This window comes from Pogonomyrmex barbatus, unplaced genomic scaffold (assembly GCF_055798465.1).
Source record: "Pogonomyrmex barbatus isolate J1 unplaced genomic scaffold, ASM5579846v1 scaffold11, whole genome shotgun sequence".
NCBI classification, from domain to species: Eukaryota; Metazoa; Arthropoda; class Insecta; order Hymenoptera; family Formicidae; genus Pogonomyrmex; species Pogonomyrmex barbatus.
The window spans coordinates 4,751,015-4,814,295 of NW_028297107.1; the positions used below are offsets into that span (position 1 = coordinate 4,751,015).

Sequence of the window (63,281 nt, forward strand, 5' to 3'; positions counted from 1 at the left end):
CGCGCATCATCTCGTGTCGAGACAGCGATAAGCATTTTTTACGCAAAGCTTTGTTTTCCGGCCGTAAAAACAGTTCTAATAAAGGATGTGTCTATCAGAGAGAGATACATGGTCTGTTCAAACCCTGCGATATCATTCTTTTTTTTTTTTTTTTTTTTTTTTTTTAAAGATTTCTCTCTTTCAGTTCTAGTTTATAGATCGACGAGTGCTTAAGTCTTTAAGATTTTTACAGATTAAGATTTTAAACTATTACAACTCTTTTAATCTCATCTTGACTTTGAGACTTTCTTAGATTATATTTTATATTTTTAGACCTTTGTATGTCTGGGGACTTAGAAGCGATAGACCTTTGGACTTAACTCTCGCAACTTCAAAGTTTCCGAGGTCCTTATATTTTTAGATTCACTAGTTCTTAAGTTCTCAACTACATAGATTTCCAATTCTGACATCTTTAAGCACTCCATTCCAGCGAGCACTTAAATCTCTCAGTTCTCGCACTCGCAAATCTTTCATCCCACCGACAACAAGCTCGATATGGCAGGCTGCCCGAAATTGCTTCTTCCAAACCCCAATCGTGACTACCATCTGGCGTTTTATGAAACGCCTTGTACACATAATTCACCGGCGACTCGCGGTGCTCTCTTTTCCGAAACTGGTGTCGTCGGGGGCTAGGAATCGGGTAACGTTCGGATAAAATGGCACGATGAGTTCGGCCGAGGGCACTTACCAAACTCGCTTGTTCGCTCGCTCGCTCACTCCTGGTGGGGTAACCACGAAGCGGGATGGTCTCGGGAGCGACTCGAGGGTATTTTCATCGCGGCAGTGCAACACGTGCAACCGGTACAGCTGGCGTGCGTATTCGTCTCGATCTTTCCTGACCAGCTTGCCCCACCAAATTTGTGGCGGTCAGCGGATCCATTCAGCCTCCGGAAGATGTGAGTCGCGTTAGTGATCGCTTTCGTGTATTATGTCGGTTAGTTTTTAATCGACGAGCGTCGATCTCGTTGCCATCGACGTGTCGTCGTTGGAGAACATCGGCGAAATGTAGACGACCGGATGACGCCACCGTTGTTAACCGCGAGGTGGTAATATGGCGAACATCAAAGTGGCCGTGCGCGTGAGACCGGTGTCTGTTAGGTGAGTATGATATTATCTCTTGCCTCGATGAGATTTTATCTACTGCAAATATCTAAATGCTTTTCTAAATAATAAGCGTAAGAATTTATTTTTTTATTTAAAAAAAATATTTATCTCTAATGAATGTTATATCTTCTATGCTATATAAATTTTAGTTATTTTCTTAAAAGATTGTAATTTTGCAATTTCTTAAAGATATTTTATAAATATATCTTTCTCTAAAAAAAAAAGGGTAAGATAATTAATAATGTAACTTTTAGCTCAAATATGTTTGAGTCATTTCTAATGAGACTGAAAAAATAATTTTTATTTTAATATATTGGAATTACATATCTCTTTAATTAATGGTATCATTTTAACTAATATAATAACTTAATAATAATAGTATTAATTACAATAATTAAATTTCTTATGAATATATTTGAATGTAACAACATAAAAAAATCTAATGTATTTTTAGCGTTAAAATCATTGCAGCAAAGCGAATTATGCATTCTCTTTCATACTTTTGCCGGGAATTTCGAGATATACCAATGTGGGTCAAGGTTTACAGCTTTCTTCAATATACTTTCCTACATTTGCACGTAACGTTGTTATGTAATGTTTTAGGAAAATGATGATTAACCTACCATTATTTTCAAGCATCAGCATTGGCGCGAATTATAACAATGATGCATAGTTTAAATTATTGCGAAGAAGTCGTTCAAACAGCAATACCAAGGTAATGCTAAGACTTTTTCCTAGAAAATGCCTAATACTTACGCCAGTGAGGGTCAAGGTTTCAGACTCGGTCGCACTTTGCAAAATACTTGCCTCAATTTATTTTGCTTCGACGTATTCTACAAAAATCGCACATCCTTTCAAATTATACTCAAGTTGGAACCTCCAGATATTTTCTTATCCGATTTTAGACGTCTTCTATTATTAAATATTGTAAATAATAATATTTAGGCTTTCAGTCATTTTGGGAAAGTCTTTTATTCTCGCGTCATTAGTTGATTCTCAGACTCTTGGGTTTCAAGACTTCTTTTCATTAGGAAATTTTTACACCTTCGAATTCTCAATTTACGCACTCGTACGCGGCCCCGCAAACGGTGCAAACACTTATGAACTCGTTTCTATACTTAGACTACTAGGGTGGCGGCAAAAAGACGACCGCGTCCGCTCGTCCGCGAGCGGTAGAGGCGACCGAGCTGAAGCGAAGCCACCGGAAGTGCAGACGAAAGCAATTGAGCGTCGAGAACTTGAGGACCTTCTGCGAAGATTCCCGTCGCGAGTTATTGCACATTTATTTTGCTCTACAAATCGTAATTAAAGCGTGATTCATTGCGCCGGTACATTAGCCAAATAGTTTAGAAATGCTTAACTGTGGATCCCCTTTCTCGGTCACTCGGGACAATTGAAGGTTTCGTTTGACTTGAATAATTTCGTAACGCCATCCCGTTCTAAGTTGTCTTTTACAAAAGATCAATAAGTACAATACGTACAAAATGTATATAAATAATAATAATTTTAATAAAACTTAGTTTTTTGGAAAGTTGCTCTTGAATTTTCTAGATCCATTCCACCATGCACGAGTACTTAAATTCCAACCGCGGGTATTTAAAGGTACAGAATGGGGTCTCACGAAATTCGTTTGCAGCAGGAAATGAATGATTCCACGCGCTGGAGTCTATTACTCGTGGTCATGTGAGGAATATTCTTTCACTCTAGTTTTATTTCTTTAGATATGTATAGTTTATTTTTCACACATCATTACCCATATGAATATATATATAAGGAAATTTTTTTTTGCACAGCGGGGAGAAAAAAAAGAGGAGAGAGAAAGAAAGAGAGAAGTGAGTGCTCCCTAAACTCTTTGAATATAAAATTTTCATTTTGGTTTTTCAGTTTTTATATGACGTGCAACTATGCATTATTTGAGAGACTTATTTTAATTAAAATTAAAAATGTTTATGTAAGACAAAATGAAAAATCAATTAATAATCGGTAAGAATCACTTTGGAGCCGTGTTTCACGTTCATCAAACTCTGTAAATTATGCTTATCTTAATTATCTTACTTTCGCACTAATTTTCTTCGGTGATAAAGAGACCGATATTCCTCTCGACTGCGCGTCGAGGTCGCCTAATGATTCCGAAAGCGGGTTTCATGCCGAAAATACTTCCATTGACTTAGCGTGGGGTGCAACCTCATGGGAGATCGAGAGCGGGGCCATGGCTTTCGTGACGGGGCGCAGGGCGACCTTACGTTGACAGCTGGCGCATCCGTTCCGTTTATAGTTGCCTCTGCTTGACAGGTACGCGTGTATCGTCTTAACGCGTTGGCATTGTTATTTTCGTACTACGGCGCCATGAAACGCGTGAGTCGAGGGGGATACGCACGTCTCGTTTTTTATATCATTATATGCGTCGACCAATGCAAGCGCCCTGGGATGGGCAAACCCCAAAAGTATCACATGAATCACAAATCCATTGAATATATAACATCAGTATCTACTATTTAAAAGAGAGAATTGATATCGACATAAGAAATATTTTCTCTTTCTATCTGCAAAATTTTAAAAGCTTGGTAATTTAAGAATCAAAAAGTAAGAAACAGCAAATTCTAAATGCAAGAAAAATCTAAATGTTGTAGATCAAGGATTAAAAGATTAACAAATTAAAAAACTTAAATAGCTAAAGATTTATGAATTCAACATGTTTCTGTTTTTACTTATGAGTTTATGTAGATTGATTATAAGGGAGAAAGGAGGAGAGATCATCCGCTTAGAAAGAGAGAGATCATCATAATTGAGACTTAGTAAAAATAATACTTCTTACGTCCATTTAGCTTGTCGACGACCCTGTTGGAAGCAATCTGTTTCTAGCAAGCTCCTCTCAAGCGATTAAAGCGCGAAGACAAATACACAGAGTTGAGATGAATTAACAACCGTGCCTTCCATTATAGTATCATAAATCCTATAAAACATCTGTTGCGCGTATCTTAAAAAGCGTCGACTTAAATTGAGAAAAATAAAAATTCGTTTGAATTAAGTCTATAGCGTACTTTTATTAATTTTATAAAATCATCCAATATTTATTTTATATTTATATAACACAGTCATTTTAATGTGAAGAACTAACAATATAATACAGTTCAACATATAACACAGTTACAATCAGTACAATATAGATCTAACATTAATTTATGTTACATAGATCTCTTCTAATCTTTAGGCTTCTTTGAAGGTGAACGAACGAATTGTCATTTCCTGTCTTCGTAACATTATTAGCAAAAGTTCGGATTTTATTCGTGACTGCAACACGAAACGCGGCAGGAAATCGTCCCGGAGCGTCCGATTAGGACGGGGATGAATCTAACAGGGCCAACGGGATCACGCGAAATCCGGGGTTAAAGCACCGCGGTGCTTTTCTCCGCGTATCCACTATACGTGCCATTGAGGATATCGCGCGCATAATCGCGTTTCTATTCTGTCGCGACACGCAAAATGCAGCGTCACACGACACCAACTGACCCGAAAATGCGATCGTTCACGATATAAACGATACCTTTCGGACTTGTTGCATGTCTTTGCATCACAGGAAGACAGTCGAGCTTTTAACTCTATAAACCTTCCAATACATCTTCCAATATATCTTCCTTTTAATACATCTAATACATCTTTAGATCTCTGTAGTTCTCAAATTTTTATCTATCAGATTTCTTGGTTATTTTATGTGTGTTCCCGAATTAATATTTCAAGGGATGAAAGAAGATAGAATTTTGAATTAAAAGTTTCTTTCCCAATTTTGGTTCAGACCAAATTTCATTATTTACCGAGTTAGTAACGATTAAAGTTAGTCAGATCGCACCCAGCCGGAATACGTAGAAGCGTAGCATGCTAGGCCCCTCGTGCTTTTTGTACATTCTCCCAATTAAAATTTTATTTTAATTTTTTGTATTAATTAATAAATAAATGAAATGAAATTAATTAATCAATAAATTAGTAAATGAGTACATAAATAAATAAGTAAATAAGTAAATAAATAAATAAATAAGTAAATAAATAAATAAATAAAATGAGAATAAGTTACAGTTTATTCAATTTCTGATTGTTTTTTTATTATTTATTATTTATTTATTTGTTTATTTATTTAATTCAATTATTTAATCCATTTGTTCAATTTAGTTATTTAATTTTTATAGCTAACCTAGCAGTGATGGAGAAAAAATAATTACGGAATATGTTATGCAAAAAAAGCTATTGATAAAAACTATTGGTAAAAAACGATATTAAAATAAATTGTTTAAACAACCTCTTCAAAAATTGCTTTGACACGTGTCATGTATGATTCTTATAAATATTATAAATAAATTAATATTGTTATAAATAAATTAATTAATAAATTAATTACGTAGATTAAATTATTTTCATATTCGTTAATTTCGGATTTTAAAACGATAATGCCATCGAATTTTAAAAATCGAATTGTAAGAAAAAATACGTAAGAATCATATATGTCAACGTTATGAAATAATTAAAATAAATTTTTCACAAGCAATTGTTTAAACAATTTCTTTAAAAAACTAATTTTAATTGGAAACTGAGATTTCTACAAAAAAAAATACGTAAGAATCATATATGATACATGTTAAAACAATTTTTGAAGAGGTCGTTTAAACAATTTATTTACAAACAATTTATTTTGATAATGTTTTTTGCCAGTAGTCTTTTTTTGTACCCATAACAAATTAGAATAAAATTTTAATCAAAAAAATGTACAGAAAGCGCGAGGGGCCTCATAGCACGCTACGCTTCTGCTTCGGCTGGACACAATCTGCTTCATCAACTTTACTCGTTAATAACTCGGTAAACAATGGTCTGAGTCAAAATTGGAAAAGGAATTTTTAATTCAAAATTCTATCCCCTTTCATTCCTTGAAATATTAATTAAGAGTTATGGGACACCCTATATAATGACTAATCGTATTGGCATATCGAATATAAGAACATGAAACAGAAAGCTGTTATTTTGCATTTTTCTTTCAAAATTCAAGATTCGGAGAGTTTTCTAGCACATTTGAATGCCAATTCAAATTAATCGGGCACAGAATTTGAAATATAAACTTTTTCTACATAATGGAATATGTGATGGAGAGTAGGCACGCAACTACATGAAACTTTCCATATCTTACAATCGTGCATAAATAGATTGTCATGAACCAATATTATATATATATATATATATATATATATATATATATAACATATATATAAATTTGAATAGAATAAAGCAAACATAATCACATTAAATGACAAATTTTGTCTGCTAACATTTATTAATCCATACATGATTCCTATGAAATCGTATATACATTCGCATAATCATTTTCAATTTCGCTTAGAATTTTAATATAAAAATTAGGTCAGAGAAGTATTTGTTTGTATACAGAAATGTTAGTATTTTGTTTGTGGTTGTTTGTAGTAGCAACGATATTGTTTATGGTGCAATCATTAATAAATTTTAAGAAAATTTTAAGAAACAGCCGTCATCCGACTTTGTCGTTAAAAAAAATTACTGATATATCTCAATTTAGAATTATTTTTAATTGTTTGCAATTGATTTTTTCGTTGTTTTGTAGTTTAAAAGTTAATTGTAAGTTAAAAGTTAAGATTTAAAAGTTTTACAATAAATGGACTATTTGTCAAATATATACATGTGTGTGTGTGTGTGTGTGTGTGTGTGTGTGTGCGCGCGCGCGCGCGCGCACATATATATGTATATATTTGACAAATAGTCCAACTACACCAGTTTTCACAGTAGTATGCATAATTCATACACTATTATAAGCATCATAAAGTATGCATAATTAATACACTATTCGTAGTTCGAAATTTGCAACTCATATGACTTTTGTGAACTTATATATATATATATATATATATATATATATATATATATATATATATATACAATGGTTTGACAACCATTTTCTTAAAACCTTTTATTTAATAATGCTTGCAAATGTGAATGATGAATTGTTGTTGCTGTAAGCAACTATAAATGAAATATTAACGTCTTTTTTTTGAAAACTTAATTTATAAGTGTGGTGCTAAGTTCACAAAAGTCATATGAGTTGTAAATTTTGAACTACGAATAGTGTATGAATTATGCATACTGTATGAATTATGCATACTTTGGCTAGCTTTAGAAAAAATAATTATCTTTTATTTACTTATTGATTGAATTAAGTTATCTGTTTGTTTGACGCATTTGTTCTATACGCGATTTAAATCTTTTGATGAAAACTGGCGTATGTGACATAAATTACTTAATGAAATGTCACGATCGTGACTCATTCAAGTATCCCCATTCTTCTTTAACCATATCTGCTAGTTTTTCAGCAATCATGTAAATAGGTATATTAGTATGCGCCGATATAATCTCTGGCATGATAGAACCATCTGCTACTCGCAATCCTTGAACGCCGATTACCTTGTACAAAAAAGTTAATAAATTATTAATCGATACAAACACATTTATTTTTATACATCGAAATATTTGTTGCAGCAGTAAAAGCTTTACAAAAAATTATTGTAATATATATTTTTTACAGACAAATACCTTTAGTCTGGGATCAACAACAGCGGTTGGATCTCCTCTTGGTCCCATCTTGCAAGTGCCAGAATAATGATAGATAGTGAGAGACAACGTTCTTACTGCGCAATCCCAATAATCATAAGAATCATATTCATAATTTTCGCATCCGGGAATAGTATCGTTTATCAATCGCGAACCGAACATCCGCATCGCTTTTGTTTGACCGACGGTCATCGCGGCTTTAATACCGGCGATCATTGTTTCGACATCTTCCGGATTATCGAAATAATTCGGCACGATCTCGGGTTTAACGTTAACATCATTGGCTAATAATTTTATCTGTCCGCGACTCTTTGGTTTCAACAACATTGGTAATATAGTCCAACCATGTTTATCGATATATTTGCTCGATGCTTGACGCATTCGAGTGTCGAGACCGTGTATAATCGGAAAAACAATATCTCCTTTGTACAAACCACCGGAAAACAACAGTTCGATATCCGGTAAACCGATACGTTTCTTTGGATACTTGGTGTTGATAAAAGCAAGAGCTTCGCATCCACCTGCTATTGTGAGCGGTCCCGATTGTCTTAACAGAAAATCTGATATATACGGAAGAGTGGGGTTTATCATGTCACTCAGTCGCAAACTTATCGGCTCGTCTATCAGCCATGTTAACCCGCCGTAAGATACGTGATCCATTAAATTCTCACCGACCGGCGCGTCCCGTATAACATTTATGCCGAGTTCGGTAAGATGTTTGGCCGGCCCGATACCCGACAACATCAGTAATTGAGGTGATCCAATGGCACCTGCGCACAAAATCACCTCTTTTCTCGCGAATACGCGGATACTTCGACTATGTTTGATGAATTCGACGCCAATTGCTCGATTCGTATGACGATCGATCAACACTTTTCTTACCATACTGTAATGTGTTACGTGAAGATTTCGGCGATTTCTCGCCGGATGTAGGTAAGCTCTATTGCTACTCATACGAGTGCCATTTATAATCGTGGTTTGCAGATATGAGAATCCTATCATGTTCTTTCCGTTATAATCCAACAGTGGATATCCCAGTTCCTTGCCAGCTTGTAGGAATGCCTTTGCCAACCATGTTTGGAATAACGGGTACGAGATATGCAACGGTCCCTTAGTTCCATGATAGATAGTGTCGGATCGCAGCTCTGGGATATCAATCGTTTCCAATTTCTTAAAGTATTTGAGAATGTCTTTGTAAGCCCAACCCTCGTTTCCTATTTCGGCCCAGTGATCGTAATCCTCGGCACTGCCTCTGGTCGCAATCATGTAATTTAGTACGCTGCTGCCGCCCATCACTTTACCTCTAGGCCAGTTACATTTATTGTCGATCATACCGAGACAATATTTGTTGGACGATTTAGTTTCATACTTCCAATTGAGATCGTCGCTTAGCTGTAGCGCGTAAACAAGAAGCGGAATGTCCATGAGAAAATTTTCGTTGGATCCAGCCTCAATTAGCAATATTTCAACTTGAGGAATCTCGCTTAGTCTCGCGGCTATCGTGGCGCCGGCAGTACCGGCGCCTACCACTATGAAGTCGTAGACGGCACCGAATTGTGGAATCGTATCCGGTAGCTCCTCATCTAAATTAAGTTGGCCCTGCTGCAGAAAATTTAGAACTCCGATGCTTAGCTCAAATAAATTCATGAATTCGTGTCTTCCCAGGTCATCACCGTAAACACTATGGTATTTTGACGTCGATTGTCCGCTCGACTGGATCGGAACAATTATGGTAACCGCACTAAGAAGGTAAAAGAGGCTCAGCACCTTGACTGACATGTTCAAGTGGCAATCAGCTCTCGAATGTTTTGAGTTGGGCGCCATAATAAGAAACTACCTCTGGATCTTCGTTTATATATATATATATATATATATATCTTCATTACGATTCATTTTATACAGGTGTCACTATGTGTACGAATGTCCATAATACCCGTGTAACAAAGTGTACATCAGAATTATCATACGACAGGTGGATATAAGATAAAAAAGATATCTTATCGTTAATGAATTCTTAGAATTCGATTACAAATAAGAAAACCAATTAGCATTTGAACTACGCATACTCTTGATGCTCGATTAATTTCGTTCTTTAATTAACGATCTTAATATGCGATGACATTAATTCGTGACATGATGTTTGTTGTACTCCGGATGGGCTACAACGTTAATTTTTAGAGATAGTCGGGTTCGTTAAGCCTAAGGAGTTGGGACTCCGAGCAGGATCAAACGAATGGAAAGAAATCTTCTTGAAATCACTAACACACTTTCTTTAAGTTACTTGATTTATTTAACAATTGCACAATTTCTTGGATTTAATATTTCTTATTTTATTTCTTTCACACACGGTTAAACGTCGGCGGGCGCGCATCTCGTTACTCTGACGGCCGTCGACCGAATGTGTCACCTGAGACGCTGATAGTACGGCTCGCGGGAACTTCGCTGTGCTCGTGTAATATCTTGCGCGATAATTATAATAACGATTCCGAACGACATGTTATGTTTGATTGATTCCCGACTCTATCTATTCCGTCTTGTATAATCGGTTCTATAGTCTGATCGATGCCCGGTCAGCATTCTGATCGATTGCGTCGATCGATTGCGTGATATTGATTAATCAATATTACGCTCGGTTTGATCATTAAGTTTAAGAATTTGCTGATAGGCTTTTTCGCAATGTTCTCGCGATGACGCATTTCTGCGGTCTTTCGAAAGACTGGAAAGACTGGTCGCGATTTCGGCGGTCACACATTTGTGTCGTCTTTCGAAAGACTTTTCAAGGTTCATGCGACCTAATTTTGTTGCCATGGGCTACTTTTATTATTGGTTGTAGACCTGGCTACAACATGTTTTTTACAACAATAATGCTGTACCAATTAATGTTACGTGTTATCACGTGTGTAAATTTATTGTTTCTAAGTGTCCGTTTTATAAATGGATTTGATACGAAGATTATATTAAATTTTCGCAAATAAATAGTGCCATGAATTCAATATTGCTTGATTTTATTAGATAAATTTTTTTTTCTAAGTCATCAAAATGTTCATTTTCTTTTTTGCGATCCAAAATTATAAAACTGAAGAGGTATAAACACTCTGTGATCTTCACTGCTCAAACAAAAATCACTTTGGTATTTTTTGATATTTTTTAGTTTGCATTTCTTGCAAAAGTCATCTTGATAATTGTAATATATTTATATTTTTAATAAGATAGAATTATTGACATTACATTATCACAAGGAAAAGCTCAGATTCTCGAAATTATCTATTATTAAATCTATTGTTCATGTTTTTATGCTTTTTAGATATGAATTTGTTAGATATACTTTTAATATATAGCCGAAAATATTGGTTGTAAAATATTGCATGTATTGTAATTCTAAAATCGACAACATATTGTAACGACAATAATTTTTTCTATAAAACAATCGTAAACGCGGCCGATTGTGCGGAATGCTTTGAGAAAATCGGGCAAAGCTCTCTATAGAATAATATGGGGGGCGCATACCCCCGTGTGAACGCGACGCATGGTGCATCACCGCTGTTGTCGCTACCGCCACTGCTTTTCAGCATGAATCGATTCCGATCCACGATCCATGAAAAAATGTGTTCGGCAAAGAAGGATGAAATAAAAAAAAGGAGAGTAGCAATGGGAGAACGTAACACACGCGGACGAGGAAGATGGAAAAATGCCGGCTTCGAAAATGTTGAAGCTACTTGAAATGCTTGCGTTTATTGACCCTTCTCGCAAATATTTGCGACGATACCATCCATTATTCTTCGTTTGATCGGTCAACTTTACGAAATCTTCAAAATCAAATGGTATGCTTTGTTTAAATATTCTATAGACAAATCTATGGAAATCTATAGAAATTTTCTTGAATGTTTTAATTTTTAAGATTTTTAAATTTCGAAATATATATTGTCAGGTTCTAGATCTTCAAGTTTCTACATTTTTTTTGTTAATTTTCAGACTGTCGTATACATGAATTTTTAAATTCACGCATGTTTTATATATATATATATATATATATATATATATATATTCTTTAATTATGCGCAGAGAATTAAATTCGACGGGATCCGCAGTAGTTGTCCATGCAGAACCGAATGAGATTGTCCTGACGAATTTGAAAGTATCACCGAGCAAGGTCGGGGACAGTCGCGAGAGAACGCGAAGATATGGTTTCGATTACTGCTTCGATTCGTCGGATCCTGAAGCGAAAAATTACGCCACTCAAACAACGATCTACGAGACGCTCGGCCAGTCCATCCTGGATGCTATGTTCTCTGGATATAATTCTTGCCTGGTGGCTTACGGTCAGAGCGCGTCAGGCAAAACCTACACCATGATGGGCACAAAGGTGTGTAATCAGGCGGCTGTTTTATTATAATTTTCAACTGGATAATTCGGACACGAATTACTATTGGAATTTCATAAACGACCCACCGCATATTTAATTTCGGCATTTTAGTTTGTACAGACACAATATAAAATGCTCACGCAAGATGTTAATATGATTTTAAACACATTTTTATTAATTTTAAACTTCAAACATGCACTCTATATATGTATTATAAATTTACTTGATGTAGATTCTCCGTAATCGGACATATGAATAATTGAGCATTTTGAGCATATAGCTTATTTTGACTTTGTGATGCGATACGTCACGAAACACATAATTATGTGCATTAAATGATAATTTATAAATGTATATTATGAGATATTATAATACAATGTTGCATATCTAACGAAATATTAATAATATCAATTTTTAATTTAATGTTGTATTCTATTAAGCTATATTATAAATTTGTTGCTATGTATATGTAATCTTTAAAGAAAAGAACTTCTCGATTGTTCTAACCGTAATCAAAAAGTATCTGCATTGTCAAAAAATCGTTTTAAAAATATCTGCAAACTTTTTATTGAAGCTTTATTCGACAGTAGAGGGATGACAGGAGACAGCAGTGAGGTGCCCTATATATGGAAAAAATTGCGTTTGCGATTCCGTGCATGTCCTCATCGCTTGCTAAAATACATTTCGCATTTTGTGTCTATTTTATCAACGTTATTTTCACGCGGCAGTATTGCAGAACTCTTTTGCCGTCTGAATAAACCGGTGATGATGTGTTTACGGGTCAACGTGCAATGCGCAAATTGTTTCGATTTATCTCGTAATAAATCTGATTGGCACTTTATTTTCATTTTTGCGGCACATAATAGGATCTCCTCCGCACGTACCACACAACACACACACACACACACACACACACACGCGCGCGCGCGCGCGCGCGCGCGCGCATCACACACACACCGTCGACCCGTGCCCCATTTCGCCAATACGCCGGCGGTATTATTTTCAAAAGCAAAGCGCGCACCCGTGCACGTGTGAGCTGAGAATTACTTTGATTTATCTCGCGTTTTATTAATATATTTGTGAAATGTTATTTTTTTTTATTTTCTACACAATGCGACAGAACGGGCGCAATCTATTTGCTTTTATTCCGGTCGGACAGCGTTCTGTTGTCATCAGCGTTGTACCCGCTGACGTTTTCGCAATACCCGCGAAAATATCTGTGCAAAACATGTACATACATATCGCGATTTAAAAATTCGGCTTGCAAATCTGACTGACATATTAATTAATTTCACTGAAAAATCTTATCAATTCTTTAACGCGCTTTTCCACACAGATCAAACAAATATCTGTTTTTCTGTTTTTCCTAAAGGATATCTTTCTTCTTATTTCTTTTAATAATTCGAGATGTTTTTATTTGAATTTAAACAATAAGTTTATATCTGATATAACGTCATAGAATTTTTAACGAGGCCTAGTACGTCGAAAAAATTGATAATAGATTGTTATTGGCAAATATTTATTTAATTTAACTGTTGCTATTTACTGTTAAAATATTTTTGACGATTTTGATTCTATTTAACAACGTGCAAATTGTATATTGCAAAAAAGTACCATACAAAAATGTCGATATCGAGTTTTTAAAATTAAATTGTTTATAACTATTGTTTAAAACTAAACTTGAGTTTTTAAAACTAATAAAGAGTTTTTAAAACATGAATCTTGACAAATGTTTGAAGAATGTTTGAATATTTGACGGGATTGTTTTAAATAAATTGAGTCTCCTGTATGTTCAAACTTTCATATAATAATTTATAGTAAATTCTGTGTTTTTATAAACATTTCTGTTAATAGTTATGAAAGGTACATCTTCTTTTAAATTTATAACAATCAAACTTTTATTATATGTATTTTATTGCAACGTATGATTTTGGCATTTAAATAAAAATATTGTTAATAAAAATAATTCTTATAAATAATTTTTAGTTAGATATTACACGTATTTATTATTTTAAGTAATTTTTAACTTTTTCTTACTAATTATTATGTTTTTCATTATTATTATTAGTTTTTCATTAATATTAAAACTTTAAATGACAAAATGTTGTTATTTATTTATATATTTACATTGTATTTATTGATATAATGTCATATCCTAGATTTCAATTTTGTAATGTCAGTTTTTATCTTTTAATATTATTATTCTTTTTCTTTGAAGATGCACATCAAATGACATAAAATAATTTGGACATTAATGAGTTTTTACAATAAAACTCGTTTCATCCTCGCTGATACAACATAACTATTATATTAATTTACTCATTTATAAAATCTCTCTTACTTTACCATCGTATTGGCAAACAGAGGAAAATCGGTGGGATGAATTTCCCGGGAAATATTTAGCTTCCATCAACTCAAGCGTTCTCTATAATAGCTTCGCAAAATTAGATGTTTTGCATTCTGCATAAACCATCCGATATATATTTAGAGTTCAAACGGCACCTGATCTGATTATCTGTCGCTTTCCTTTTCCCACCCTATCTTCTCTCCCCCCTCCCTCTCGCAGTCGATCCCATTCGCGAAATTATTATATCGCACGGCTCTAATTGGTCGGCAAGAGAGAAAGAGAGCTCGTTGCCGAATCAAATCGATGTTCCGTTTCTCGTCTCAAAAATTTCAAACAGTAAATTGAAACTGTTTTTGTGGAATGGCGCTTAATTAAATTGTATGGTGGCCTCCGCCGGCGTATTTCGCGCGGTCGGGAGATGCATTCGGGTGCGAGGGGATGCATGGCGCAGGGGATGAAAAGGTGGGTGGCGGAGAACGAGGGTGAGTGAACAGACTTTTAAAAGCGTAGCACGTGTTGCGGCTGTGCAGCGCACTCGTTTGTCGGGTTTCAATTATAAAAGGACGCTTCGAGTGCTGGTTAATAATGCATCAAATTTCGAAATTGACAAGGCCTCCCTCGTTAAGGTGTTGCGCGCGCTGTTTCCGGTCCGAATAAGCTTTATTGACTGAATTCTCACTCTTTCCACAAAACAAATTATCTCTTGTTGTCTATCTTTTTCTAACTTTAACAATATTTTGATCATTTCATATTTATAGAAGCACATACATCGCATAAATAAATTAATTGAAAAATCAATGTTTTGAATAATTTTTCTCATAAATAAAATAATTTATTCCATTATTTTTTTATTATATATCTCCCATTATTTTCAAATAATGTTTCTATAATGATTAAAATTATAATTAATTAGTAGAAATTTAAATCAAATATTTAATATAATATTTTTAAATTTGCACTAATTTTATCATTATACGTAATTCTTCTTCTTTTTTCAGGAGGATCCGGGACTCATTCCACGTCTTTGTGAAGGAATCTTTTCAAAGATCGAGCAGGAGAGCAAACACGAAAGGATCTATCGCGTGACAGTTAGGTAAATGTATTAGCCAACAGAAACACCTTTTAAATTGCTCTGAAAATAAATACTTGTGAAATTTATATAACATAAATCCACGACTTTGAAAATAGATTCTCCTGTTTTTACCTTTTCGCGCAAAAAATCACTTGGCAATTTAATTTGATGTCTGTAGACCGGTTTTGTATTATAAACTGTTATTCTAACAAATGTCTTAGAAAATAAGATGATGTATCTTCGATTATTTTAACAATTATTAAAAAATAGATTAGTATAATATTAGATAACATTATATTTCTTCATTATTATCAGAAAAGTTGTAATAATCCTCGATATTCTGATACCGTGGCTAACGCGATAAGAACGCCGACGAAAATTGCGAGCTTTTCTCGAGACTATCGACAGAAAAGTTTCCGATCGCCACTTAAGATGCTCGAAGTACACCAATACTTTGTACTAAGTATTCCGGAAGATACTTGCGAATCGTGTTGCACGTGCCTTTCCTTTCACCACCGGAATTTCGCCGCACCTTGCCGCAGTCTCGATGAAATCTGCTTGTATATTTTTTTATTTTCTCTGTCACTAGCCACCACTAGGCGTTATCAGATTTTCCTTGCAAATATATTAATTTTTTTCAATATTCAACTTTTTTTACATCTCTTTATTCGACGAGTGTCAATGCAAAATTATAATTTACATGAGATTTCCATTTTTTTTACAAAGAATTCTGTAAACAAACAATATATTTAATATCATCGATCTTTAATAAGATAAAGATAAAATTTAAAAGAGCTAATTTTTTATGTTTTAAATCGTAATTTCTATTAATTATATTGATTCGTATTAAAAAGGATGTGACGTGTAATATATCGTATATAAAATCGACTCATGACCCGTCTCTTTGGAATGCTTAGTTTGTATAAACGTTCATAAATTAATGAGTTTAAATTCATAAACGTTCATAAATTAATGAGTAAAAGGTAACATGATATTCCATTTTCCATATTTGTTAAAAATAACATATAACTGATGATAAAAATGCAAATGATATTGTTGTGATAGATGAACATTTATGTCAGACACGATGCTGTCGTTATTAGTACGCTTTGCAGTGGTGATGTTTCAATTTAATCACGCTGCAAGTCGAACAGATAGCCTTCGGAACGCCGATAACCTGTCCGTCTTGATAACTGTGGGAAAATCAACACCCTCTCGTAGTGCCCTTTGCTCGCTGCGCGAATATACGTGCGGAATATGGATACAGGATGATCGAAAAGTCACGAAACTGAAATATATATTGTGATGTAGTGGCGGCAATTACTCGCAAAAACGTGTAAATAACGCAAAAGGATTATTATTAAATGTTATTACAGATATGTTTGCCCGATGTGGCTAAACCAAATGTAATTTAGCTTCCCAACTTTTTAGCTCCCCAACGCCGCATTGTCAAAATAAAAAAATTACAGATACAGTTGAATTGCACGGGAAGCTACATATAAATAATTCTATTTTTGCGTACATTATAGTATTTTTTTTATAGAATGTGTAAAGATCTATTCGTGCTATCTCTCATAAAACATACCGGCGGGATTAAAATACGTTGTTTTTTTTACACATTCCACAACCGTGACAACTATGGCAATGGAATATTTGATATTGTGTGATATGACATGTGCAATATTAAAGTCATACTAAAATCACCTTAATAACCGTAGATTGCACACAACTTTTCGATCATCCGTCGACCATCACGTGGCAAAAACATTGATGGCTTTCGGTCAAGGCCCGCCAATCGGCGCGATTTAATCTATTATCATCGATAGCTTCAAGTTCGTTCCTTTCGTGATGGTGATTACGGTGTCGTGCCGCGCTTAATCGCCATTTCGGAATTGCCAGTTCCAACTTTGTATTACAATACGTATTACGACAGCGTGAGCCCTCTCGTAAGTGTAACAATGACAAATTGATACTGCATCGAAACGCTGCGCGAACCGCAAAAGTCGTTCCGCCGTCGGCATGCGGATTCGCTGTTTATTCCGCTTTAATCGCTTTCGCATCGTTGTCCCTTGTAACGAAATAGTCCGCATTCGCGGGAACAAATCGCTCGCAATAATTCGCCAATCGACAAAAAAAAAAAAAAAAATCCGCCGAGACGCACCGCGCGGAATTCGTGACGCGAATAAATGGATAGTTCGACTTCGCGTATTTTTGGCGGTCGTTAAACGCGGCGCCGGATGAAACCGGGGATTACTTTGGGGAAAGCTGTAACTGCTAGCATTGCTTTTCCATTCTGCGATCATCGATGAGGAATGCATCGAAGAGACTAGCTAATCACAATGAAATCGTGATAAGTGGCTTGAAGCTTTCGAGTTCTCCAAATAAATTCAACGGTTATAGAATTTGAAAAGTTAAAATCCTATAAGTCTCAATATTTTAAATCCAAAATATCAAAAAATTTAAATTTAACAATTAAAAAATGTAAATTTTTATGTCATATAATTTTAAAATGCGAAGAGATAAATATCCGGAAGTAGAAATATGCATTCGGCCAATTATTGATAATTTCTAAATAGTAATCGCAATCTTCTAGCGAATCTTCTTCCATGATGATTCAAAAGAATTTGGGAGGGAAAATACTGTGAGTTAGGTGAAGGGTTGTGGTAGGCGGTGATGGAAGGGAGAGACGATAGACGTAGAGTCGACTTTGCGAGTCGCGAGGCTTGCAAGCGCGGTCTGTTGGCCTGGATGTGTCTTGCAAGCTCAGTGCCCCGTGACTCGCAATCCCAGACGGACGCAATCTCGCTGCAGCTTGGTAAGAATGCACCTCAAATGTCGAATGCACCGCTGAATCTCCTATATTTCATCTGTTTCGCGCATTTCGATCGAAAAAATACGACAAGCTTCGCTTCTTGAATCCTCGACTTTCCAACAGTCTTGGATTCTGCGATTCTCGGATTCAAAATCCTCAGAATTCGGAATTCAAATTTTGAGCTAAAAATCCACGAACCTGTAGAACCTCCAAATCCTTAAATCATTAAATTTCTAAAATCTTTAAGTTCTCGTACTTTTCAAATAATTAAATGAATTTTTTTGGAATTCTCAAGATTCACAAAAAGTTTTCAGATTTTAAAATTTTTAAAAAGTACTGATTTCTTAGATTTTAAAGTATTTAAATCATTAAATCTGAATTTTTTTCAATTGTATATTTTGATTATGTCGCTTTCTTTTTTTTTCGTGCGACTCGCGGAATGAAGCAATAATAGCCCGCGAGGCATGATTGCATGTCATCGATATCTTTTTTTTTTATGTCTATAAAAACGTATGAATTTATTTATTCATTCTCGTACATTTTGCGATAAATTTCTCACTTACATCATATCAAATGAAACATAAGTATCTTTTGTATAGTAATGATATTCAGTAATAATTTCACAATTCGATATATGAGTTATGAAATATTCAGGAAAATAAATAATAAAACATTATCGTGGCGTCACAGTACTTTTCGAAATCACATAAAAAAAAAATAAATCGTTTCATTATCGCCGTTATTACGCGCGTATAATTTTACAAATAAATTTGAACGGGTTCTCGTTCGCGTTCAATTAATATCTCGCTTTCCTCCGACAATTAAGCGAAGCATTTTATTGTGCGTATCAACGATCGGTTAGCGGGATAAACTGTAAATGATAAATGCTCGGTAACGAATACGATTGAGAAAAAAATATTTAAAAAACGAAATATTCCCTTTTCTACGTTAATCTTCTCTCTCGATAAAATAGTAATAAATCAGAGTACATGTTACTATGCATAATAATAGACAATTGAATAAAAATATAGGGTAGTAAATCCTAAATGTTCTAAAGGGAAAAGATTCATAGCGATTGCATATTAAAAGAAAAGGCAATTATTTCGACGCCGGTTGCATAGAGATTGTTACTAGTTTAATGTGAAAAAATTAAATTAGTCACTCTGTATATGGTTTTGAGGCCGATTCCATCGGGCCGTCAGCGGCCGGACGTAAAATCGTTAAGTGGGTCGAGTAAGAAAGTTCGTCCGAGGCATTTCTACTTGCCACCGTCGACTGTTTAGGGGTAAATTAAATTCACGGGGGGCGGACGACGGGAGATAGACACGTTGCAAAAACTTTAGCGTTCGCGTTTCCTATTGAACGAAACGTCTCTCCCTAGGCAACGGTCGTGGAATGTTGTTCTTAAAGAAGAGCGAGAACATTTTTCAATCTTTCCGATATGTATATCATTGTTATAAAAATGTGTCGCATGCGCTCCAGTAAAGAATAACGCGTGCGTTTAATAAACGCAAAATTTATCGAAATTTTTACACACATAAATTTTGTAGAATGTATATTTATTTGACAGAAATGTCGGTGACGTAAAAATATTCCTCACGGATGTAACCGTATTGTTTCTTGTTACAACAAGTGTGTCGTATCGCAATGATTAAAATTGCCGGCTACGATATTTCATCGGAATTAATCGTCGCGATAATGGACCGTTCGACACGCGTCGTGTGTAAAATGCGCGGGCGCCACGTAATTGCGATCGATATATCGGCGATGCTTGTGAAAAATCGAGGACGCGGCGAGCTACCGACTTGAAAAAAGAGCCGGAAGTCATCGTAAAAATATCGTATCGGTGTCGCGGATTAAATGTGTGTTAACAGGCGGCACGGTGCCGCTCGGCAATCGATTCCGACGCGGATTCATCATTGAAACGCGCATCTATAATCGATGGACGCATTAACCCACTCGAGTCAGTTGCCCAATGTACCCGTCAAGCGTGATTGATCGGATATAAAGCTTCATCCGTAATCATCAAACAATATAGCCCAAGTGAAACGCATCGCGAATGTAACTGACGGATGAGAAATAATGTTGTAGCAATCTGCGCCCGGATGTTAATGCTCTTACATTGGAATTAAAGATAGAATAACAGTCGTGTCTTCGATGGGACGCAATTAGTAAAAAGACGTGTCCGATATAGAGATAACAATGGCTCACATAATTTGGCCTTAGCTCATAAACTCGCGCTCTCTTTCTTTCCTTATACATCAAGAGCATCGATCTTCTCAATTCAATTTCTCGTAGTTTACATATTAATATAAAAATAGATGATATATATTCTATTCTGATAAAATTATAATTCATATTAAAAATTAACATATACTAATGCCATTATATGTAATATTCTTTGTGTTGATTCACGCGCAACAATCGTATCTTTCAAGAGCGAGTAAACACACGCTGAATTTTTCATTTTTTTCGTCAAACTTCAGACGAACTTTTCTGTCAGGTCGTTTCGAAACGAGTAAAAATGCACCTACGAGAAAGAATTTCGCGATGTTATTTCGGCCGTATTGGCGAAAGGATGACGATTCGGCTTTGCAGCAGCCTGTATCGTCGGATATTAGCGGCGATGGCGCGGTATCACGGCGGTGTGATCTCGTGAATCCGGACGATAAAACACGTTTTGCACATAGATACATTCGCGGCATCGGGCATACATACACACGCGAAACAGACACCAAGTCCGTGGTCTGACGGGGCGCAGAAGATGTTGCACGCAACGTGTATAAATAAACAGCTATCGTCCCGATAGCTACGTTTGTATGCGCAAATTTTTCGAGAGAGAAACGTTCGAATACTCCGCGATCTTCTTACGCGGTTCACAAAATCATCAAACACGCGGAATCTAAATCTGGAGACTTTTGAAATCGATCTCTAAGTTGCCTATATTACAACATTTTATGTCGTTGATGTCAGAATTTATGTATTTTCGAAATTTGGAAGAAAGAATTTTAAAGTTGAAAATCTTTCTAAAAATAAACAGCATTAGAGTTTATTAATACTGTCAAATTCTTTTTTCTGAACTCTAAGATTCTAAACGTTGATCTTTACGTTTAAAAAGATTTTTATTTTCAATATTTTTTACATATGTAAAATTTTCAAATTTGGAAAGAATAATAAATTCTTTTGAGTTTTGAATTTTTATGAGAAATCTCAATCGACGTGTGTTCCTTGAATTGTCTTTTGATCTACAAAAGAAGCGAAAATATGTTACTAGAATATAATTCGCGATTTTCTTCCTTTCAAGTTATGAAACAGAATTTATTATTTTTTAATCAAATTCACATTTTCTATAAAGTCAATTAAAGGAGCAACGCGCTGAATAAAATCGCACGAGATCGACTTTGTGCAAAACGCTAGATACGGAACGATACGTATACATTTATTAGTAGCCGCAACTCTTTTACGCTCGCTAAAAACTAATTAACTACTTTCCGCGAGGGGAAGATTTTTCCAAGCGGTGATTAGGCCGTTTTATCTACGAGCGATGCGTTCCCGCGCGTTCGTACTTTCATTATCACATATGCGAATGCTTACACGGGCAAATACGATAACGGATATGCGGGCAACGAAGCGAATGTACCGAAGTGTATCCCGCAAAAGGGGTACGGAGTTCAATACACACGTTTTGTTGCGCAATTAATTATATCTATTAGCGAATCGTGCTCGCATCAATAAACGCCGGCCGAGCACAGGTATAATTAAATTCACGAGCTAACAACAATACTACCGCTGACACGTGCCTAAACGTCAATACGTTATAACGTACTAATGTCAATGACAATTTCGCCGGAAATTGTCACATGACCTGTCATCGATTTCGGGATCCCGTACACGATTTGTCTCGTGACAGATACGAGAGAGGCTCTCATCCTATGCCACTTTTGTTAAATAAACTTTCACTCAATAAAAATTTCTATTTTGACGTTTTTATTTCATTTATCTCTTCTCGTCTATTTTTAACATTTAACATATGTATACATTTTTCTCGCGCATTTTTCTCTTTCACATCTAGAATAAATATATCGTGAAATACGGGAGCCGATCGACAATGAATAATATTCAGAAAATGTAGACAATTGTAGGCAATTTTGTGCAAGACAAAACGTTTGACTGAAGATATGGAGAATTAAATCGGCTTTTCAAACTTATTTTCAAAGAAATTGTTCAAAACGATAGTAATTTTGGATTGATCCGGCAATTTCATGTCAAATTGAATCTAAGTGAAAATTAATACAGTAATGAAAATTAACAGTAATGCAAATTTCTATTCATCATCCATTTCGTAATGTCTGGCAATATAATACATTGCGAAATTTGAGGTTTTTAATTTTATTTGACTAACGAGTTTCTGTTTTTTTCTTTTTTTTTCTTTTAATAATATATACCAATTTTTCTCAATAACAAAATGAAATGTCCAGAAAAATTAAATTAACAAGGCATCTTTCTCATATCACAGCATGCGTAAACAGATATAAATATTATTTTCTATATTCCTATAATAACGACGACAAGCTCGCGTTGGAAACAGACACACTATTTAAAAAATAATAATGTTCGTTGCACATGACTGATGTAAAATGCGAGTTGAATAGAACGTTACGTCCCTTTAGATTACAAGTGGCGTTTTACATCGCGAAACTTGAGTGCGTTTAACTTTTAATTATGAATATGAGGAGAGACTATTTAAAAATTTTCTACCGGTAACTTTTAATTAATGCGCATATTGCACATGTAATATTTTATATCGTATCAGTTTTCTGACCACTAAGAAAAATGCTTCAGTGACATTCTATGTATAAAAATTTTTAGTAACATTTTTTTATTCTGTAAAATCAATTTTTATACAAAATTTAACTTGTTTATAATTTATAAAAAGATAAATTTTAGAAGAAATTTTACAAGGAAAAATTTCTAAAAGTACTGATATCAAGTGAAGTTCTGTTACACATATGCGTATATTCTTCTAATGTAATCACAAAGGAATAATTTATGTAACAAAGGAAAAATTTTGCGTAATGACGTATCTTCTAAAAAAAAAAAAGAAAATTAACACGTTTCTACTTGAACATAGAAGCCACAAAACTTTTTCTTGTGCGTGTGCGTGCGTGCGTGCGTGCGTGCGTGCGTGCGTGCGTGCGTGCGTGCGTGCGTGCGTGCGTGCGTGCGTGCGTGCGTGCGTGCGTGCGTGCGTGCGTGCGTGCGTGCGTGCGTGCGTGCGTGCGTGCGTGCGTGCGTGCGTGCGTGTGTGTGTGTGTGTGTGTGTGTGTGTGTGTGTGTGTGTGTGTGTGTGTGTCTCTTGGGCGGAGCGGTGCATGCGCTAAATGATGGCCCTCGGCAAATAGAGACGGCCGAATGCCGATCGAATTGAATTTGCAATTCAGTCGCGATCGCGTAATGACCAGGGCGGTAATCGAAAACGCGCTCGGGGTCGAATTAAAGCTCCGTCGAGTGAGAGAGGGCTTGGAGAAAGACGCAGGCACACAGAGGGTGAATTCTATCGATCAATCAGCCATAAGTAATGCGGAGCTTTTGATGGCTTTACCGTTTGCGGACGGAAAGCCGACCGGCATGCTATATCACGTGGAATGCGACTTTAGTTGCATTAAACGTCAATGCCTAATTGTTGATCGATGGCACACTCGGATGGATTGTGTTTCGGTTTGTCCCGTGGGAATAACTTCGATATTAGATACATTGGTTTGTCGAATGAATTAGAACCGGTCGCGTCATCGTTGATTATACCTATAATTCTGTGCAAAAAATCGGCGAATTTTAAATCGACATTAATAGCCAATAAATTCAATCTGTTACTGAAATATGTAATATGAGAAAAAGGAGCGATGTAGTATCGGTTTACGGGAGACACATAGCAGGTTTTGACTGCTTCCAGCGACAGTTAAATATAACACGGTCAAACATTACGGATGAATATAATTACGTCCCGCGAATATTGTACGCTAAAAGTATTTCATTACAAACTGACCGTAACGCAAAGCCGCGTGTGACATTTGCGTTTATTTCTCGATCACTGCTATGTTATTGATAACATACAAAATTTCTCGCATTTGCATTGTAAATGCATGAACAGAGTCATTTTCTGTGTCCGCGAGCTATTATATGTATAAAAGAAATAATTGAACGGATTCACATTGTACGAGGCACATTATGCGGCCCGCCAGATACTATTCTGATTTATCTCGAATAACTGGCTCGTTACAAAGTCCAAAGAAGAGTATATCATATATTATTTCTGTCATATTTTATTCTGATTTAAACGATAAAAATAAAATCTTAAAAATTTTTGAATGTATCTCTCATTATTAGCAACGTAAATTCTAACCGAAGTTCATTAACTGCGGTCAGATAAATAATTAAAGCTTTAACGCCGTTTATCTGTTAATTTTTCACAAATGAAATTAAACTAGAGAAAGAAGAAAAATTTGACTATCCTGTTAATAAGAATATCTCGTCGGAATTAAGTTGTACGAAATTCGATGTGCTTCATACACAAGCGCAAATGGAGCATACGAGAAACGTTGACCCGGGTCAGTTAACCCTGAGAGATCCCTTTGCAGCCTTTTACATGTAGGGCTATCGAGAGTAATCGGAAGTGTCTTTATCGTGAGCACGCTGCTCGTTGAAGCTTATAACTTTCACTTTTATCATTCTCACCGCTCGAAGCCGGAAGCCCTTTGTCTTCTCTTTGTCTTCTCTTGCCTTTCTCTTCGTTTGCTCACCGACGAAACGATGCGTAAATCGTTATTTTTAAAACCAGATTGTTACTCCCAAAAATATTTTTTCTTCGCTCGTCAAACTGATTACCTTGTTTCTTCTTTACGTGGGCTTTTTTACATATTTTATCTACGCATTGTTGGAAAATATGTTGCTAAATAGATTCTTAATCTAGAGTACATGTATTATATAAGTAAAACATATAACAAGATATCAAATTTCCTATAAATTTTTTAAATAGCCAGTTATAAGAAAAAGCAAAAAATTGTTAAGAAATATAATTTATATATTTTTCATAAAAGAAATTCTAATATCCAAGTAATAAGCGAATTTGTCGAATATTTTCTCTTAAGAATGCCGGAAGGAAGGGATAAAAGGTAAGAATTACATCGCGTAGATCGTTCAACACTCGGTGATTTCTTTTCTCGCGATCGACATTATCCGTTTTCCAGGCATCAGGGCAGTAGAATCGATTCCTATTCCGATGGCGTAATATTCGTCAGGCACGAGAGAACCGACAGCCGCGCGGCGCCGACTTTCGTTTACGCGAAAACTAGCCGCCCTCGTCTCACTTTCAAAGCTTTCGGCGGCAAGGGGGGGGGAAGAGGAGAGAGAACGGAGGATACTCGAAAAGTTTAAGGCTCGTAATAAATGGCTCTCGGCGTCCCTCGTCCGCTGGGGCCCGGCGCGCCCGGATATCATTAATTAACAGTAATTAACGTGCGCGCCGATCCCCCCTCCGCGAAGTTTCCGCGCGCCGGCAGTCGCGCGTCTTGTCGATGAGGGATGAAATTCACACGCGAACTGTTCCGACGAGTTCGGCGAGCCATGTATCGAGAAATATCGCCAATAAACCAAAGTCATCCGTAACGGCTGAACGTATTTCTTACAACATTCGATATAAGCTCCGTGTTCGAGAAAAAAGAAAGAGAGATGAACTAGAGAAGATTGAAAAAAAAAAAATAGGCCTAATGTCATTCACGCGTTCATTCAGTTAAAATGATGCGTTTCAATACGACGCGAGACAAACTGTTACTCGTCAAAATTATTACGCACACGCTACATTATATGCAAAAGTTTATTTAAACTATAAAAATATATTTTCACGATTGATCAATGTCAATGAAGAGGTAATGGACCCACGGAAGGTGGGTAGTTCGTTAAAGTAAACTAAGCAACGAGATAGTTGTTCTAGTTGTCAACGAGATTGGACGTCATCGATTAGCGATAATTCAATATGGGGCATTAATTTTCATTAACTATCGAGTATCGAACTTTCCTACTATGTTGCGCGGCCGTCAGATATTCCCGAAGGAGTCTGCACCGCATCGATTTTCCCCCGGGAGATCCAGTGTCCTCAATGAGGAGATAACAGCAAGTTTGGAGAGACCCGCGAGTTGTATGTAACACGAAAATAAACTACGGGATACAGTCGCCATCAAAGGTGCACTCTATATTAATTATGTATGATAATGTAAATTGTAAATAGTCCTTACATTATCGCGATATCGACATGTTACTATTAATTTATTTTTTTAACGTGTACTTTTATAATATAGAACGCAATTACAGGAAATCTTCTCAAAATGCGCTCGCTATACTTCTTTACTTCTACTAATTGTAAGATTGCGGAAGGAGTCAGATATCTCTCTCTTTCGCAGAAAATTCCTCCGTATATTTTAAGTGAATTATGCTAACGAAGTTCATTAAAACGCGGCAAGCTGGTTTCTGGGCGAGGATTAAATTAGTTTTAAGTAATTTGCCGCTGTGTAATAAATTCTAAATTCGTCTTTTCCTCTTTCGCGCTTTTCAGACTCATCCGCGAAACAATCGCGAGATACGCCTCGTCAAATCATCGTTGCGTGAAGCGAATGGTTTATCGTTGGAACAAGAAAATATATGGCGTTCTACATTTCTCGTAATATCCCTCGCGATTTTTACATCCTTCTCGCAGCATTGCGGAGAATCGAAATTCGCGAACGGAAATCTCGGCAATCGGTGAACGCCCAATCCGGTGCGACGACGTAACGATTCTTACGAATTTCGCCTCGTAACTGCTCTTTGAACTCGCGCGAACGTTCAGCTCGTTTCTCACGAACGAGGCCAGAAATCGTAACGTAGTATTTCACTCGTCTGCAAATTTCTTTGCCGCTGTAATTTACGCCACCGTAATGGCCGCCGTCCCGATAAGCGGTCGCATCTTCGGGTCAAGGAAAATGGACGGTAAAACTTCTTTTTTCGAGAAAAACGTATTGCACCTATGCAGTTGGTCGTAAACAGCTTAAAGAGTCGAGCAACCGTAAAATTCTTTTAGAAAACTATCGCTCCTAGGAAAACAGAAATCTACAAACAACGATTAAGATACGAGAAAAAGAATGGGATTGTAAGTAAAAAAATTGAATTAAGTTATCGGAAAATCGCGAGATAAATACGCGCCGTAATGCGCAGGAAAAAAGGGAAAACGGACGATTTCTGTTTTAAATTAGCGGACAGTAGAAATAAAGTAATGAAAATGTTATAATTTATTTTATAATTTCGTTTAACATCTACTTCTCTCCCTCTACAAAGTGATCCAACATTATTTATTATTTCTTTATCTGCTGAAGTACAAAAAAAAAATTGGAACATCGCTATTCCATATACAACACAGAGATCACGCGATCGAAATCTGCGAAGACCTGCAATGCACGTAGATCTCGTCGCGTTCTTCGATATATGACGAGAGGAAGAGGGCGAAGGGAAACGAAGAGAGAGGGAAAGAGGGAAACGGGCGGTCTCGGGAAACAACGAGAAAGTGTTTCACCTGGCGAACGTGACCGTGTGAGGTCGCGATCGCCGTTAAGCCGATTTACGGGCGCACGTGCGAGCATTCCGCGAGCGCAATGAGACGGATAATGACGTTAAGAGGATCCACCAGGAGCTTCCGCGCGGCACTCACGTGTCGTGTATGCGAGATCGCCTCACGTTTTGTCTTCGTTTTCGTCACCGCGAGACACCTCACGTTCGCGTGCACCGTGTTGCGTCGCTTTGCGCCGACGATACGCTTCGCGGCCCATCGCGAGATGCACCCACGTCAAAAACCATCGTGTCGCGACTCCTATGGATAACTTCCTTGTCACAAGAAATTTTTTTTTTTCCTTGACGTCAATAGTTATGTAATGAATTGACAAATTTTCTGTGGCAATCTGTAATCGATATTTCAGCTGAAAGTTTGAAAAGATAAAAGGCCAGTGTTGATTTGGTGATCATAATAAGAAGGGATAATTTTGATAGTGTCGTGTTCCTTTTGTTTTAACGATAGCCTGCTGTGTGCAAGTTGTTGCATTTTATATAAATTCTTATTTATAAAGTCCACTTTGAAGAATTTATTGTACACAAGATAACAGTTCGGTGCGTTTTTTATTTATAATTTATGTCGTACATTTTAAGATATGTGGTATACTTATATTTTATATGTATATGTTTATTTTCTTAATTAAATATATTTCATATTAGACAATCATAGACATCATAGAAGTTGTTATAAAACTATTTGTAAGGAGCGGAATTATTTCATTTTTTCTAAAAAACATAATAGAAATCTAGGAAATAACTGAACAATGCTGATTAGAATTTGTTCCGAATGATTTCATAATTAATCTCCAGATTATAAATAAAATATCATTCTGAATTCTAATAAATTACAAATTTCCAAAATAAGCTTTAAGTAATAATATTTTTCGTATATATTAACTACGTAATTTTTAAAAGTAACTAATACTTATTCCAGCTTTTATTAAAATATTATATTATTGTATTATCAATATTATCAATGAACATTGATAAATAATTAAAATAGATTGAAGGTCGATAAAATTATTCTACATAATCGTCAGTGAATATTCTCAATTTTTTTAAGTATTAATAATAATGGAAAAATATTATACGAGAGAACTGCCTTTTCCTCTTTGTTATAAAGAAAGCTGCGAGATACAACTAATAATACAATCTATCGTTACGGCAATTGTATAGATGTCCTGTTGAAATTGTGTGTAACGTATCTGTTGCAGTTATCTAGAGATATATAACGAGAGAGTGAGAGATCTCCTGAAGCCGTCGACGAGCACGAGCGGGCTCCGAGTTCGAGAACATCCTCGACTAGGACCTTACATTCAAGGTACTCTGCTCGTTTACCGTGAAACGTCGCGTACCGAGGACGTCGGCTAAAATTCCTCGAGAGTTTTCTTACGCAGTGTGTACTTAAGTCTGCGCTGTTTAAAGCCCCCAACGTCCCTTTATTTTGCTCTTTCACCATGCTATAACATTTCTCCCACTCGTCGCGTTATTATGGTCTAATATAAAGATATAAATATGCTTAAACGTTATATTAAATATTATATTAAATATACTATTATTAATACCGCGAGTAAAATTTTTGATGACATAATATTTAAATATTATCCCTTTTGCACCCCATATTGACAAATCAGAAAATATTAATAAAATTTTTATTAAAATAAAAAGAAGTTTATGAAATTGAAAAAACCTTAGTTTAATATAATTACTATTGTTATCCATATAAAAATAGATATATTTAGATTTGTTGTTTAATTTCAAATTATTGCATATTCATGTTCTTAAACTGTCGACTAACTGAACTGTTCCTAGATTGTTGAACATTTCGGAATAGATTGATTCTCAAATCCCGTCATTTTAGAATCAAATTTTAAAGCTCTCTGAAATATAATCTTAGAACTTCTGGAAGATCGACTTTTAGAATAATAAAATTTCCCGATAATAGATCTCCTTTCAAGAATTGCGATTATAAGGCTTGAAGATTACGGTGCGGTTGCGATGCGGTTGCGGTGCGGGTGCGGTTGTGAAAGCTTGACCTGCGTCATAGTTTCACTCATCGACGTAATCTACTCCGATAACTGAAACTCAACCGACACATCTCATGCTCGCGATATGAATTAATGCGCTTTGTCATCATCGACGAATCTCCGCTCGATCGATCCGCCTTTTCTTTAAGGGTTAACGCACCACGTGGTCCGCACCCTGGGGTCGTTGATATCATACGTGGAGGAGGGCACGAAGGCTAGGAAGACAGCTTCGACCCTTCAGAACCCCAGCAGCAGTCGTAGCCACGCTCTGCTGACCGTCGATCTCTCGCAGGAGACGGCCGGCTTCGAGGGTCCCAACGGCAGCGGCACCTCCTCGTCCTCCAGGAGGCAGGACGCCACTTCGCGCGGCGGTAGCAGGTTGCACCTAGTCGATCTGGCGGGCAGCGAGAGCGCGGCCACATGCAGCGGCGTTCATCGACTGAAGGTGAGTCATTTCCTAAAAATAATATCGTCCGCTGGAATATTCGCCGGCTGAATTTCGCGCGATGGAAATCGATATTCGCGCGGGCCCGCTCCGCGAATGGATAGAGCCGCCGTTATCAATCTCGCCCTGGCCGCCGCGTCGCGAGCTAATAGACTCGCCGAACTGATCGACCGTCAGACTTACCTGTGAAAGCGTGAAAACGAGCGCGACGAAACAAATTCAAAACTACTTTACTATCGGTTTTCTTTTTTTTATTATTGTATCAATAAAGATCAATAAAGATATCGATCTCTTGTCCGTCATTGCTGGAGCATAAGTGTTTAAGAGGGACTAACGTTCGTTTAGCGACTTCTATAGTATCCATCTTCATTTTCATCGCGAGCATAATTTTGTGTGTAATTGTATGAATATAGATTTATTTTCATAGATTTTTGATACGTTCAGTGAAGAATATAGTGCAGATAAACATGTTAATGTTCCACGAATTAATCCATGTGCAATGTTGATGTGATTATGCCTTCTTCGATACGGAAGGAATCATCAAGAAATCGAAAAAATTCAGGAATTATCGCTTCACGTATGAAAGGCAAAGTACGTTTTTGTTAATAAAATTCGCACGTTAAACTAACAAATTCTATAACTATTATCGATAGATTTGTATTTGATTCAAAAACATAGATGTTATCACGGTCACAATATTTTTATAATTCCTATAATATTTTTTATAACATTTATCTTGATGATTTGAAAAATAGATAATTATTTATGTTTTAAAATGTCGAAACATTTCGAGTTAGGAATAAAAAATAAAAAAATGAATAAAAATATTCAGATTAGCACTATTTCAATGTTACTTTTTTTTTTTCATCTTTTTTTGTAATAATTTTTGCAGGAAGGTGCGAATATCAACAAGAGCCTGGTGGCTTTAGGGAACGTGATATCCGCACTCGCCGAGAGAGGCTCAACCGGAAGTAGGCCAGGAAGAAGATACATCCCTTACAGAGATTCTTCGCTCACTTGGCTGTTGAAAGATGCACTCGGCGGAAATGCCACCACCATTATGCTCGCCAGTAAGTGTCTGCTGGTATTTTCCTTTTGATCTTTCCCCTATCGTCCTCCCAAAGTCGTATTCTCCCCCTTTTTCAGCCCTCGTAATCTTAGAACGTTCCATCGACGTTAAGAGATTTCCTTCCGGGAATATTCTGTTCGCGCAAATCGCGTTTCGCCGTGTGTATTTTCGTGAGGAAATTATAAGCTCGCTTTTCCCCTCTTTTGATCTCGAACCCTCCATTTTAATATCCTTTCTGTTGCCAGAACGGTGCGCCCTTCTCGCGCGCAGATTGAAATCCAACGACCAATTCGACATTGCTTAATTGACCCTTTTAGTGCGAGCTTTTCATGCTAATAGAGTTAATTACGATCAAGCAGTTAATCGATTAATTTCTCCCTTTCTTCTTTGCTTTTCACGTGTTTCTAATTAAAGATTATTAAAATCATTCAAATGTTTTCCTCCGAAAACGATTCGTGATCACCAAATTGGAATGAAAAGCCGGCTATTTCTTTTCTCTCTTACTGCGGCATTTTCTCGCCCTCCCGTAAATTCTGTTAGTTATCGGAGAAGAAATATTATCGTGAGATTCGTGAAATTATTCCCATTCGCGATAACCCGGGTTGGATGTAATTGGTTTAAATGCTTTTCCAGGCGAGCTAAGACGCGGAGATTAAATTTCAATAGAGCCGAGATAGAGAGGCGCGAGAAGCGGTAAATAAGAAATCTGTAGTGGGCTTGCGACAGTTGCTACGTGATCGATTTATCGCCAATATTCCTCCCGTAGAATATTAGTAGTTATTATCGAATATGATTTAATATCTTATAATAACGCAATATATACGAAAATGAACGCTTTACGATTATAATAAAAAATTATCTTTACATTTAATAAAAGGTTATTAATACGAATTCTTTTTAATAAAAAATTATGATTATGTTTGTAAATAACATTTTATAAACATTTAATCAAACTAAATTGTAAAAATGATGGACTTTTGGACAAGTTCGAATTTTTATGAAAATTTCAGTTAATGCATTTTTAATAATATTGGCAAGACTTTAGCTTTGTAGAAAGCATGTTAGAGATATTTAGGAATCTAATTCGATTTCTCTGATAAATTGTTCGTCGCAGATTTATCTTTCATTTTAATGTTACTTTACTATTTTAAAATGGTTCTAGTTAAATTTGATTCTTTTTGATTATATTAATCTTCATAATCGTGCTTCTTGAAGAAATAAATATCTTTGAATGAGACGAAAACCGTATTAAAAAACCGTCGTCGATCGTAAATGACGATTAATATGAAAATTGCTATTTTAGAACAGGGAAATGCTATCTTCCCGTAGAAACCTATTGTAGTTAGATCAAGCACGTAGAGAGAATTGCGTTACATAGTATTAATAGACAATCTTCATTTTTATGAACAAAAAAATTTTTTCTATTCTGAATTAAATTCAGAAATATCGGATTAGAATTTAAAGCAATCATAAAAAAAAAAAAATACTGATCTCTATTTTAGCTACGATTATAAATTATTAATCTTTTCCATTTCTATTTAATTTTCTCTGATCGAATTTGTAGCATGATTGCGTGCGGCAGAAGAATAATTTGCGGAATACATTACGTAATTGTCGAAATTGAAGAGGAGGGCGAAATCTATTTGCACTTTTACTTTTTACCTCTCGTATCGTTGATGATCCTGATATTTTTATCTCTTCTCTATCGCGCGACGATAAACCAGCGAAACGACTGACGTAATTGAGCCGGCGGCGTGGAGAGACGTTAATCAAGGGAAGGCGCGCCGGTCTTCCTCCTCTTTCGACTCGTCACAATTAATTGCCGAAATGGAAGAGCCGATCGCACGATCTGTATAATTGGCCGGGGAACAACGGCGGCACGGCGAGTGTTTTGAATTTTGTGAATACTTCTAGCCGGCCCGGCGACGTGTATAATTAATCGTAGCGGAATATTCCGAACCGCTGATCATCGGCAATTAATTGAATTGCTAATAGCATTTCGGTTTATTATCGGGGGAGACGTTTAATATTCAGCGGGCCCGCATTTGTGATTGAGCGTATAGCGCGTAGATGAATAGACATTACATTATCCGCATACACTACCGGCGCGGTGGCGCGGATTTTATACGTCGGTTCTGTCGGCGATACGACGTCTGGGAAAAGGATACCGTCCGCTCGAAAATTCATTTCGGATTATTGGAGCTCTCGGCGAGCCGTGAGTTATTTCCGGTTGACTTGTCCACCCGCGGAGTTCCATTCCACACGTACATTTTCTCTCGATTAATTCGACAGACTCCAGCTGTTAGAGCTATCTGATTATCCGTGTGTCTACGGAACGCGACGAATCTTAGATATAGATATTCCACGGGGGACGGGGGGGGCAAGAGGGATGGAGTATTTCTGTACTGAAAATGCACGTGACGTTCTCCTTGGAGAACCGAAGACATGTCGCACGGTCTCACAGTTATCTCCGAATAGGCAAGCAGTATCTTGTGATTATTTCACGATAGGCACTTCTAGTAGATATTATTTATCAAGCAATCTCATCATTATCAGTGCCTAATGTACGATTAATCTAATGCGTGCGCTGATGTACGATTGTACTTAGAATGCCGCAGTCGCTAGTGTTAACCAGGAAATCGCACCATAACGATTAAATAGTTGTAGTTGGAACGTACGTTAATTTTAATGTGTGTTGTCTTCAATGAATCGAATAATATGGATTTTATTGTTCCTTTCAGCAATATCTCCGGCTAGTGGAAGTTATAACGAGACCGCGCATACTCTGCGATTCGCGCAAAGAGCGCAAAGCGTGGTCAATCGACCAGTGGTCAACGAGGATCCCGTGGAGAGAATCATCCGTGAATTAAGGGCTGAAGTCGCCAGATTGAAATCTTTATTATCGGAAAAGGCAAGAAATTTATGGATCTTTTACTCAAATTATGCGTGAAAATATTAGCGACGACCAAATACCGAGATATCGTTATTAATTGAGAGACAGATAGGCGTTATTCAGAAAATATGAAAACGTATTTTCAACGTCCTATAAATAAAAAAATGATTTAACATTTTTCGAGTAATCGAGATAATTAAATAAAATTTGACACGAATAATACGATACGAATAGATTTAAATATTAACTCAGACCTCGATGGAATATCAGTAATTTGTAGATTTCAGAATTATTTTACACGCAGTCGGATATCTCTCGATTTTTCACAAATTTGACCTGCCAAAGTGTTATTTTAATCGAATAAAAATTAACACCACCTACTCGTTTGTCTTCTGACTGGCTGCTGGAATGAAAAATCGAGTTTGGCGGAGGCGAGGCTGAAAACGCGAAAAGATTTAATCCCTGGCCTGATGTTGATCGAGCGACTTTATAACGCGGCCGGAGATTCGCATGCTGCCGGCAGAAAATATTAATGAGCTTCGAGCGGCGCGATCGGTAATAGCGCCGCATTATAAAACAAATTTCGCAATTTCGCCCGACGCGACGTGAAGCGCGCGGATCCGCGATAAATAGCGGCCGATTTTTCAGTCGCGCTTTAAATCGCGCGCGAGAGAGTGTGCGAGTTTATTATCGCGGGTTTATCAATACGAGCGGCTGGCTCCGCGATATTGTCCGATGTCATTACGCAAATGAGATTCATTGATCGTTTATTTGACACTTATTGAGCGCCCGTTGCGAGCGATTGGCCGAACGATTGCTGATAAAATATAGCACGCCGATGCGTTACACTTAACGAGCGAACAGCGTTTCCATTTCCATCAGGTAGTCGCCATCCTTCATTTCCGCACGTTGCATAATCGCCGATTAATTAAATTCCTCATGCCTCGTCCGCAATTGCGACTTCGCCGAGCTATCCGCGAGCGTCCACGTCGTGTATTTTAAATCCGAGATAAAATATTATTCATGCACAATAATAATTTTTTTTGAAAGATAGAATATCATAATTGTAATGTATATTGGAAGTGGAAATATTGAAATATAAAATCAAACGCTCCTCTTCTTCGTCAAAGGCAGAAAATAGAAAGCTAGAAATTATTACCAATTCATATCGACATGGATTAAATATTAATATGAAGTGTTGATTTAAGTATCAATTTATGATTTTAATTAAAGTCGAAATTATTGCATATTTTAATATGTAATATAAAATACTCTTAAAAAATATTATATATAAACGTGAAAAATTGAAGATTATCTAGAATCTAGAAAAATTTATAAAAAAAAACGCATAATTTAAGTAATAATAAAGCACTCACTGCATAATAAAGCGAAAAATTAAGATTATACAGTTTTAAGAAACTTCCAAATACGTTATATTCATTCTCGGATTTAAATTCAAATTAGTTACACGAATCTTATTGCAGGATATCGACCAGAACAAGGCGCCGTGTTGCTGCGGCAAAGTTCAAAGTTCAAAGGATTCGGCGACGGATCCTCAGTATCACGAAGAACAGAAATCGCGCAACACTTCGCGATCTGAGGAATCCGAGGATCATAAAGACAAGAGAACGAATGAGAACAGATTTTTTGATGTGCTTCCGATAAGAAGAATCAATTCTAGTGATAACGTGACAGTTTACGAAGCGAGTTCTTCAGGGTCCATTAGAAAGTTCAACTCCTACGAATATCTTCAACCTCAGGATCGCTTCGTCGGTAATTACAATCGGGCCAAAGTCACCGAATTGAACGACGAGGACGACGAAGTGGTGAACGAGATAAACGAACCGGTCTTTGTGGATATACCGACTCTCGTGGCAGTGTTGATCAAACCGGACGACAGCTTGCAAGAATCGTCAGCGCAGATAGAAGAGATTTGCTCTGACGAGGTGCAAGAAGACTCTATCGATGCCGATTTTATAGAAGGCAGCAATGAAGATTTCGAGGAACCGGAGAGAATTGACGATGTCGATCCTGACGATCGCAACATTTCAGCAAATTCCTGCAATCGAGTCTTGAAAGACTCGGAGATCGCCGATCTTCATCAGATTACATCGGAATGCCCTCCAGCAAGCCCGGCGTCTGTCGGAAGAAGCAGACCGAGAGGAAAGTTCAGCAAGCAGAATTCCGTCGACTTACCTTTGTCGAATCTGAACGTCTCAAAGAAGTATGGCTCTATCGACGGAATTAACAAGAGGAAGGAACCTATTTTTAGCGTTCAGCGATCACACACGAACTTGGAAAAACGTCCGGCGGTGTCTGATCGTGGGAAGAAGCTGAATAACATCCGAGAGATCGACGATCGTAAGGCGAACGTTAAGTCAGGAAGCATCTGGAAGGCGATCGGTAACGTCGGTAGCAAAGATCATCTGCAGAGGAAAAGCAGCAACGAATCTGACAAGAGTTTGAGGGATTCTAACAGCGGTAGAACAGGTAGCTACAGCAATATCGGCAGGAAGCCGAGTTTAGAGAGCTTGAAGAGAAAGACCAGTAAGGATAGTAGCTCGAGCAGCTCTAAGGACGAACAGATCCTGATTTCCAGCTTGACGCGCGACAAGTTAACGCGCAGAAAGAGCTCCCTGGACCAGGAAGCGGTAACAGCGGCAGCAACGACGATAGCTGGTGGTGTAAAGCACACGGCTATTCAGAAAGTGAAACGTGCCGAGATCGTGGCAGCCGTCACGGAGAGACTCTACTCCAGCAGGAAGCACACGGAGGAGACCAACATGGCGAGCAGCAACGCGTCGGACACGCGTTCACCGCCGGAAGGTACCGACGTGAAGATGTCGAGCAGCCTCATCGCGCGATCGAGGCTTCAAGAGATCTCGCGAAAGATGCTGATGAAGCGACGGAGGGTCAGCGTGGACACGCAGACGGAAACGGCGTCGACGCTGCGTTTCAAGGATACGGCGAGCCTGACGGACGAGCCCAAGGTGGTCCTTCAGGACGCGTCGGTCCTTACGGACGATCATACGGACAGTGACGTCACGACAGTCGCGACGACGGATCGCCGATTACCCGTTCTCAGAGTGAAGGACATGGCGACGCTGACGGACCGACGGCCGCAGATCAGCATCTTCCGCTGCAAGGACGCCGAGAGCTTGGCCAATGATCTCGATTTCGACGATTACGAATTCCACTCGCCACGAAATGATTCTGGTATACTCTCCGACGACGCGCAGAATTACGCCGAGAGCAATCTGTCCAGCGCCGACGTGTCCGAGCTTTATCCGGAGAGTGGTGACAGAAGAGTGCCGTGTGTGGACAGCTCGACCAATACGTTTCTCACGTCGCCAGGAAGGAATTCGGCGGTGCAAACGGCACGTCTGGAAACAACGAGTCGGCGGAAGGATAACTCGGAGAACAGAAGTTGCAGCGGGTGCTGCAGTCTAATACACGAATTCAGCCAGAATGCACGAGCGAGCAGTCCCGAGAAGAACGTCATCTCCATATCTCTACCGGAAATGATCAGCATAACTATAGAGAGCACGAACGGTCTGGAATCAAGAATTGCGGTGGTGGACGGCAGCGACGCCGCGGAGGAGAAGCCAAAATTCATTTCCAGCGATAAGGCGGCTCAGACGGATGAAGAGATTAAAAATGAAACTGAAAAGTCTGTTCTAAAGGATTTTACAGTCAAATCAACGGCTATTCAAGCGGACGGCAGAGTTTTCAGGATCGAGAATATTTTCCAGGATCCGAGGAGCAACAACTGTCAAGACGCGACTTCCGATCTGAAGAAAGAGACTGTATTAAAGAAGTCGGTAACTTTTAGAAATTCCTTGGGCACTTCCTCCGTCATCGAGACGGAAGAGAATGGCACAAAGCCGGAATGGGACGGATTGTACATTAATGATGTTTGTGAGAAAACGTGGCCGATTCTGAATGGCGGCTTAACGCAGGCTTTCATTATTAAGAAACGCAGTTACAGTTTAAATTCTAGAAGACCAATACACAGATTTGCTTGCTATGATTTGTGGAAGAACTGGACCTACCCGTGTCCAGAAAGATACGCTGATTTTGCTAATTACGATGAAAAAACATTGACTATGCCATCTTGTGGACAGCAAGATAGTAATTTAAAATTAGTTGATAACTTCCTTTTTTCTACGATAAGTAGCGATTGTACTTCTGATGACAAAGTTTCAGAAGAAGTGATTCAGGAATCATATAATAAAGATTCCGAGAATAGCCACGAGAACTTGAAATCAAAATCTATTTCGTCAAAGAGCTTATTAAATGATCATAATTTTTCGGATGACAGTCTTGATTACGACGAAGATAACGTCGCGAGAAAGTCATTCGCGGAAACAATGGATGATGAGAATTACGAGAGCCTTTGTCCTCCAGATGTTGTTGCGCACACGAAAAAGGAAGCTTCAAAGTTGACGAATCATGTGAACTCAACCAACATCGAGTCCTCAATAAACGACGATTTTGATGACACCGAGATAGAACTTCCGAGGAAAAAACCTGTTGAAATATCAGAGAGGAATCCAACAAAGGATTATAAAGAGTTAATATTAGGGACGTCATCGTACATCGTACAAAGTGATTCTGAAGAAGAAGCGACAACATCCAGTCAATCTGGTAATATCAATAAGAAGAAGGTATCTTTTTCAAATCCCAATAACTTCGAGGAGATGACTAGTCGTAAAATTCTGATATCAAAGCAAAACTCGGAAGCTTTGAAATCTATTATTAAGATGAAGAGAAACTCGATAGAAACTGAAACTTTGGACATTATTCAATCCAATGGTGAAATTGATCAACCTTTGCAGGCGAAAGAGATAGAATCGACGAAGAGTGAGGAAGTCTTGACTGTCTTGAAAGAGAATCATGATTCTGAGAACTCCGAAGAATCGTTTAATGATGAAGTAGAATTTTCCAACAAAGATCATTGCGGAGATCCTTGCGAGAACGCCGTCGAAACCAGTGTCGTCACCGATAAAGACACTCGTTCTCGTGCGGTGTCAAAAAGAAATATTCTTGAAGAATATCTGAATGAGGCAATGATCTTCATGCGCAACATGAACTCTATCAACGAGTACATGAGTGCCACAAATATGTTGGAAAACTGCGGGAAGCGTCGCAAAAGACGAGGAAGTCGTCATGGCAACAATCCAGACAAGGATAGGAATTATATAGAATTCCGAGGACGCAAAGTGAGCTTGAAGGATGACACGGACAAGTATTTGCAACCGAACAATAATGACGATGTTGCGGTCGAATCCTATGTGAAATGTTTGAAGGGCATCGAGAGATTGGAGGCGTGTATTGAGAAGGTCAGCGAACACAATCAGATCCTTCGAGACAGATATGGCATCGACGTTGAGTCTACTGGCGCTAAATCGAGTTTAGCGAGTCCCAGCATAGACTCCAATATGTCCAGCATCAATGATAGCGTGAGTTACCGATACAAAAGTGATGCTGACAGTTGCGATAAGTCTGGCCTTTCCAGGATTTCCTTACCCCCTTTGTCTTCCACTCAAACTGACATCGCGAACCGGTTAAGTGAGATAGAAAAATATCAAGTTGTTACGAAGACGGTCGAACATGATCTTGACGACAAGAACAACAATATTACAACCGAGGATAATCTCGAGCACAAAATCTTCGATGAATTGATGCGCGCTACCGATTTCAAGTGCTGGAGCCCGAAGCAATCCCGACAGGAACGTCTCCGGAAAATGTCCGATCTTAGGTCGCAAAGCTCGACAACTTACTCCAAGTTACGAGGGACTTTCCAACAGAACGCTCGTGGCATCCTTAATTTCGACAAAGTTTCCGTCACCGAGGATTATCTTGGTCACATTCGCGGAATTGAGAGTAGACCTTGGACGTTTAGGAAAACGAAACTTTCGGATCAAACGGACGATATTAGCTCGAGAACATCGATCGGTTTCGAGACTGATTCTGAGAAATCTTGCGACGAATCACCGGAAGATAATGGTAATTTAAAGTCGGAAATCGAGGCATCGAAGCCGACAATTTTTCAAACAAAGCTGGATTCCGATCGTCTGATAAATTCTAGAAAATCGATCGAGACAGGACAAACGCTTTTTACGGAAGATGAGGTTGCGCGGAGAAGTACACGGAGATTAAAAGATAGTTTAAGAACCGAATCAGTGAATCCCAGATTTGGAAGTTCTTTGTCCATGGAATTAAAGTATCCTGGTAGTCCGAGAGCAAAGTTCTTGGAGCTTTTAAAGGAGAGAAGACGCATTGTAGAAAATAGTAGAGGTACGAATGCATTTTGAAAAGAAAGAGCGAAAATTATTCTTAAATTATAGAACTATTTTTCACACGTGTTTTGTATTTTGACAATTATCAGAAAAAGAACAGTTATAATAATCGATTTAAATATAAAAATATTTTTAAAATAAAGAGAAACTTGTAAATAATGATATCGTAATAATATTTGCGCTTCATATGTTTTTAATCATTTTATCAGTTTTTTGATTTAACGATCTACTTTTAATACATAGTTACATTAATGACTGTATTGATAATTATTGTGCAAAATATTAACGAATATTAATTTTTAAAAATATGTTAATATTTAATTTAATGTTATTTGTTATTTAACATCCACTTGATCTATTGATTTTATCAATGTTTAATATCAGAGATGTCAAACTTTTTAAACTTTTCAAATTTTACAAATTTTAATTTAAAAACCATTAACATTTGTCATATACCATAATTATACAAATTAATTAAGGATGTCTCTTGTACATAGTAAGTAATGTAATTCTTCGAGTAATGTCTTATATCGTCACTTTTTTAAATTGGTGATGCACGATTGTCCACTCTACAAATTTTTATACTACTTCTATCATAAAAATCGTAAAATGTTTCAATATTAATAATAAGTTAAAGCAGTTTATTTGTAAATTATTTGTAAGAAAATTGTATTTAAGAATATAAATCATCTTTATGAGAACGTTAATATTACAATTGTATATCATTAAGACAAAATAATAATTATTGTATCATTCACATAAATACCTTTTAATAAAGCCTATTTTACGAAAAAATGGAATTAATAATAAATTAATAAAGGAGAAAATACTAAATTATTTTATATGATTATTTATTATTCTTTCTTTTCATCAATAATTTCCTTATATTTCACTTATAATTCATTCACTTATAATTGTCATTATTTCACATTTTTTTATCAGTTTATATATTTAATTTTGCTTCCTAGTTATTTTGACTTTAACAAAAAATCCAAATCAAAATTCAAACTAAATAAATCCATAAATTTGCTCTCATACTTTATTCGACACAATTCAGTATTTTTATGAGATAGAATCGAGTATTACGACGCAAACTCGCCGATTAGTATTGTTACTCAACGACATGTGTAACGCGGGCTGTGAATCTGATCGATAATAATTTTACGAGGCAAGGAAGCTCGTATTTCGTGTCATGAAACGACGGTTAACGGCCGACGCAGGCCGCGTTGTTTCAGGAAAGAACTGACGCATGTGCCGCGTATCGCGCAATGCTGAATGTGCAGTGATGCCGACGTCGGCAATTGCAATCCTAATAATGTCGCGAGTCCACTCTCCCGGCGTGGAAAACGCTGCCAGCAGAGCGACAGCGTTACAACGGCTGTTTTATTTTATTGCGTGATAAATCTCCGATACGCGAAAAACTTCCGATCCATTTTGATCCTCCTACCATGTGTGTGTTCATTTCGCTGGAAACCTTCCATTTAAAACTGAAATTTAGTTTATAAAAATAATTTTTTAAATAATTTCATAAGTCTTCAAGCATTTTTTTTACAAATAATTATTATATGTTTCTCAGATAACTGAAGTTAAAGCAAAAAAAAAAAAATATTAATCTTGATAAATATTAAAAGAAAAAAGATATGATATAAATGGATAGTAATGTGACTGAGAATCAGCACTGTAAACGATGTGCAATTATATGTTTAATCTTAACTATAATAAATTATAATAATAAAAATAATAATAATACAATAATAATAAAAAAACCAAATGATTTCTTTTCATTAATAAAAATAGTTAAAATTAAACGCATAATTGTACTCTATTTACAGCGCTGATTCTCATTAGCCATATTGTCCATCCATTTATAATCTTGATAAATTTTACTGACTATATATGCTTTTTAAAGTTCCGCTTCCTTTTACGTATGGACCACTTGATAAAACGTCATAGGAAGGAACGTCACACCAAAGGAACTTTTTCGCCCCGTGAAGATAACACGTCTCGTGGCAGACGAGGGGCGAATAATGCGCAATGTCATTGAAATACAGAGAACTGGAATTGTGAGTGGATCGCGAAGAGAGGCTGATAATTGCATTTCTAGGCCGTCGTATTCTCGCGCACATCGATAAAGATGCACCGATCTGGCGCATACGCGCGCGGCACGTTCTGAAAAGTGCCGCCACGCGTCCGTTTTCCGCTCTCGTCGTATTTGCCTTTGATGCTGATGCAAGCGTAACGATGCTCGTTTAGCCTCGCGTATCGTATCGTATGCGCGGATATGCACGGCAAAGCCAGCAAAAAGACATGCGATGATCCCAGTGAATTTACAGTGAATTTAAGTCGAAACTCGCACGTTTTTCTATCCGCATTTTGCATCCGCGAGTTTACATTGCCCCTTCGTTTATATTAATAGATGTGACACGTATCTTCGTGAATGTTCGATTTATTTGCTTGATATTTTACGAGTGTTCTATCGCGATGTTGCCTCGCGACATCTGCCAAAGAATATCGCGAAACGATCATCCGGCGTTTCGCAAATATTGCACTCGTCTTCGTTATGCGTATGTGCGTAACTCAAATGTCACACATCTCCGCGATGAGAAATAAATTGGAAAATCTCGTAAAGTCTCGTAAAGCCTTTATGGCGTTTCTTGCATATTACGTTCGCGTACGTGATGTTATCCGCGTTTTTCACGTCTTATCCGTTAGTCTACTGTATCAGTTTATTGATTATAACAAAATTAATTTAATTAATCGCGAGCGTTGATCAAAAGTTTTCTTTTGCCTCGAAATATCGAATGTTTTTTTAATGAAAATCTAGATAATTAAAAATTGTATATCAAACAAGGCAAAAATTTAAAAACAATGTTATATAAACAATACAACAGTTTAATGGTTTTTCAATTATTATCTAATATCAATACACTAATATTATAAATTAATGTAAACACACAACACTTAGTCTTCTTTTTATAGAATGCTTTATTTTTTTTTTCTGAAATAAATGATATTCCAGAAAGAATTTTCGGGAATAATCTATTATTTAGCAATGCTGAATTGTAATCAAGATAGACACGCAGCTCTAAATAAATCGTGTAAATGTCGTAAATTCAGTGAAATCGTCGGGAACGATGATTTTATAATCGCGCAGCGATGCGTGCAGATGAATCACGTACTTGTCGCGTCTTCGGAATTCTTAATTAAAATACGGCAATAAAAGGCGAATGAGCGAACGAGCGATGTCTGCTTCGTCGCTCGTATATTCCGCGTATATCCGCGACTCGGTCATTCGATCAAACAAAATCGATCTCCGTCACCGATTTCGGAATTTTACGCGACGGTGCCCGAGCGCTCGCACGTGGCGTGACGTGGCGTGGCGTGGCGTCGCCACGTTATTTTTCTCCCGTCGCGTTATATGCGGATATGATTGGGTTTTTGCGTAAGCTCGACCGATCGTAAATCTCACTTTTACGAGCCTGATTACGGAAGGCCTGATATTGCGCTGGATCGCGTCGATGTGCTGCATCTCGAATAAAATTTCGCCGTGATCAACGACGCGACGCGGCAATCAGATCGACCGATGCAAATCGCGAATAGATTCGAATAAATCTTAACACGTGATCGATAAGTGGTCCTATTAATAGTTATTGTCTATTAATATTATAATATAATTGCACGTTGATGTAATTGCACCGATCTAATATATAATATAAAGATACAACATTATATTTAATATTACATGTATGTAATATTAAATATCAAATTTTGTAATGTAATATTATTTTGAACGTGACGTAAATACGAAATAATGTAATTATTATTTTGGCACAATGTAGTCCGTAATGTAATATAGTCGTAAAGTAGCGGTGGGTCTATTTTTGATATAATGATAAATGTGATTTATAATCCATTGTCAAAATTGTGTTTCCAAAATGTTTAATGAATAGAGAAATTGTTTTTTATTTATATCGCATTTATGATTACTCTAATCTAAAATCTTTCTGATTACTTGATATTCGTTTATACAAGGAAATCAATTTTTTGAAAATTTAAGCATTATTATTAGTTTTTGTAATTAAGTATCTTCAACGTTATTCACGTTAAATTTGTTTCGACGAGTGGTTATCAAACACATTTAAAAAAAATGCAATGTTCTGTCGAAAATATAAAAGCAGTCGATATCTCATATATAATTTTATCAATAAATGAATTAATTTAAATTGCATTATTAAATGGGATGTTCGGGCTTTTCATTTACATATTAATAACTATCGTCAAGACAAGCTTGATGACGCACGACATAAAGTGCATACGCTCGCATGCACACGCACGCAAAACACAAGAGTCCATCGATTCTGGAGCACCCTACCGCGGTGGAGATATCTAAAATGTAGGAAGAGAGAGAGAAAGAGAGAGAGAGAGAGAGAGAGAGAGAGAGAGAGAGAGAGGGAGGGAGGGAGGGGTTAGAAGCTGGCGGTCTGAATTTACAGCATTTAATATCGGCAAAATGAAGTACGGCCACGGGAGGAGAGCGAGTAAGGAGCCGCCGTTTTGCGGCATCGATAAATTCATTTTATTGCCGCGGTTTGTAGGCGGGTGGTCTAACTTCGACCACCGCCTGCCGATGTGTTCGCGCGTATCTATCACGTCTTTCCCAACGTATCACTCTTTTAAACACTCGTTCCAAATCGCGTTCCATACGCGCAATTGCAAAGTTTGGGCCATATCCATGGATATTGGACGTGGCCTTTTTTTCCAAACAACTGTGTGTGAAATGTAAAACATAACTCCAAACATAAACTATTCGATTAGGAGAATAAATCGTACTATAATATTACGATTATAATTCGTTCATCAAAATATTAATCTTAATATATTAATTATAGTTCAAAATTAATCATTTCGAGAGATTGATTTTGTTCTTTATCGATCGATTTTTTGTAAAGTTCATTACAATTATAATCGCAGATGTCAAATTATTTGCTAGCTGCGAACGAAATATCCGCCATTATTCTATTTATAGTAAATGCGAAGAAAACTCAGAGACGAGACGGGTCATCGAGATTTCACGAGGAAACTTTAGAACCTCGTCCAGATGAGGGTTAATACTGCAATAATCCAGACTGTCGGGCTACAAAATGACTCACTCCCCTTCGCGGCTCTTCCCTTCTTTTTTAACTAAATCTTAGCGCGCATTGAGAGATTCGTTGAATTTATGAGACTTTGGCTTTAGGAGTGAGAAACTCGGCGGCGGATTAGCTTTGTCGGGCCATTCTGTGGACTACGAGCGAATTTCGTGACCGGGGGAAGATACATTTCCAGCAATTAGCCGTTCCCGCGATCATGAATTTATATATAGATATACACAAAACGTTTCTAAAAAAAAAAAAAAAACGTTTAGTGGTACGAAATTGGAATACACGGAACCGAAATCGATTCAGTCAAAGGCTTGATAGAAATTTAGTTTTTTAGTTTGCTATTCATTTTTTCGCATTTGTTCGTTTGTTATATAATAAATAACAAAACTAGTAAAATTTGGAAAAAAGACTTTGAATCAATATTTATTATAAACAAAGTCAATTTGTGCGATTATACAACGTTGCAAATATTTTTTCTATTTTTAATAGAGCCAAAGACAGTTGAATCATTTCGTAAATATAGAGATACAGCAAGAATATATTTTACAGGAAGAATCTATTTTCATAGTAAAAAGAATGGAAGGCTAGTGAGACGAGGAGAGGGAAAAACGCAGGGAAATATGAAAGATACAGAGTGAGATGAAGAAAAAGGAAGCGGACGTGGCCAGACGGCAGTTACTATTAGTTTTTAAGCTGTCTGTGTTTCGCATCGTCGTTGTGAAATTAACAAAAGACAAGAGCTTCTTCCGGTAAACTTCTTCCGATGGCAAAATGATGCAAAGGAAGACTGTCGATGAAAGTTGAAGAATCAAAATCGCAATATCGAGTTCGATATTCCATCGGCACATAAATCGCTATTTTTAATATAAATTTAAATATGAAAGTATATAACGAAATAAAATATAATTTATATAAATTTTGTATCTTTTTTAATAATAGAATAAAATCCAATAAAACTAAAATAAAATAAAATAATACGAACATCTAATTGCGAGTCGCGTTTTCTGCGTTTTTTGTGCCTAAAATATTGGCCTGTTTGTTAAAACTTTTTGAATACGAGGCAATTCGAGGCTTTTAGTCTCTTTCACATTTTTCACCCGATCGTATAGAAATGAGATTCGACGATTAATTAAACGATTGACGTGTCTCGCATCGTTATTTGCAGTCCTATAATACACGAGATAACATTACGGGATAATATGAGATAAACGATATGGGAACATGGTGGCAATTAATCGGTGCACGACGCAGCGATGTGAAACGCCGCGACTGTTTTTCTTCTTTTTTAAAAAATTCAAACAAACACGATCATGTGATCAGCGTATGATATGACGTGGGATATCTATTGTGTTCTTGATCATTTAGCGCGACGACATAGCGGTATCGAGCATGAATGAACATCGTCGCGCGTTCTTCCTCGTTCGATGCATTTTTCTGACGACAGAATTATCTCGTCCGAACTTTGCGTTTTTATACGTCGCATAACGTCGAAATGTTATTTCGAAGCAAGCGTATTTTATGCTTGAAAGTGTGCTGCATTTATGAAACTCCAAAGTGCCGTCTGGACTGATTGACGTTGTGAGGGATAACACTGTGAGTACGATCAGCCATAGATGTTGAAGTAATGAAGCCAACCGATTACAGCGGCTATAGAATAACTTTTCTTCTTACACATTCTTCTTACACATTACACAGTTAATTGCTTACATGTCTACTGCATTTTAATATCTTCACATTATATTGATTAAAATCAATCTTTAGAACGAGTATATAAATAATATAATAATATGAAATAATGTAACAAAATATTTTATTTGTTGCGTTTGTGCAAATTAAATTATGAAAGTAATAAAAAATAATTAAGACAATTAAAATTGGGTTGCTCTAAATTTAGAATTGTATAAAAAATAGATTTAATTTCATTTAAAGGAAAACATAGAGATAAAATTTTACATGAATGTAAAATATATTTATATTAATTGCATAATTAAACAGATTTTCCGATTTTAATTATCCATGTAATTAGTTCGTATATTATTTTTATTCGTAATTGCGAATTATGAAAATTACAATTTTCTTGCAATTTTTGTCCTATTAATTTTATAATTACAACAGGATTTTCTCTCTTCAATATTTCTCTATGATTTCATATTTTTATAATTTTATGAATCTTTACACACAATTATATTCACATTATTATATGTCTTTGATATTTGTTAATGATAATAATTATTCTCTCTCTCTCTCTCTCTCTCTCTCTCTCTCTCTCTCTCTCTCTCTCTTTCTCTCTCTCTGGCTTATTTGGCATGCTTCAATATGCAAACCGAATAAACGTTTTTTGATTTTCGAATGAAAAATTGACTAGTAATAGAAGTTTTGCGATAGCGTGATAGTGGAATGCAATTTTCGTGTGAGATTTCTTATCTGACTCTTGAAAAAATTCGCATGTAAATTTTCCGTGTTATTTGATCGAAGGCGAGAAATGAACCTTCGATGCGCTTGCCATTTGATAAGAATATTTAATATTAGATCTAATCTCAGCTAATACCTTACATAAATATAGATATTGTTGCATTTGAATTTGCAATAATTTTAATCGAAATGGCAATTTTGTGTGAATTATATCAAAAAATAATGTCCATGAAATGTACGTGCGCCAGAATATCTTTCTCTTTAAAACATTGTTAAGATAGTCGAGTCGACGTTTGTTTTCACGAAAAGCCGGTTCGTCGAGCATTACAAGAATCGCAGCTATTTTCCGCTTTCAAACAACCAGGTCGAATTGTTCAAGCCGTTTAAAGCTGATCGCGCAGTCGGGCAACCGCGTGATTTACCCTTTCGAGATGCTGGAGATGCGTCGGATGCAACTCGTTCACAGTTAAGGGCAGCTTGCAGCCCGACGCTCGCAGATCTCTCGGCTGCGTACGAACGAACGAACGAACGAATGAACGAACGAACGAAAGAACGAACGAACGAACGAACGCCTCCTTCGGGCGAAACGCGCGCTGATTTGCGAAATTTATTTGTCGAAAGTTTGCTCGTTAAAAGAGCACGAGCGGGAACGCGCGCGGATCGTGGACACGCGCGAGACGCGCACGGCTATTCTGCAGGCTTTACTTGTTGGATAGCGTACTTTCTGGCACGGCGGTCTCGCCGGCCCTCTTTCATGATTTTTTTCCCTCCTTCCTTTTTCTTCCATTCCTACGTTGCTGACTGTAACAACGGAACGGTACGAACGTATCTGCCGGAGAGATAAGCGACGAGAAAAGCACCGGGCGAAGGTTTTCCTTTCACGATTCACGCTCCTTTCTTTTGTACCCTTTTAGAGCGAGTGTCTCGCTGTTCGTTCCTGCAGTCTTTTAATCCTTAACTGGACGATGACTCATTTGAAGATGTACAAGTGCCTCGTGTTTGATATACCATAATTTATTCGCGAATTTTGTAGAATAGTCATTTAGTCTTCTAGAGGTGAGATTACTGAAATATAATTTAATCCTATTTTTGTAAAATTGTTTCCTCATCAGTAGTGAATATTACATTATATTATATAAAAAGAATATATAAAATTTTTTTTATTTTTGTCAAAATATTCTCTCTCTCTCTCTCTCTCTCTCTCTCTTTTATCTATTGGAATGAACTTTTATTTTTGTACATATTTTATATAAATAAAGAAGGATTATAAAATTTTTTTAACAAATGAATCTGATATTATCAGAATGATATTATACTATCGAATTTTATGCTGAATTCGAAAGAGTTTTAATTGTTGCATTTTTAAATTCTTCCAGCTCCATAAACATATATAAATTCAAATCTATTATATTTCTGTCTTAAATATTTTATTTTTCATTGTATGAATGAATTAATCATAAAGATATGCTAAATTTTTATCAAAAAATAATTTTAATAAAAATATGTATGCAAGAGTGAAAGAAGGAAATAATAGTTAATAAATAATAAGTTGTAATTATCGATTTCGATTATGCGGCGCGTGAAAAGGGAAGAAAAAGTTTCTTTTGGTCATCCAGAGTTTTTAATTTTTGCGAGATTAAACATAATTATTTTCGTCGCTTCTCTCTCCCGTCGTGCGACTCCGCATGTAATTAGCAAATGGAAACTAATTCACAGCGTTTCCTTGAAAGGGAGCCCTTTCTTCCTGTCGTTTGTTTCTATTTTTTTCCGCGCCGTTCTTGCATTTTTACTTATTTGTCCAAAGTATGATTTACTCGAGACTGTAATTAGCGAAATCTCTCTATGTAGCCCTGTCGAGATTAATACCCTCGTGCGAAAGGAACTTTTTCCTTCCTCATTCACGATAGAAATTAAGATGCGCGAAGAACGTTTGAAGACAGATAAATAAGTACTTTTTTTCATTGCGTAAAGCCGATGGATGAAATATACATATAATTTGGTAGATATAAATTAAACTTTTTATCCTTTTATTCTAATTATTAAAAGACTTTTTGCTACAATTTAAAATTCAATTTCATTGTGTATCGTAAAGGTTTAATAAAACTGTTTGAATAAATCATTTTATTGAAATGTAAAAAGTGCAATTTACATAATTGTGTTACCTAACGGCTTATACGTGAAAGAACGACACTCAATCTGTAGTAGTGCATAATAACGTGAAAAACTACAGATATTGAAATCGATATGCGATTATGATGAAGATCGTAAGCTGCATTGCACAACAAAGATAGGATCATATACTGCGAATATAGTTTCCAATTTGCTACTGTATTCTCCATTTACTGCTAATTTACATTCCTATGGTTTTGCTATTTACTCCGTTTGCTTCCTTTGACACAGATATACAATATCGTTTACAAGTTCTCATATATACTTGGTCTGTGCCAGAGAATAATTTTAAGTAGATATATTTCCCTGCACTTTTTCCTTCAAATTGTTTAAAATAAAGCGTTTTTTCACTGATATTATTTAGTTTTGAAAAACAAATTTCTAATTTATTTAATTATAATAATTAATAATCAGGTAATAACTTTTTATTTATTAACTAAAACTTAATTATGTGACAAAAGTAATAACGTTTACAATAATATAATATAATATAATATAATATAAAAATAAAACGACAACATGAGGATCTTTAATTTATTAGAAATCTCTTTAAATATTATTTAATATTTAATATTATTTGTCTCATTTGATGCTTCTTGTCAAATATTACCGTAAACAAATAAAGCATGTTGATGAAAATGATGTATCGTGCACCATGATAAATAATAAAAAGAGAAATTTATGCATTTGGAAACGTACGGTGAATATGGGTGATTACTAATTTGCATTTATATAATTTATTATTTACTCAATTTCTATGAATTTCTTTGAGAAAGAAAGGAATGAATGCATAGTTGGCTAAGGGTGATCTAGCAATAAAAGGAAAAAGGGCGAAAACGAAAGAAAAAGTGGGTGGGTGTGCGTTGTCTGGTAATATTATCGCTCGTTTTATTCCATTGAAAATCGTTCCTCCTTTACGATATTGAGACTAATGGCCGACTACAGGATCGAAAGAATTTCCAATTCTAGGGAGAGTACATCGTGCTTTTATGAAAATTACTTTCATTTAGAAGGGCCGAGCACTTTTTAATATCTTTAACATCCCCTCTTATCCCTTCACTGCTCGTTTTCTGCTGTTTTCCCGTTATTTCAAAATTATTGAATATTGTTATCATTTCATGTCGCACAGAATTCATTAATGAGACAAAAAAATCAGCATAACGATCGAAATTGTAGTAGAGACTCAATTTTTTTCCCTTTTTCACGAAACTTTGCATAAAATATCTTGATACAAATAATTCACATCTTTATTTTAGGCACACACATCTTTATTTTATCTATTTATTAACTTAGTTTTAAATTAGCGGATGATTATTTAATTCAGAATTATCCAAATTATAGAAACAAAGCTTTGGCAGTGCTCCATAAATTGCGTTGACACGCGCATGCGGTATGCCAGTAGGCATCTTTTAATTCTTGTTACCATGTCCTATGTAACAGTTATTTTGCGAGACAGGTGGTAGCGACGACATTCACGTGAATAAAGCACGAGGTCGGTAACAAGCTTAGTGCGCGAAGTGATTTTGGGCACGGAATGATGCCGGGTGCCTATCTACCCGGCGCATACCTGCAGTTAAACCCACCTGCTGTGTGCATCCCTCGACCGAGGGGAAGGAGGGGAGGGGGAGTGCAACATGCCCCTTCTGGGCCGTAACAACGGTCACCGGGGTGCGGCCGTTGTGACGCACGTAACGCACGTAACGCGGCACCGACGCGGGACGACGCGACGACGTAACGCGGAAAGCCGGACGGCCGTGGCGGAATGCTAACGTCCGCATTAATACAAACTAGAGAGCGGGACGTAATTAGTGGTATAGTCTGGCCGCGTCGCGTTATTCTAATGCGCTCACCGGTTGCCGCACATTCATGGACGAGCCGTTCGCTTTCGACACGTCTGTGAACGAGGATTACATGGCCTGGAAACTGCGAGCGAAATAAAATATATTGTGTGCTTTGACGTTTCTTCAGGACGAAATCGCAGAGAGAAAAATTTTGGTTCATTTCGAGATGATATTTTGATTTTTGCGAAATTCTTCAATTTAATTTTTATTGGCAATTCTGAAATAAATTTCCTTTCTCATATCTTTTACATATTACATACATCTTTAATATTTGTATGAGTCCATTTAGTGTATATAATTTTTTTATAAAAAAATGTTTTAAAATTAATGAAAACCTTAAAATTTTTGTATGACACAGAATTTTAATAAATTTTGACGATACTATCATGAAGGTTTCAACGTTCACTGATTTCGACTGATTGTGAAGCAGTTATCGTCCAAAACTTATTAACTTCTTCGAGTTTTTCGTGTTCTAGTCGGAAAATTTAATTTTTTTGGCAAGTCGCGCCACGCGGAATCCACAGTGGCGGAATAAACGCGGCACAAATTCGCGAATGACGGATGTAAAGCGGACAAAAGTTATTGTAATACAAGCGACAGGACAAAGTTTTGATTGGGGAACGGCGACGAATCGGGTCAGTCGCGAGAAATAGTCGCGTTTTACAGCCGGACTTCTGTCGACGACAAGTCGGCGAGAGAATCCGCGTTGCGCTTCTTCATAAAAACTTCGCTGGTGAAGAAATGTCGTCGTCGGGTTACATTTCTCGCGGCGACGATCCTTCGACGTCGCTTCGACGGGACGCCGCGAATTTTTTCGGAAGAGGAAGACGACGTCGCGTTTTATAGCGCCGGTTTTCATTTCTTGCGCATTTTTCTGTTCTCGTCAGTCTTCCCGGTATTTGGCGAACGCGAAGTTTTGATTTTCTGCACTTTCAACCGAATCCAGCCGATCGGAACCGATTGTTCGCGGTCGTTACATTTTATTTTTCCTGTCGCTGAGATAACTTCGCGAAAGGATGTAGTTCGATCTAGGTTTATGACTGATGGCAAAAATATTTTTGGGAAACTCCAATAATAATTTAAAATATAAATCTACCATGACATTTGTCATTTTCTTATATAACTTTTCAAATTGATATTAAATTGGTAACAATTATTTGTAATCGATTTGTACTACATAAGCCTTCGTCTAGCTGGGAATATTCTTAAGATTCGTTCAATCGTCATTGTTCGCGGCATAACGCATGTAGAAGAATGTAGGTACATAACGTCGGGGATGAGTTGCAGACAGACAGGCCAACATCCGGTCTGGTATCCGCTAATGAGCGACGTTACCACCTCGTTTGAGCAATCCATGCAGGTGTCTCTGCCGCGAATGATTCGTAGAAGGCAATCATGCTCGACAATCGTGCTACAGTCTTGTTCAAAATACTTTCCCCATTAACGGAGCATGATTTAGTATTTAATTACATTTTTTATTTTTATGTTCAAACGATTTATCTTCGGAATTTAAACAAATTATTATTTTTATGTTATTTGAATATAGATGTTTTGCTAGATAGATTATTAATTGAAAAAATATATTTTTTTTAAATAAGCTATTTTGACATTAATATAATTTTTTTGAATTAGTTACGAAAAATATAAATTTTGCATTTAATCAGTGACATAAAATGTGATAGATTAAAAATAGTAATGTTCATTATTATTAGTTGAGAAGTTTTATGAAACAAAATATTTTCTTTTAAACTTCTTTAGATCTTTGAAAGATTTTGTTATTAATGTGGCATTCGAAATATTCTTAGATTTTTGAATCTCCTGATTTCCTTTTGAATCTCTTGAACCCATAAAGTTTATGAATAAGTTTCTATACGCGTACCATTTGTCTTAGAGTAAGAAATAAGATCGGGACAAGGATATACGCTAAAGACAAACGTAAGAAGGGAGAAGAAAGCGTCGAGTTGACTGTACGGTTCCTACAAAGCAAACAAAACTAAGAGAAACGATCTCAACGTTCGATACCTCCGAGCCACGAGAGAAAAACGTCGTCGAACAAGTCACGTAGAAACACGTCCGTTCGAAGTCGTTCTAATGATCTCGGATGTCGAAGGCTTGAGCGTTATAGTCGTTAATCCTCTCTAACTCAAGATAACTTGTTTCAAGATTACAAACGATATATGTTTCAAATATTTGTCATAATCTGATAATCACAAGTATTGTAAAATATTCTTGAAAATTCGATGTATCATGTTAATATAATATATGAAAAGTATTATGAATTAAATATTAATTAAAAAGAGGAAATATTAGATATTAAAACTGGATATCGATTTCGAAGATTTGGGTCTTGGTGAGAGAAATCTCGAGACGACTCTTCGATTAGAATAATCTCAGATTTTTTGGTGTTAAAAAATCTTTGTGAATTTTATATCATTTTTGGTATTTGATCATGATTGATCCCAACAGGATTAGGATTTCCTAATTACCGGACATAAATAATTAGTTATAATTTAGTTTGCAACACGAATAACGCGTTGGATCGTGCTATTGTAATATTATGTGCGCGCAAAATTATAATAGACGTAATTAGTGTAATAGAAATTCCATTAAGCTATTCATTGATGTATGATCAATTCGTTTGTTGGGAAATATCTTTTTTGTTGTGAAACAACTTTGCTTAAAAAAATGAAAATTATTGTTTAAACTCTGTACAATATTTATCTAAAATATCTCTGAAGAGTTTAGTGTATTTAACAATTCCAATTTAAGAAATCACGCGAGACTAATAATGTCCAATAATCATTCAATGTATAAATCATTCAAATAATAAATGTAGTTTCTTCGGCAGTATAGATTTGAAGATATTATTTACAAAAGAAATTCTAACTAAACTATTCGCGTGGTTGTTGCTTTCTTCGTCGGTAACTCGCGAAAGCGGTTACAGTAGTTTGATTGTTCAACATCGACAAACGTCGACGAAGAAACTGTCGTGGCTCCTCAAATGACCGATGCAATCGACCTTGCAAATGGCGACGATGGCCATCCAATCTAGACCGACACTCTTGTGAGAACAAAGGATGAATACGAGGTCGGAAGGACGTCGTTCGTACAATTTCCCGACGGCACTCTAACTGGCTCTCGATTGTTTCGAGTGAGTTCTAGCTACTTTCTTCGAGTACTCGTTCGATTGAAAATATACCGATACTCAATCCTCTCTCAATACGTCCGTTCCCGTCGACCAGTTTATAAATTTCGATTGTGGTAATGGAAACTCATGATAAATGCCGTTATCGATTCGGCTCCTTTGATCGCAGATTGAAATCGGACTATTAAGCGATCTTAAAACAAGAATGTTTCTTGTTACATTCACAGATGAATCAATACCGTTAATTGCTTGTGTTAATGAAATAATTAAATAATTATCATTACAAAGCTAATAATAATTAATATGATACAATCCTGATTCTGGAATTAATTATATAATAATCTATTGATAATTAATTGACATAAATAATTGATATTTTCCGAAATTCGAAAAACACAAGCGAGCGCACCGTTTTTCTTTCAAGGTCCGCGTTTCTTGTGCATAACGCTTTCACATTTCTTCAACGTAACTTCATTTATCTAGAATATTAGAACGAGGTATCTAGTATCATATCTTTGCTATTGTTTAACAAGCAGACCGTGTAGAGCGCGTTTCAGCGTTCACAGTAAGGTAGAGTACGATCCTAATTAAGAGGAATGCCGGCATTACGTTCTGTTCTTACTCGCGGTCGCGGTTGTTCGCCTGAAGAACGACCGGCATTATCTTTAATGAGAAATTGCGTTCAAGCCGGACGTATCACGAAGAATCTCTGGCGAGTGTAACAATTCCAGTAGTAACAATTCTCTTGACATTACGTGCCGCGTGACACAGAGTCAAGTAAATTGTTGTTTTTCAGTAATAGCGCGGTAATTCGATATTATCAATTATGTTCTTTAACGTTCATTTCGGAGATATTTTATGTCTCTAATTATAATTGTATCACAATATTGAACAAAGTATATCTCTTGAAATCCGGAAATATATTTCAAGAATAGAGAAAGCTTAAATGTTAGCTTTATAATTGTCTCATTTCTATTCGGAATGACAAGTTAATTTCAGAAATATCTTTCTAAATTATTAATTATTTATTATTTTAAATATATAATGCATGAATACGTTTCGAAAAGAGCATTTCTTACATCAAAATAATAAATTTATTAAGTAATCAAAGCATATGGGAAAGTAAAAGAATTTATTGTTGTCATAAATAAGAATTTCATTTCACTGAAAAAAAATACGCAATTGAACCAACGTTTTAGAGAATATAGTATCTGTTTGTTTTTCCGATTATCAAGATAACTTCCTAACAAAGAAGCCTTCATAAAACAAAGCATATTGGATCCAAGGGATTTATTGCTGTGAAAAGCAAAGAGTTTCAATGATAAAAAAAAAAACTCACGCAATTGAACTAAGCACGTTTTAGAGAATATCTATTCCTCCACCGATTATCAAGGTATTTTCTAACAAAAAAAGTCTTCGTATAAAACAGAGCATACGCAACCAAAGGAATTGGTTGTTGTCAAACACAACAGCTTTTCAATAATAAAAAGATACGCAATCGAACTGAACGTTTCGGAGGATACAGTATCCGTTTCTTCTCCGATTATCAAAGTACTTCCTAATGAGAAAAAAGCCTCTGTAAAACAGATGTAGAAGGGTATCCTTGGCGGACGACGCATGCCAGATGCCATGTCGTCCTGATTTAATAGCCGCCGATGAACGGGTGCTAATAGCCGGCCTTCTTTTTCATCCGAGTGAACACGGTCGCGTCTGGTGGGGTTAGCGGCGGAAGAGAATCAATTACGAGCTTTTAGTCTCGTTAGCGAGGTGACACGCCGGCGCGTCGTTATTCCCTTTAAAGATAGAAAGGTTATTAATAAACGTCACGCGCAGATAGAGCCGTCGTCGTAACGAATGGCGCGAGCGGCATAAATTTCCCGCCTTGAAAATATCGTCCGGGTCGCCGGTCGTTGTCGTTCTCGTCGTCATCATCGTTGTCATCATCCTCGTCTTTATCCGACACGATGCTGAGAATAAATTCGTTCGCACGATTATTTCATTACACGCCAGGGGGATTTTTTTAACGCGAGATTTTTTTAAGTCTCCGTGTATTATTTGCGTTAGTTGTAACACAATCTGTGCAAAATCAAAAAATATATTCATTTTAGCGTCAGATCATCTGACATCTAATATGATAATGTTATATTCCTTTTTTTCGTACTTTTTTTTAGTAAAGCAGAGATAAATTTCTAAACTTTTTCATATACATATAAGAAGATAGAAGAGTCACAAAATAATTTTTAATCGTAGAAGAATCATTTCAAAATTATCTCGAAATCATCTTTATTCATTTTGCTAGTGTTATGAAAGCATTCTTTCTAAAAAAAGACATCCAAATCGATACTCGATACTCATTTGTCGAAGTACTGTTGCCGATTTTCTGCGACGTTGATTAGTTCTCTCATTGCGCTTATTTCATGAGCAGCTGTTATCGCGAAGATCGCGAAGTTTTGACAGTTGTAACAAAGTGTTAATGATGTAAGTAACAGTATTATATAATTTTTCCTTCTTTTATTTAAAAAGATAAATAGCGCACGTCTGTAGTAATTATAAAATTTTAAGATTGATGAAAAGCCACATTTCGTGACAAAACATGCAAAAACTGGCAAGTATTTTTCCGTTGTAACCGCAAATTCGATAAATCGATAATTAACCGGATTATCGCGAGTATACGAAAATATCGGAGGATTAATAACGTTTCGCGGACGCGAGGAATGACCGGCGGGAAGGCAACTCGAAGGGAAAAGGAAGGATCGCGTTCGTATAGCGGGGCGGACCGGGGAGGGAAGCGGCGAAGAAACGGCGGAAGGGAAGATGTGATCCCGCGTCTTCTGGAAGATGATGCACGAGCACGCGGGGATGACAGCCGCATCCGGTGCTAGCCGGGACGGACGCGCGCGCACACGCAGAGAAATGCATTTCCCGAGGTTTATTTAACTGTGCCACGTTATATGCCAGATGATAGACCGCCACCTTGTGTTTCTCGACTAATGCGCCGTATCCCCGCGCTCCTTATATCCCCGCGATGCGCGCGGTTTTTTTTATCACTTTATCACGGCGGCCGTCCGTCCCTCGGGACCGCGTCGTCCGGTTCTAAATAAGCGAGCTAAACGCTCCGCGGGAAAAGTACGAGCGCCACTCAATCACGTCGCGTCGACGAGGAAAATACGATACAATATATTTTATCGCTGTCGCTCGAGTAATTATTCATTCGTTTGATGTGCCAGAAGAAAATATACGACGACGCGGTTTTTCGAGTTGTCATATTTATTTGTTAGAGTTACTTGAAACTTGGTTCGAGTCAAGCTTTTAACTTGCTAGTCTTACGCGACTCAGACATGAAATTTTTGACAGAGTATCATTTTTTATATATATATAAGATGAGATACGTATTGAATCTATTTGTACTGTGTATATTTCTAGAGAAAGCACAAATTAAAAAATTAAAAGTGATAGAAAAAACCGGAATAATGTCGATTTCGATAAGGAAGTTTCGAGGTTTTCGGACACAAAAGGGACATAAAATGAGACAGTTATAGCAGGTGTATAAAATTTAATTGTGTAATAAAAATTCGCGCGCGCGTCACGTAAAAGAGTTGTGCTCGAGGAGAAAAACGTTGGTAATTAAATTCGGGACATAATAAAGCCGGATAGGTAACAGACAGTCTGATGAGAGCATTGTTGAAGAGAGATCGGATCTTTACGACTACCGTCGAACAAGAAGGCCGAGTAAAAATGAATGGGGACGCAAATTAATTCAAAATTCTCACGAGAGCCAGCGAGTACACCTGCGGGGTAAAAATTTAAATTAAAGTATTTTACGCGTGAAAATATGGCAGGCATGAAGTAAGACGTGAGAGTAATGCGGAAGTTTGTCCGACTATTGTTAATAATAACTTTCGACGAATAACGCGATGAAAGTATCCGCGCTGCAGCAAGCGGATTTTACCGCCGGTGCTTCTGATAATTCGTTCGCGGTCGTTTTACCTCGTGCATGCATCTCGTGTCTCGCGGCACGTTTCGCATTGCAGTTTCCTCGATAAAATTTGTCACGTACCGGTTTATTACGATTCAATCTTAGTGACGGAGAAAGAGGACGCGTATTGAAACGCGGAAAGAGGACATATATCGGCAAATGGATCAGAAAATACATGTTCGCAATCTACGTGATGGAATAAATATCACTGTTATTTACGCGATGTGATAAATATCGGAGAAACGTCATCTTACGTAAATTCCAATCGCGTATTATTTTGTTTTTCGCTAAAAACGTTTCTTTATTACCTTATAGAATTATTAATTACATTAAATTTCAATCAAAAACGTATTGAAATTTCGTTGCAATTTGGAAAATAATAATAACCGGCGTATTATATGAACGGTAATGATGTCAATCATCGATAATTTCTCTATAATTTGAAAATGCATTTTATTCCGAACTCCGCTATAAATTTATAAATAGCGAAGAATGAGGAAGATATTTAATATCTTTTAATGCTGCTAACTACGTGCAATCAAATTAATTTTATTCGATACGAATATACCAATGTAACATTAATATCGAACATTCCGTAAAAAATTTTCATCATAAGCAACCTGATTTACGATGCAGTAGCATCGATTTTCCCGTGCGATCGCGTAAATCTGAATACTATTTTTATTTTTAGAAAATGGAGCTATTACATTTTTCAACGTAATTATTCTGCATTTAGCAATGACCGAAGTAATTCATTAGACAGACGAGTTATACAGGACAGGATAAAAATCTTCGTTGCGGGATTCGAATTTTCGATGGCCGATCGTAAAAGCACATTGACGCGATAATTTCGAAAATGCAAAATGCATTTTTTATACGTTCTCCCGTTTTATCCGATGATGAATGTAATGCACCGTAATGTGTAATTACTAATGCAAAAATGTCTGTTAATTAACGTTGCGCGAAAATCCAGCCGCTTTTCGCTTTGGCCGTTCGCTACGCGATTTCGAAATTTCTGCGTTGCAGCTGCAACGAAGATAAATGTGATGCGTCGTAATAATTCACATGCGAAGGATTTATCTGTAAGATGATTCGATGGTCGATAACTCTGGTCGGGAGATAGTTGGTGTTGATAAAGTGTGTTGTGTGGTGTGTGAGATACAATGCTCGCTGCACACCATGACATATGTAAATCGGTTCATTGTTTATTGTAATAACAATGTTGCGCGTGTATCATCGTGATTTGCCTGTACAGATTGCTTCAAAATACATAAGGCTTTTAAATCTAGCTTTTAAATCTTTATATCAACAACTTAAGTAATTTATGGTATTATATCCATAGATTTTCGTATAGCAATTTTAGATTTTAATAGAAATTTTTTACTTTATGGATATGCGGATATTCAGAAATTTAAGAATTTGTGTATACAACTATATATGGATATATGGCAGCAATTTGTACGGGCTTAGTAATTTATGATTTGTCGAATCAATAAACACTCATGCATAAACACTCTTATTTTATGAATTTATACCATTATAGCTTAAACAGGTTTTTTTTTTACTAGCAAGTTTATTGATGAAGTAAATTTAAAATTAGATATCTAATGCAGCTGTTTAATTTATTTTATACGCTTACCGTGATAAATATGATTAATTTTTATGTCAACGGTGTGAATTAATTTAATTGTCTCTAACAGCGCGAAAACCTCGCTTAATTAAAACGCAGCCTGACATAGCTCGTGCATTATTTTTGCGTACTATAGTACCGGGCGCATGCTCATCTCATGTTAATTTTATGTTCTGAGCAGGACAATGGGGTGGAAATCGTAAGTCACTTTCGTGTTGCCTGGTTTGGATGAAATAGTGTTTTCGTCGCCGTTCATCCGCATGAGTGCAATCCGTATTTGCGTACACTCTCTTTTCCTGTTGTGTCTCATTTTCTGAGAATAGTCAAATATAATGGTCATATGTAATAATATGAATTTTTGAAATTTACTTTAATAATTTACTTTGATAATTTAAAAATATAAATTTTTTTTAGAAATTTACTTTAATAATTTACTTTGATAATTTAAATTTACTTTGATAATTTACTTTAATAAATGTGGCAAGAGATACATTTGGCAAAATTAATTGTAGAATCATCTATTTATCTTTTTAATTATATTAAATAATTAGCTAAAACAAATTTTGATATTAAAATAATAAAATTTTATCTTTTATTTAATTAAATTCTGTATTATTACATACTATAGTATTGACTCGAGGCCTTGTTATTTTCCAGGATATTAGTTAAATTTACTTTAAACTTTTGAAGTTTATTTCAAACTTCGCGTTATTACATTCCGTTGTATATTGCAAAGTTTAAATATCATAAAATATGATTGTTCGACTGTTCAGTTGTTCCTTTTATCGCTTAAGATTTCTTATGCAACATGGTTATACTTATGCAACATGGTTATACTTATAAATTTTCTTATACTACATATTTGATGTGCTTGTATCTGCAGAGGCAACTTGCAACACGCTGTTGCGCCATATAATCGTGCCACACAATGTGCACATGCAATTTACTGTTGATGGAAGGTAATTTTGCCGACTGATAATCGCGGTGACATCCGGTCAGTGTGATCCGTATAATAAATACAAATGCCTAGTCAACTGAAGATTAATGGTAACTCGGCACGCCGCACGTACGGAATTCTATCTTGAGCTTTGTTGCTCTTAAGGAAAATGCACGTTCCATTCGTAAAGTGTGTTATCGCGCAATTTCGCTCTCTATTTGCGAGAAAGAAAAATCTTGGCGCCTTCATGATGTGTAAAAAAATATATTATAGAGCAAAATTTCTATATCAAGAGAATTTTTAAGGAAAAATATCTAATCCATTTCCAAGAAAGAAATTTTTTCTTTTTCAGTTTTAAATTATAACTTTCCTTTTCCTATCTGGTTCAATTTCTTTAATATTCATACTCAGAAAAGGGATTCAACTAACAGAAATCTATGTTCAAAAATATAGATGGTATTTTATCATTTCCCCCCATAATTGCGTATTTTAGGGCAACAAATCTGTGAAGATATATCCAACTTTTTTTTATAAATAACATATAAATACATAAAAACAGTAATAATAAAAATAATAAATATATAAAAATAATCTAATCTAAGTTTCACAGTTTTGTTATCCCAATGTAAAAAATTTGTCGTTCATTGTCACTCACCGACTTGATGCGCAACAGCGGAGTTGATCTGCAATGTAGCTACGATGATTCTGTAACAAAAACAGAACATGCAAATTATAGCAGCGTTCTAAATGGTATAAATATTTAAAAAAATAATTTTTACGTGTATCAAATACATGTTTTTTAATTAAATATTTATTAAAATAATAAAATAATTTTTAAAAATTTTAATAAAAATAAAGGTATATAAAATTTTAAATTATTTTTCTTTCCTGAATTATTTTAAATGATCAAAAAATAATCCAAAAGTGAACCGATTAATTTTACTTTAATGTTATTAATAAAAAATATTTACCGCAAGGTTGCTCCGCCGGTGCCTGATGCCTCTCCGAGGCCTCCTCCTCCTCTCAGGATGTTAGGTCGTCAAGTCTCCTCGTAACACAAGACACTCGCGAAAAACACTCGCGAATTATTATAATCGCGCGCAGACTAAGTTTAAGTAAAAATCTTTTAATCCGATCACTTATCGTACTCTCGAAATAAATGCGCGACGCGACGAACTGGCTACAGGTCGTTCACTCACTTAAATCGGCGGCGGAATATCGGTTAATGATCGACGATTAATAAATGAAACTTATTTGCCACATAGGAGCCATTGAACGACTCGTGGCAATGCTGTGTTAATACATTATTAAT

The 63,281-nt window shown here is 36.4% G+C and overlaps 2 protein-coding genes across 2 annotated transcripts; one reads left to right on the forward strand and one right to left on the reverse strand.

The window, feature by feature from the left end:
• Nucleotides 1-999: 999 nt before the first annotated feature.
• Nucleotides 1,000-41,513, forward strand: LOC105425873 (uncharacterized). The gene is made up of 8 exons (XM_011636848.2): nucleotides 1,000-1,137; nucleotides 11,824-12,124; nucleotides 15,470-15,564; nucleotides 29,197-29,303; nucleotides 30,159-30,454; nucleotides 31,347-31,524; nucleotides 34,265-34,434; nucleotides 35,901-41,513. Exons 1-8 carry the CDS (start codon nucleotides 1,091-1,093, stop codon nucleotides 40,731-40,733), a joined length of 6,027 nt encoding a protein of 2,008 aa, XP_011635150.2. The 5' UTR covers nucleotides 1,000-1,090; the 3' UTR covers nucleotides 40,734-41,513.
• On the reverse strand, nucleotides 6,445-11,659 carry LOC148937732 (glucose dehydrogenase [FAD, quinone]-like). The gene is made up of 2 exons (XM_089071181.1): nucleotides 7,744-11,659; nucleotides 6,445-7,614 (listed from the first exon to the last, which is right to left on the reverse strand). Exons 1-2 carry the CDS (start codon nucleotides 9,583-9,585, stop codon nucleotides 7,462-7,464), a joined length of 1,995 nt encoding a protein of 664 aa, XP_088927307.1. The 5' UTR covers nucleotides 9,586-11,659; the 3' UTR covers nucleotides 6,445-7,461.
• Nucleotides 41,514-63,281: the final 21,768 nt, after the last annotated feature.

What these genes read in the sequence shown, in the direction of transcription:
- LOC105425873 (XM_011636848.2), top strand. Translation starts at nt 1,091, where the DNA reads ATGGCGAACATCAAAGTGGCCGTGCGCGTGAGACCGGTGTCTGTTAG. An exon ending in ACACCATGATGGGCACAAAG is followed by an intron (nt 12,125 to 15,469) that starts GTGTGTAATCAG and finishes TTCTTTTTTCAG; the next exon opens with GAGGATCCGGGACTCATTCC. An exon ending in ATCTATCGCGTGACAGTTAG is followed by an intron (nt 15,565 to 29,196) that starts GTAAATGTATTA and finishes TATCTGTTGCAG; the next exon opens with TTATCTAGAGATATATAACG.
- LOC148937732 (XM_089071181.1), bottom strand. Translation starts at nt 9,585, where the DNA reads ATGGCGCCCAACTCAAAACATTCGAGAGCTGATTGCCACTTGAACATG. An exon ending in TTGTTGATCCCAGACTAAAG is followed by an intron (nt 7,615 to 7,743) that starts GTATTTGTCTGT and finishes TTTTTGTACAAG; the next exon opens with GTAATCGGCGTTCAAGGATT.